Source organism: Mauremys reevesii, linkage group 2 (genome assembly GCF_016161935.1).
Source record: "Mauremys reevesii isolate NIE-2019 linkage group 2, ASM1616193v1, whole genome shotgun sequence".
Lineage (NCBI taxonomy): Eukaryota > Metazoa > Chordata > Testudines > Geoemydidae > Mauremys > Mauremys reevesii.
This window is the reverse complement of record NC_052624.1, coordinates 274,076,612-274,148,700: the sequence shown is the minus strand read 5'-3', so window position 1 is coordinate 274,148,700 and position 72,089 is coordinate 274,076,612. Positions and strand designations below refer to the sequence as shown.

The window sequence follows — 72,089 nt, the reverse complement described above, 5'->3', positions numbered from 1 at the left end:
TTTTTTTTTCAGCCAGATAAAAAGGTAAAAAATAAATTGGATAGAGAGACTTGGGAAAAAATGTTGTGTTGTTTAAGAGTTTTTTTTCTATATTTTAAATAAAATGGAAGTAAAATTCTAAACAAAAAGTCATTTCAGACTGAAACATTCAGTTTAGAAAATGTTTAAATGGGATGTTTCCATTTTTTCAGCTTTGTCTGTCAAAACAATTTGATCTGAATTTTTCAATTGACTCAAATATACATTTTTTGGGTGAAAAAAACAAATTGTGTCTGATTTTTTTTCCCTGGCTTTACATGCAACATGGCAGAGCTGTAGATAGAAACTTCTTGTCCACATTGCACCTCACAGAAGGCTCTGTTGAAGGCTAGCTACGGCGCTGTGTTGAGAACTGTACAGTTGTAACGGTCCGGCAGGATCACTGGGAAATAACATGTTCAAGGGAGCCTTCCAGTGCTCTTCTGTGCAAGTGTTTATTTTCAAACGCCCATACCCTGTCCAAATCAAAACCAATTTACCCTGAACAACAAATGCAAACCTACACTCCTAAGTGGATTGTTAATAGCAGTGAATCAAACCTAAGACCTTTGCATCTAAACACAAGTCTTCTAACACCTGACTTAAGAGACCCAAATCTGCCATCCAGCACTGTAGCAGGCTAATCAACCTCTACATGTGGCTCAGCCACCACTAGAGGGGGGACAGAACACCACAGTGAGTGGGCGTGGCTTAGCCCTCACTAAAAGCAATATGTATCTTCTTCCACATTTTAGCTTTCTAGCTCCAGCCATTTTGGCAATGAAAAGTAAAGGCTACACAATGCATTTTTTTTAATAATTCAAGAAGTGCATAAATCCACCCCAGACCATTCTGCATATCATAAAAAAAATGGCTGAAAAAATTACCTATAGGCAAATAACAGATCTGGTAAACTTCAGCTTGAAATGGGAAAGTTTTGAAAAGTTGAGTAACTGAAAACATGATAGGTTTCAGAGTAGCAGCCATGTTAGTCTGTATCCGCAAAAAGAACAGGAGTATTTGTGGCACCTTAGAGACTAACAAATTTATTTCAGCATGAGCTTTCGTGAGCTACAGCTCACTTCTTCAGATGCATAGAATGGAACACACAGACAGGAGATATTTATACATACAGAGAACATGAAAAGGTGGAAGTATGCCTTTTCATGTTCTCTGTATGTATAAATATCTCCTGTCTGTGTGTTCCATTCTATGCATCCGAAGAAGTGAGCTGTAGCTCACGAAAGCTCATGCTGAAATACATTTGTTAGTCACTAAGGTGCCACAAGTACTCCTGTTCTTTTTTAAAACATGATGTTATAATGGAAATCTCTTGGACGGCCTTAACTCTACAGTAGCTGTCGCTAGCACTTCAGCTATAACACAGACACTTGTAACAGGCTGCTGGCTGACTGACACAATTAGTGTCTGCATAAAATATCATTAAAGGCACACCAATGGAATTCATGTAGATATTTGGGTTGCTTGGATGCCTGTGAATATAATAACGAGTGCACTATAATTAACAGAATTACCATACAAATTAATAATGCTATGCCACTTATTGTAAATAGTTGACACTTTAAAACAGTAATTTGAAGCCCAAGCCAACAGATCCTGAACAGGAGATGAGGCACCTAGAAACAGAAATAGCCTCAGTAGGGACAAATTAAAATGTTGAGTGTAAAAGATACTAAATGAAAGGATATTGCATTCCTGGTGATTTGTCAAGGACAACCTCTCTGATTTAATGAACACCGAGTCCCATGATGCTTTTCACTTCCACAAGCAGTGAATAGCAGAAGCCAGTATGGGGGTAAGCTTATAAGGGGAAAGTATTGTTATCTTGGCATCATCCCTTTTACCCTCACCCTGTGGAGTCTCAGTATGGATTTTCCATGAGAATTGTGCATAGAGTGGGGAAGGGAAGGCCTGAGGTGGAAGAGACTATGGATAGAAAGAACAACTGCAATATTGCCAAACCCAGTTATTCCAAAAATCATGAGTCAGACCTGACAAAATTATAAGACTGAGTTAAAAATCATGATATTTTTTAAAAAATAGACAGCTTCTTTTTTTTTTACTTCTATTTTTTGAACCTTTGGGGCTAGTGTTTTAAAATCTTTTCTCTGTGACTATGAGGGCTAGAAACTAACTATTTTATAAAAGAGGTAAGCTGATGTTCTCACTTAATCACATGACTCCAGGATCTGGTGCTTTAAGAAAAGATCCCATATATCACAAAACTCAAAATAAAATCACAAGGGTTCACAACATGTCAAAGTATGTTAGCTTCATCAGTGCAATGTCAATAGTTCAGGAAGACTGGACATATGCTCATGGATGTATTTGCTTTTAGGGTCTGATTTTTGGTCCTCAGCTTCTAGTCGTCCCTTTACATGGTAACAAAGTCTCTCCGGACCACCTGTAAGGTTGGCATCTCCAACACTCCTGTGTCACTTCCCAGTGGCTGGTAGGGGAACCTAGGCCTGCCCTCTACACTGGATTCCAGCACACGACCCTATCAGGAGCATCCACAGTCTTCACAGTCCTACTCCTTGTTGCTATTTCCTTGGGCTTCTTCCTACCTAATCCTCTCAAGCTTCCCCACAACTCTTCCGAGTTTGATACTTCATTCAGGGATAGAACCCCTGGGCTTGTTTTCCCTTGTGTTTTCTCCTTCCCCGCTCTCTTCTCCCAGAGATTGACTGCACATTCTCTTCCTGCCACCTCTTTGCAAACTTCCTGGCTTTGCTATCCAGTCGACTCCTGCCCAGCTGGGCTTCTTGTTCACTTAGGCCTGGCTTTCCCTCTAGGTGTAGTCAGGTAGCCTAATTAGCCCCTCAGGCCCACATCCCATTACCAGGCTGATCCTTTGTTACATACTGATGACGTTACTCCCAGAGATGGGCTCCAGCAGGCTGTTAGATCACTGGAAATGTTGATAGCTGGGTATGTGGCGTCCATAACAACTATCCAGTGAATTGCCTACTGGTGTATCTGACAAGACAAACAGCCAAATGTCCAGGGAGTGCTCAGAGGAGTTCATGGTCTGAGTACATAGCTGTACCTATCACACAGGGAACGCTAAGAAAGAGGACTTGAAAGGAATACTTAGATTTCGAGGAAAGAAGCTTAGGCCAGGGCCTCTCTGCAGCTTTCCAGTTCCACATGCAGGGACACTTAGACAAGGGAACATCAGAGGCTCAGTGTGTGGATTAAAGGATGGTGCAAGGAGAAGGGATTGAAATTTATTAGTGTCTTGGGAAATTTTTAGGGAAGGGAGGGCGATGCCAAAATGGAGGGCTCTGCGCAGGCTGCTGGCACTAACAAGCCTTAGGGAGATTATTTAAGACAAGAGATGAGGGAAAGGAACCCTTGGGTCAGACTAAAGGCTAGTCTATGCTACAAAGTTTTGCTGGCATATTTAAATCAGGAAGGGATGTGAAAAACCCCACCCCGACTGATATTGCAATGTTAGCCAAAAAAACGAACAAATGTATAATTTGAGCTATACCAGCCAATACAGCTTATATCATTCAGGGAGGTGGTTTATTTATAGCAACAAAACATCTCCTTATGCCTGCATAGGCTGCGTCTCCACTTGGGGGCTGTGCCAGCATAGCTATACCGGTATAGTCATATTTCTAGTGTAGACTAGCTCAAACATCTGAAAGAGATCTCAGTAACATAAGGGTGGTTAGAGAAAAGCCCCTGCTATGGGTATGTTATTCTCTAATTGTCCACAATGGGGTTTCTTCTTCTTCTCCTTCCTCTGAAGAATCTGGCACTAGTCACTATCAGAGCCAGGATCCTGGCTGATCCAGTATAACAATTCCTGAATATTTGTCCCCTTACCTTTTACAGCAGTGTGAATGGCACTCGTTCAGTCAATGGAGTGTTAACTATGAAATCAAGTAATGCCAACTTTAGCTAATGTCACTTTACCTGAAACATTCAGCCACTCAGGAATCGTGGGCAGTTCCACCACTTTCCACCTCATCTTCTCCCCAGTTTCATCCCTTCAGAATTAGGAAATGGAATTTTCTGTCTGCCAAAGTCAGAGCAAACACAAAGAAATTGAAAGCAATAACATTTTGTTTTCCTGTCTTTGGAAGAAGAAGTAGGTTGATATGAAGAGATCCAAAAATGAAGAACAATTGTGAATTTTAAACTGATTGCTAAAACAAAATTAGACCAATGTACTCCTGGTTAGACTGTGTTATGTTATGTTATTATACATATTATAATATTCATATTATTGGAACCCTTCTGCCAGTCAGCATTGGCAGCAACAAGGGAGGGTTTCGTATCTAGGGTTTCCTTTTCAACAATTCAACACAAAACTGGCTCAAGCCCCCACCCAATGACAATTACACACCACCGCCTGGGTGCCTCTAAGGGGCAATACTTCCCCTGTCACAAGCACAGAGTCTGAGTGTAGCAAATAAACTTTTAACAAAACGGGGAACTAACTTGGCATTCATTTGGGGAAACACCACAAACAGGATTCATAAACATAAACCATGAGCAAAAGACCCCCCCCCAAATAAGTTGAAAAGTGTCCTTTTCCCTCAGGTTCTTAAGTCCAGCAACTAAAAGTCCCTTTAACGTGCCCATCCCTTCTCTGCGCCTCACTCACAGTTGCTGTCCTTGGTCAGTGCAGACCCAGAGTTCAGAGATGCAACTGCAGAGTTCACCTCCCACCCTGGGTGGAGGGGGGTGTAAGAAGGCACCTTGCTCGCTCCACTGCCCAGGTACTCGCTCGCTGCCTCTCTCCACCAGCAGCCCTGCTAGCTGATCACTGTGCCTCTCTGTAAGACTCTGCTCCATTCCTCTCTACCAGCCACCTTGCTGGCTGATCACCACACCTTTCTGCTGGCTGCCCTGCCAGCTGGTCACCAATCCACCAGGATATCTTCAGATCCCACCAATTAACACAGCTTTCGGTGATTTCACACTGGGCAGTCTTTTGCATTAGAGAATCACTGTTCCAAAGCAGGTCTAACACTTATACCTAGGTATCAGTGATTTCAGGTCCGCAATGTGTAACAAGACTCTCAATTGAGTCTAAATTAGCTCTTTTATTATGCAGTGGAGAGAAGAATGGTCAAACTGTGTCTAAAATCCTTAAGCCAGACCCTCACTGCCCAAGGCAAATACCTATCCCCACCCCCTCAACTCACTGGGCTTTGGAACCCATGTTCCCTGCCTAATGAGTGCTATTTAATTGAGGGTGAGTCCCTCAGTCATGATAGGCCAAGCATTGTTCTGCTGCCCTTGATGTATACAACAAAAATAACAATGCTTTATTACTCCTGCCACAATAACAAGGAGCCTGGGGGGATCCAACACCAGCCACAAGTGATCATTTGGGCAAACAATTCCGTCATGCTGTGCACGTAGGCAGGGTGGGTGTGCCCATGTAAATGAGATCAGCTCCTGAAGTTCTCTGCCACAGCTCATCACTAGATGTCAGGGGAGAGCTCATTCAGACCCTGCTTACATGATTGTTATTGCTAAATATTTAACAATGCTGCTGCCAGCCTTTATTTTCTCTCTCCTTCTTAAAAATTTGCATTTGAAGGAAAAAAGCAAACATGATAGTCTATTTAGTGTGCTGGGAACTCAGTACAAAAGAGAACTTTGAACACTTATTGTATCCTTAGCTGCTGTCACCAATCCACTGTATCACTTGAGATGAAAAAAACTATAATAAAAAACGAAGAGCAGCTTTTCCATTTGAAAAGAGGTGTTTATTGCTTTATATTTTCAGTGGGAGCTGGACTGTTATTACAGTGTCTGAGGGACATTGCAGAATAAGAAGTCTCAATAATCCATTGAGGCTGAGGAAATAAAATTCAACCTATTTCTGACTTTCATTTACAAACTTTAACTAGTGGCTACATGCCCTTTCCCACCAATAAATAAATAAAAAGTAATAACTACAAATGCGTCCAGCTGTTCTGATTAACACTGCTTGCTTCTATTGCTGCTTTTTATTTTTAAGTGTCAATTTCAAATGCTCTTTGACGAAAGTAATTAAGTTTGAATTCCTTTAGGTCCCCACATCATCAACATTTTCTCCTTCCCCATGCACACGAGTGCAGCCCATGTTTTTAAATTAGGCCTCTTGCACACTAGAAAGGGTTAGCTACTATAGATTATACCAGTACCTTGAACAAAATATGAAATATGCTATACAAACTAAAGGAATTGTTTGCTGATATAACTGCATCTACACTAAGGCTTTCTTTGACATAGTGACATCAGTTAGGGACATGATTTTTTCACATTCTTAACAGGTATAGTTAGGTTGACAAAACTTTTAAATGTGGACCAGGTTTAAGGTCAGAGGCAAGAGGGAAGAGGACACAGGATGAAAGGAGAACAGGGGAGTAACTAGAATCAATTTAGTGTAAGTAAGTGTAGTAGAGTCAAGCACCTCCCTGTACCCCTCTTTGCTGGGGTGCCTTGGCAGTACCCTGCTAAAAAATGTCTGCCCTTTTCAGAGCTCTCCCACTACATTTCCACCAAACAAACAGCCTTCGGGCTCTTCTGGCCAGACTTTGTGTTCCTTGTTCGGAATTCAACAAACCAAAATCGAAAACAACAAGATGGCCATTAGCATGCTGCTCTGAGGCCCTGTCCTCTAAGGTATTCTTCCACCTCTCACTGACAGGCCTCCAATCTCTGATAGTCTCAGCAATGCTCATGTCCCCCTTCACTGCAGCATCCTGCTGGTCACAGAGTGGAACCACCTGATCCAACCCAGGTGTGGCTCCTTCCTAATCAGAGTTGGCTAGCCCTAGGCCCTCCAGCCCTTGAGAGTAAGCCATCCTATTACATTAGGAACCTCCTGTCCTGTGTACTAAATAGCAAAGAAAATAGCCAGAGCCTGTTGCAGGACAGACCTTCAACCCAGTTCTGGCAACCAAGAGCCAGCTGATACTTTTGGGGAAAGAGAAGGACTTGAAGCATCCAGAACCAGAACTCCTCCTGGCCTGAAGAGAACAAACTGAATTATTTTGGAACTGTCCCTGATACAATAATACTTCTTCTTCCTTGTGTTAATCCCATCAAATGGGGTCTTCTCTGAGTCATCTCCTTTCAAAGTACTCTGTTCAGTAGTATGTCCTCTATCACACCACATATTAACATGTCTTCCTTTATAACATCCCACTACTTCTTCTTGAGTCATCCTCTCTGTCTTCTTCATTCAGTATTGATCTGTTGGACTCTCTTACTCACATAATTGTCATCGCTGCACTTTACATGACCAAACCTTCTGATCCTCCGCTCCCTCATTTTTTTTTTGTTTATGGGTGTTACTTTGAGCATCTCTCTAACATACCTGTTCCTCACATGATCTTTTTTGCTTACATCACTCATCTATCTCAACATTGGCATTTCTGTAGAACAGATCATTTGCCCAGGTTCTGTCTTTGTTTCCCAACACTCAGTGCCATACGCTAAAACTAGATGAACTTCCCCTTTAAATCATAGTGGTATCTTCCTGTCACATGTCACACCATTCATCTTTCTCCATTGGAGCCAGGCATTTATTATCCTAGTTCTAACTGTATTCTCCATTTCCTCACCTTCTTAGATTCTGGAACTCAGATATTTGAAACTTTGTGTTTTCAGTCTTCCCATCTGGTTTCAAGAATAATTCTTCTGTACTCACATTACTGAAATTACATACCATATACTCTGTTTTTTCTCTGCTTATTTTGAGCCCATGTCTCTCCAACACATCTCTCCATTATCAGGATCCTTTTCTAGACTATTCTTTCTCCTCACTGCATAGAAAGAGAGCATCTGTGAAAACACGCACCAAGGAGCCTCCTTCTGTGTGTTCTATGTGAGGGTATCCAGAACAAGGATAATCAAGAAAGGGCTCCATGTGGATGCCTGATAGACTCCCACCTTTACCAATAGTTCATCTTTTTCACCACTAGAAGTTCTGACTATTGATGCTGCACCTAGACACGGGGCCTTTACAAGCCACACATGAAGTTTTGGTGTCATTTTCTCCCTCACACACCACCAGATGACTTTTCTTGGAACTCGTCCCTTTGCAGACCAATGAACAATATGTGAATATTTTTTTTCTTTTTCTCTCTAAATTTTCCACTAGCTACCTCAGTGCAAAAATAGCATCTATTGGCTGTCTTCTTGGCATGAAGCCACATTGATTTGCGTTAATATCTACTTCACTTCTTAGTCTTTTTATTGATGACTCTCTCGCACAGTTTCATTGTATGATTCATCAGCTTTAAACCTGATATAATAATTAGATAGTATAAAACTATATTCAATAGTTATTATTTTTTAACTGTAGCTCCCTTCCCCCTGCTCAATAAAAACAATTGTCTATGCCCCTGCCTTATATATAGAAAGAGCTCTGGAAGTCCCACCTGTTATTCAGGCTTGTCCATGACAGCTTTGAGATTAGAACTCAGGTGTTCCTACTGCCTGGACTTATATGCAGTGCATTATACAATGGGACCTCGAGGAGTCATCTTATTGCTTCAGGCTAAAAAGTCATTGAGTGAAAGTAAATTTTTGAATTTTCAATGATACAAAATGTCTAGGCTTCTTCCCTTCCCTCCTCACACCACAATAAAATAAACCACCAAGGCTGCAAAACCACCCAAGATGAATTAGAGAAAAAACTCCCACTCATTTTCAAGAAAATCTTGGACCAGTTTCACGTAGTTGCTATGATTTGGTAGGTGGATGATGTGACCAATGTTTATCATTATGATCATAATTATATTATCTTGCATTTCCACAGCCTGCTTGTTGTACCCACCTGTTGTCTTCTGTCTTATACTTAGATTATAAGAAATTTGGAGTTGGGACTATCTTTTTATGATCTGTTTAGACAGCACCTCGCCTAATGGGATTCCTGATCAGGGACTCTATGCGCTGCTGCAATACAAATAAAATAAATAATAATAATAATTAATAATAATAATAATAAAAAATAATAAAAAACTCAGTTACTGACTTGAGGGGGAAAGGACAGGCTAAACAACCAGTATTTATTATTGAAAATATATAAGAAAGAGTGATGAATGGGAAAATGCAAGTGTCAAGGCTCTGCTGACATCATATGTTAATGGTGTCACCAGAACTGATCCAATCATGCCAACTCAGACTCATATACTCAAGATAGCTACAGCGGCACAGGAGCCAGCAAACAGAGCTGTAAACAGGGGAGTTTGAGTTGGAGTTTGCAAGGGAAGTTTTGGGGGAAGCCTAAGAGAGCCCAGCAGAGGAACAGACAGGCTAGTGAAGGGAGTGTGGTGGTCTGGCAGTGTTTTGGTGCTCGTTGGGGGTTTGTTTTTCTGTGGGTGGTGGTGTTTTGGTTTGTTTTGTTTCCTGGACTAACAGGACTTAGGTGAGAAGGCTATTACAGATACAGAGGCAGCAGTGGTAGTGACCCAAGCAGTGGAAGACACAATGAAGATGACTGGATGTGGAAGCTGCAGCAGGTACATGATCCTGGAGGGGTACCTGAAAAGAGTTTCATCTGCTTGAAGTGCCACTTGATAGAGCTGATGGAAGAAAAGATCCAAGGATTGGACATGCAGGTGGAAACTCTGGTTGAGTTTAGAAGGGGGTTCGAGCGATGGTGGAGCAAAGACATGAGGAATGTGAAGGGGAAAGCTCAGACTTGCAGATGGAAGCAGGTTCCAAAGAACTCTGAGGGGAGACTGCTGGGTGAGGAAAGTGGACAGTGGAGGCATGCAACTAAGAGAACTGGGCAGAGGAAAACATGGGCTAGTGAAGGAGAAATAGAGCTCAGGAACAGGTTTGCAGAGTTGGAAAATGAAGAAGGGGCACAGCAGGTGGTCACTGAAGGTGAGAGGGCAAGGAAGAAGAGAAGAGTGGCTAGTCCTATAGGAAGAGGGGAAGAGTCAATGGAGATAATACCAAATATAAGCCCCAGGAGGATACGGGATGGGCTGCAGAGGATTGCAGGGAACAATAGGAATTGAGAGGACTTGCAGCCAAAGAGAACAGGGGATAGACCAGAGAATCGCACCATCACCAGGAAAAGGCAGGTCTACGTGATTGGCAACTCCTTACTGAGAAGGATAGACAGGCCTGTAACCAGAGCTGATCCAGAGAACAGAAGGGTGTGCTGTCTGACGGGTGCTAAGATACAGGATGTGGACCTGAGGGTGAAGACGATCCTAATGGGAGCGGGAAAGAATCCACTGATTGTCCTTCATGTGGGAACAAATGATACGGCTAGATTCTCACTGGAACGTATCAAGGGAGACTATGGCAGGCTGGGGAAGATGCATAAGGAAATCGAGGCTCAGGTGATCTTCAGTGGGATTCTGCCTGTTCCTAAAGAAGGGCAACAAAGGTGTGACAAGATTATGATGTACAACAGATGGCTCAGACAGTGGTGCTATAAAGAGGCCTTTGGGATGTATGGCCACTGGGAGGCATTCATGGACAGAGGACTGTTCTCTCGGGATGCACTCCACCTGAGTAGGGAGAGAAATAGACTTCTAGGATGGAGGCCAGCACAACTGGTAAGAGAGCTTTAAACAAGGAATTTGGGGGAGATGGTTGGGAGATGTCCAGGTAATCTTCATGCCAGATTTTAATATTAAGAGGGAAGAAAATGAAGTAAGAAAGGATACAGCCGTGGGTAGGCAAATGAACATAAGGAGGAAAGGTAGTGTAGATACCAGTCTAACAGGTGATACTGGTGGTAGAATGTCTGTGCCTAATCGGATAAATGTGAGAGAAGCCAAACAGCAAAAATTAAGATGTGTACACTCGTGCGAGGAGCCTAGGTAACAAAATGGAGGAACTAGACCTATTGGTGCAGAAAGTGAAACTGGATATTATAGGGATAACAGAAACATGGTGGAATAGTAGTCATGACTGGAGTACAGGTATTGAAGGGCATGTGCTGTTTAGGAAAGACAGAAATAAAAGCAAAGACGGTGGAGTAGCATTGTATATCAGTGATGAGGTAGACTGTAAAGAAATAAGAAGGGATGGAATGGATAACACAGAGTCTGTCTGGGCAAAAATCACATTGGGGGAGAAAGCTACTAGAGCCTCCCCTGGGACAGTGCTTGGGGTGTGCTACAGAGTGCTGGGATCTGATTTGGATAAGGATAGAGAACTATTTAATGTTTTCAATGAAGTAAATACTAATGGGAATTGTGTGATCATGGGAAACTTTAACTTCCCAGATATAGACTGGAGGACAAGTGCTAGTAATAATAATAGGGCTCAGATTTTCCTGGATGCGATAGCTGATGGATTATTATTTAATTATTTAATTATTTATAATTATTATAAGAGGGGATGCCATTTTAGATTTGGTTTTGGTGAGTAGTGAGGACCTCATAGAAGAAATGGTTGTAAGGGACAACCTTGGTTCGAGCAATCATGAGTTAATTCAGTTCAAACTAAATGGAAGGATAAACAAAAAGATATCTGTGACAAGGGTTTTTGATTTTAAAAGGGCTAACTTTAAAAAATTAAGAAAATTAGTTAGGAAAATGGATTGGACTGAAGAATTTGTGGATCTAAAGGCGGAGAAGGCCTGAAATTACTTCAAGTCAAGGTTGCAGAAACTATCAGAAGCCTGCATCCCAAGAAAGGGGAAAAACAACTCATAGGCAGGAGTTGTAGACCAAGCTGGATGAGCAAGCATCTCAGAGAGGTAATTAAGGAAAAGCAGAAAGCCTACAAGGAGTGGAAGATGGGAGAGATCAGCAAGAAAAGCTACCTTATTGAGGTCTAAACATGTAGGGCTAAAGTGAGAAAGGCCAAAAGCCATGTAGACTTGGACCTTGAAAAGGGAATTAAAACCAATAGTAAAAGGTTCTATAGCCATATAAATAAGAAGAAAACAAAGAAAGAAGAAGTGGGACCGCTAAACACCGAGGATGGAGTAGAGGTTAAGGATAATCTAGGCATGGCCCAATATCTAAACAAATACTTTGCCTCCGTCTTTAATGAGGCTAATGAGAAGCTTAGGAATAATGGTAGGATGACAAATGGGAATGAGGATATGGAGGTAGATATTACCACATCCAAGGTAGAAGCCAAACTCGAACAGCTTAATGGGACTAAATCGGGGGGCCAGATAATCTTCATCCAAGAATATTAAAGGAACTGGCACATGAAATTGCAAGCCCATTAGCAAGAATTTTTAATGAATCTGTAAACTCAGGGGTTGTACCGTATGACTGGAGAATTGCTAACATAGTTCCTATTTTTAAGAAAGGGGGGAAAAGTGATCTGGGTAACTACAGGCCTATTCGTTTGACATCTATAGTCTGCAAGGTCTTGGAAAAATGTTTGAAGGAGAAAGTAGCTAAGGACATTGAAGTCAGGGGCGGCTCTACAGTTTTGGCCGCCCCAAGCAGTCATGCGTGGCATGACTGCAGAGGGCTGGTCAGGTCCAGCCGAGCAGTCATGCCTGCAGCAGGTTGGACCTCCCGCAGGCAGGTTCCTGGCGCAGCCAGGCACCAGCTTGTTTTGCTGGTGCCTAGAGCTGCCCCTGATTGAAGTCAATGGTAATTGGGACAAAATACAACATGGTTTTACAAAAGGTAGATAGTGCCAAACCAACCTGATCTCCTTCTTTGAGAAGGTAACAGATTTTTTTAGACAAAGGAAACATAGTGGATCTAATTTAGCTGGATTTCAGTAAGGCATTTGATATGGTTCCACATAGGAATTATTAGCTAAATTGGAAAAGATGGGGATCAATATGAAAATTGAAAGGTGGATAAGGAACTTGTTAAAGGGGAGATGAAAACGGGTCATACTGAAAGGTGAAATGTCAGGCTGGAAGGAGGTTGCTAGTGGAGTTCCTCAGGGATCGGTTTTGGGACCAGTCTTATTTAATCTTTTTATTACTGACCTTGGCACAAAAAGTGAGACTGTGCTAATAAAGTTTGCAGATGACACAAAGCTGGGAGGTATTGCTAACACAGAGAAAGACCGGGATATCATACAGGAAGATCTGAATGACTTTGTAAACTGGAGTAATAGTAATAGGATGAAATCTAATAGTGAAAAGTGCAAGGTCATGCATTTAGGGATTAATAACAAGAATTTTAGTTATAAACTGGGGACGCATCACTTGGAAGTAACAGAGGAGGAGAAGGAGCTCAGAGTATTGATTGATCACAGGATGACTATGAGCCGCCAATGGGGTATGGCTGTGAAAAAAAGCTAATGTGGTCTTAGGATGCATTGGGCGAGGTATTTCCAGTAGAGATAAGGAGGTGTTAGTACCATTATACAAGGCACTGGTGAGAACTCATCTGGAATCCTGTGTGCAGTTCTGGTCTCCCATGTTTAAGATGAATTCAAACTGGAATAGGTACAGAGAAGGGCTACTAGGATGATTTGAGGAATGGAAAACCTGTCATGAAAGGAGACTCAAAGAGCTTGGCTTGTTTAGCCTAACCAAAAGAAGGCTGAGGGGAGATATGATTGCTGTCTATAAATATATCAGAGGGATAAATACCAGGGATAGAGAGGAATTATTTAAGCTCAGTACCAATGTGGACACAAGAACAATGGATATAAACTGGCCATCAGGAGGTTTAGACCTGAAATTAGATGAAGGTTTCTAACCATCAGAGGAGTGATGTTCTGGAATAGCCTTCCAAGGGGAGCAGGGGAGGCAAAAGACATATCTGGCTTCAAGACTAAGCTTGATAAATTTATGGAGGGGATGTGTAACAGGTTGGGACTCACCCCAGCAGCGCCTCCTGCTGGTTCCTCTGGGAATTAGCTCACTCCAGTGGAGCGCCTCCTCCTGGTGGTGTCCCGTCCGTCGTTCTGTCCTCTGTTATCTCTGGACCCGCGTTGCTGCGTGCTCGGCGGCGTCCTCTTCGAGGCCACTGCCCTCCGTCAGTGCCCCTTAGTCCATCTGCACCCCCTTCCGGGGGTCGGTGCTCAGCTGTCCCACACCTCAGTCACTATATTCCACCGCCCTCTGAGTCTAATCCCTCTTGTCAGGGGTCTATATGGCCGCTCTGCACTGCAAGGGGTAGGGGGACCCAGGGCCCAGGGACCCTCTGGCATCAGCCTCGCTGTCCTTCTCTCCCCTTCCGCTGTCTGTCTCCTGGGCCGCCTTCCCTTCAGGGCCTGCAGCCTGGCAGGCTACGGGTTCAAGCTCCCTAGCCTCCCCAAGCCTGGCCAGCACTGCGCTGTCCGTGGTGCTAGTCTCCTCTCTTGGAGACTGACCTTCCCCTGTTGAAGGCCTGGGACAGACTGACTGCTCCTGCCCTGGGCAGCCTTTATATATGTCTGAGCCTGGCCCTGATTGGCTGTCCCCAAACTGGGCCCTTATTGGCTGTCAGTAAGCCCTTCTTTGATTGGCTCCCTGTCTGCGCAGGCACCCTGGCCTGCCGCAGCCCCCTCTCACAGGGAGTGGGGCAATCCACCCCACTACAGGATGGTATGATGAGATAGTCTAATTTTGGCAATTAATTGATCTTTTTTGGGTAAATATGCCCAATGGCCTGTGACACTAGATAGGGTGGGATCTGAATTACTACAGATAATTCTTTCCTGAGTTTCTGGCTGGTGAGTCTTGCCTACATCCTCAAGGTTTAGCTCAGGGATCGACAACCGGCCGTGTTCGCAGCTTTGGCCAATCACAGCTCCCATTGGCTGCAGTTCGCTGCTCCAGGCCAATGGGGGCTGCGGGAAGCGGCAGCCAGCACATCCCTCGGCCCCCATTGGTCTAGAGCAGCAAACCGCAGACAGTGGGATCTGCAGTCGGCTGAACCTGTGGATGCAGCAGGTAAACAAAATGGCCCGGCCCACCAGGGTCCTTACCCTGGTGGGCCACGTGCCAAAAGTTGCCGATCCCTGGCTTAGATGATCACTATATTTGGGGTCGGGAAGTTTAGACTTGAAATTAGTGGAGGCAAAAGACATATCTGGCTTCAAGACTAAGCTTGATAGGTTTATGGAGGGGATGGTATGTTGAGAGAGCCTAATTTTGGCAATTAACTGATCTTTGACTATTAGCGGTACCTGTGCCCAATGGCCTGTGATGGGATGTTAGATGGGGTGGGATCTGAGTTACTACAGAGAATTCTTTCCTGGGTGTTGGCTGGTGAGTCTTGCCCACATGCTCAGGGTTTAGCTGATCACCATATTTGGGCCTCAGGAAGGAATTTTCCTCCAGGGCAGATTGGCAGTGGCCCCGGGAATTTTTCATCTTCCTCTGCAGCCTGGGGCACGGGTCACTTGCTGGAGGATTCTCTGCACCTTGAAGTCTTTAAACCATGATTTCAGGACTTCAATAGTTCAGACATAGGTTAGGGGTTTATTACAAGAGTGGGTGGGTGAGATTCTGTGGCCTGCATTGTGCAGGAGGTCAGGCTAGATGATCATAATGGTCCCCTCTGACCTTAAAGTCTATGAGTCTATGAGAGATTAAGGTTAAAAATTATGAGACATTAAGATTGAGGTTAAAAATATCCACTAATTTTGAGTCCCCAATGTGAGACATCGAAGACCTGATTTTCCAGAGTACTCAGCAGTATACGGCACTTTATATATTGAAAGCTCACGTTGACTTCAATTGTAGCTGTAAATTCACAACACTTCTGCAAATCAGACCCCTGAGTCTCAAATCAGACCCCCAGAAAATGAGGAATACACGATTAGTGAATACCAGTGACAAGTTTGGTATGCTGAGCCGGAATTTTTTAAGATGCGCAAAACAAATTTTCTCTACCCTCATTCTGGGAAACAGCTGAACAGTTTTCACTAAAAATTTCCAGAAAGTTTCAGCTTCCGGCAGACACCTAGCACCGAAAATTTCAGCTTGAATGGTTAATCTTGGGCAAGCTGTCAGGCAACGTTAATAGGTTGTGGTATGGTCCCACGTATAATAAATATATTTTGATACGTATGACACAGTAGTTGAAAGGAAAAATAACCCATTAACACTGACATTTTCAACACTGATATACATGCATGTAGATTAATATTCCTTCCTTAGTCATCTAATAAATCCTTCTTTGAAGAAAACAGAATTATTTTCAAATTCTCCACAGGACTACATTAACCTACTTGTATTTTCCTGATTTCTTTTAAGAAGTAACTTTTAAGAAGTAAAAACTTCCCTAAATGCCCAAATATCCTTCTTTCATCTTGCAAAATAGAAATGAATTCATTTCCCTGCTCCTAGGAGGTTTTGAGGCCGAGAACTTGGCTATTTTACATAGCTGTCTACCACTCGCTACTGCACACATCTCTGTGAAAGCAATGTGAGAAAAACAACTAATTAAATCCATCCTAGATCATTTCCTTAGTTACCAAAGAAAGCTTTGGCTTGCGCAGAGCGGATGTAACTGCAGCACCACAGAGAACACTGTAGTGATTTCATTGCATTTTATATGTCTGGAATATCAAAAAATATTTAGATTAATCAAGCCTAGTGAGGAAATTCAGAGAGACCTAGCCAAGCCAGGGGAATGCTCTTCAGCACAGCAGATGGAATTCAGTTTTGACAAAGGGAAACTCATGCACATTGGAAGGAGTAATTTGAGCTTCTCAGTGCCATCGCTGGGCCCTAAACTAGCTATAACTGCCCAACGAGAAAAGACCTGGGCACTGCAGTGGACAGCTCAATTAAAACACTGTTCAGTCTGTAGGAGCAGTCAAAAGAGCTGGCAAAATGTTAAGATACATGAAGAATGGGATAGAAAATAATACTGAGAGTATTGTAATGCCATTATATAAATGAGTGGCACATCCTGACATGGATTTATGTGTTCAGTTCTGGTCATCATGGGCCACGTTTCCAAAGGTATTTAGGTGCCTAAAGATGCAGATAAACACCTAAGTAGGATAGGTGTTTTTGAAAATCCAAGTAGGTGCTTAACTGCATCTCAAAGCATCTTAATACCTTTGAAGATCTGGGTCTATACCTAATAAAGATTGAGCAGGAAGAGAGGGGGTTCAGAGGAGGACTCTGAGACTCATTAGAGACATGGAGACACTTCCCTATCACATGAGACTAAAAAAGACTAGGACCTCTGAGTTTAGAGAGATGAATACTATGAGATATGACTGAGGCATAATCAAATGGATGAATGATATCGAAAAGATAAGTTGGGCTTTCCTGTTTATCCTCTCTCAAACTAAGTGAATAAGGGAACATACGATGAAATTGAAAGGTAACAAATGTTAAACTGATGAGAGGAAAAACATTTTTTGCATATCACAGTTAATCTGTGGAACTCACTGCTACAAAATATCACTGAAGCCAGTGGCTTCATAGGTGTTAAAAATACACAGTTAAAATAGATATGAGACAAAATAGGAAGGATATACATCTGCCTCTTTTATGGCATATACTAATCACTAACCTATGGGTGTAAGGACAAAACTTCCCCTCTGGGCAGGTTGTTCTATGACTGTCTACTGTGGGGTTTCTTGTATTTTCCTCTGGTGCAAGTATTTGGTTCTAGCTGTTGTAAGAGGGAGAGTAGTGGCTAGATGGACTATTGCTGGTCTGTTCCAGTATGGCAAATCTTATGTGTACAAGACCATTTATTTGCAGTCATACCCAGCAATATGCTAGAGGACACACACATCAAGAGAGTCCTGACCTCTAAGCCTTTACAATCTAACAGGCCCACCACCCACAAATGGAGCATACAGCTCCTAATACAGAAATGGTGGAAATGTTACAAAGGGAGCACTATTGAAATGTATTGAAATGTAGCGATCTGCTCTAATGAGCTGAGCCCATGGCTAGAGACACCTGCATTCCTGAGGTTTAGACCCAGTCCTGACAGTGACTTCCTTTGTGGCTTTGGGTAAGGCACTGATCCTGTTTGCCTTCTCCTGTCTGATGGTACATCTGTCAGCCTCCTAGGGTGTTGTGAGGATTAAGCAGTTAATACTCTGCCTCCTTGAATTCCCATTATTGCTTTCCATACGTTCTGCTCATGTGTCTTCCCATGACTCCATCTGCCTGCCCCATGATTCCCCCACATGCTCACCGGGACAGCCTCTCTCTTTCTGCCACATCTGTCAGCCCCCAGTTTCTGCACTCAGCTCCCCTGCTTCTGCTGTCCCTCTTTTTCCTAACACTTAATGCCACTTTGGGGAGGGTGGAGGCTGCTACTAAGGGCAGGTCTACACTATGGGGGAAAATCAATATAAGATATGCAACTTCAGCTACATGAATAATGTAGCTGAAGTCGAAGTATCTGATATCGAATTACTTACCGTCCTCACGGCTCGGGATCGACGTCCGCGGCTCCCCATGTCGACTCCGCTACCGCCGTTCGCGTTGGTGGAGTTACGGAGTCGACATGAGCGCGTTCGGGGATCAATATATCGTGTCTAGATGAGACGCGATATATCGATCCCCGAGAAATCGATTGCTACCCGCCAATACGGCGGGTAGTGAAGATGTACCCTCAGTGAGGCCTGCTAGCTGAGCGCTCCCCCCCGTACCTCTGTGAGCAGAGAGCAATCTACAGTGGAAGGGCATGGGGGGCGCATAGGAGCCCAGCACTGATTAATAAATTGCACCTTGCTGTGGTAGGGGGATCACAGACATGGGCCAGGACTGTCCCTTCTCGGAATGAATTAGCCACTTAGCCAACAAACATGTCAGCCTGGGCTCTCACCTCAATCCTTAGGTATCGCCTCCTCCAAAATATTTCCATTTCTGCATCTCAGGTAGCTGCTCTTAAGCATTTCAGTCCAAATTCAACAGTAAGGTATTTCAATGGGAAGTAGGTATTTCAATAACTTTGCGGATTTCTTGCTATGGGGCTTGCTCTGCCTGTGATTTCTAGTCCTACCTCATTATCTTCCTCTGAGCTCCTGTGAAGAGAAACCAGGCTGATGTTAATCCCTGCCAGCCACGTGTAATCAGGTGTTCTGCATATTCTGTCCGGTTGCTGTGCACAGTTAAAGAGCTCTTCCATGTCACCCAGGTGGTTGCATTGTGCGGGCAGATGAAGCAACCCCTGTGTGTCATTTGCATGAAGGTTGTTAGGACGGAAGGTGTTCTATACAGGAAAGAGCATTTACTGTGGGATAAGCCTCGATGTGGTGTTCTTTTGGGGGTTTTAAGCCCTCCGGCAGACTGCTCCCAGACGCTCCCTGTGTCTGCTCTGTGCTATTAGCTAGAGATGACTGGAAAACTTTTGCAGCAGGCAGAAGCTGCAGAGCTGCATTTAGAAATCCTCCCACTCTCATTAGTGCTGCTTCATTTCGGATTACCTGGGAATGTCTGTGCAGGTTATTAGCACTATTCCGGGAACAGATAAGCCACTCACATCAGAGACACGACTGCACAAAAAACTACCCTTTCAGTGAAACTAGGGTCACCTAGGATGTTTTCAAGGCTGCTATCAGCCAGTGTGTAAATTCCAGCTTGATTTACAGATCCTTCCCCTAGTACTCTCCTCTTGTTGATATTACCTTCAATTATTCCTGTACAATATTCAGGCAATGAAAAACCCAATCCAAAGCAAAGCAGCTAGGAGGTCTAACTTTTACAATGCGGTGATGAAAATTAAATAAACATTCTTCTCCCTCCCTCCCAGTCTCCCAACCCCCAACTCAACAGGTAGCGAAGGCGACAAAGCACTAATAAAAAAATACCATTCCAAGAGGAATAATCTCTATAATAGAAGAGGAAAGATGTGAATGGTCTCCTTTTTTTGCACCCTTCTAGAAATGCATTTACTGCTCTTGAAATGACATGTACATTCGTGTATATCATCACAGCTTTGATGTCCTCGGACATAATGCATTGTAAATACGTACACAATACAAAGTATTATTATCAGGGAGCTACTGAGGCACCCCACAATTACTTACAAAGTGGTTGTTATTGTTATGCCTTGTCGGCTCACAGGGACTCATTATTCTTACAGGTGCCTGCTCTATTTGCATAAAAACTTGATGACTGTGATTCTCTCTTTTTTTATTTTTAGGAGTGGGAGGGATGGTGTAGTCAAGGAGAATATGGAGAATATGGAGTTTAGTTTAGGTTAGTTTACCCACTTGTTTTTTTACACCTCTTCCGCTGAACAGGGTCTTCCCCCAAACGTCATGGTTTCTTCCTCTACAATGCAAAGACCCAGGTGATGAAATCTCATCTTATGTGGAGATAGTGTACTGTTTCTTTAAAAAAGTATCAGAGATCAAGTGGGGGAGATGTGCAAGGCTGTAGGCAGAAACTGCACAGCGCAGGAGGAAGATAGAATGGACCAGAAACTCATCCACTGTGCATCAGTGACTTCACTGGGGCTATGCCTGTTTAAATTAGCTGAGGGTCTGGCCAACAGCCTTTACAGATTATGTTGTTTTCCTTATTCTGATGAAGTTCCTTGTTGAGCATCAGAAGAAAGCAACTATTTCAGTAGATCTTTATCATGGTCAGATGACCTCCTTCTGGTGGCACTGGGCTGTATGCTGCTTCCTTTGGAGCTATTCCAGCAGGCCACTAGGGATGGATGCAGATTGTTCTGTTCTCCCACTGAACCCTTTTCCAGGCTGGAGAGTAAAGTAGTAAAAGCCACAGCAACAGCAGCCTAAACGCACCTATTAAGACAGAGGACAAATTACTATTTAGAACCAACAGAAGAAAATATCCCCATTGAATTAATGAGCAAATTAAATCTTTCAATTTAATAAGGGCCAGATTGTTCCACCCTACCCCCTTTGAGCAGCACCCCACTCTGCAAGCCGCCTCACTGCTGTTCATGGGAACTTTCAGTGACATAGGTTGTATTCAACATGAGTAAATGTAGCAGAATCTGCCCCTAAACTTTTCTGAATTGGCCTACAAGTGTCTGACAATGATTTCTGGTGTCAAAATCTAAGCAATAGGGATGCAAAGAGAAGAAACTAAAAAGGTCCAGAGGCATTCTGCAGATTTGGGGTAAAGCTTTATAAGTCAAGGCAAGTGGGTCATCCTAATAGGGAGTAGTGTCCGAGATGGACTGAAGACTACAGTCCCAAATCTTTTCCCCCTAAGCAACTCCCATCCTGAGGTAATTCTCATTGTCCTCCTTCTAAAAACAGCCAGCCAGCAAGCCTGAGGGTCTCTTTTTCCGCTCAGTTGTTGTTTCATCTGTCCCTTTATCAGTTCTCAATTACATTCACTGGAATTAGAACTATTTTCTTTCATCTTCTGTAACAGGGATGAGTCCCTTTCATGCCTATGCTCTTCAGTTTCTTCCAGATTCAGCTAACTTTCCTAAAGACACATGATTTTTGGCACCATTTGCCTCAAGGGTTCATTACTGGTTAGAAATTCCTTTCTGTCCAGTGTAGGCAAGCTAGCAAATGGCAGGCAAACTGGTGGTGAGATTCCACAGAGTGGGCATCTGTGTAACATCTGCTTTGCTGATCTTGTTATTACCAGGATGCTCTGTCCTAGCCTTTTGTTGTTCCAGAAATCTTTCAAGCATATAATAGGTAAAGTTCTAACATGTCAGAACCTCCAGCGTCAGCTGACATCTTGGTAATTTGTTTCCCATAGCAACTCATTCAGAATTCCTGACCTTGATAGAGTGGCTAATGTGGCCACTCCTAACGTATTTTCAACACCCTGGTTAGGTCGCAAGTAAACAATGACAAGTACATTTGCTGTCCAGATTGTTTTTGTCCTGATTTCTTTCTCTTATTGATCCTTGTCTGCTGTGCTCCACTACTGGTACCTGCCAAGAATGGCTTTCTTTTGGTCCACTCATTTTTTAGAAAAAAAACCGTGGTATGCTGACACAACAGCATGGTAAACCATACGAATCAATACATAGCGCCTGTATGGACTAGATCCTCAGCTCGTGTAAACAGGAGCAGCTCCATAGTCATTTTTATCCACAGAGTGTTTACAAAGTTGGTAAGCATTATTAGCCCCATAGATGAGGGAACAGAGAATAGGGTGCAGCTGAGGCATCTAAATCGAGAAGACACTTGAAAATGGAGTCTTAAGAGACTTCTCCAAGGTGACAAAGTGAGTAAGCTGCACTTTATATCCTCTCTTATCTCTACAAGGAAATAGAATTGTCTGGGGGAAAGCTGGACTAAATCAACACATTAAATTCCACAGGTGAAATCCTAGCCCCATTGAAGTGAATGGAAGCTTTGCTGTTGACTTCAGTGGGGCTAGGATTTTACCTATGTGTAACTTAATCAGGGCTGCTTGGAAATTTGCTGTCAACCGTTTTTAATAAAAATTGGTGGCTTGACTAAATCATATTTTTTCATGAAAACTGTCTGCTTTTGTGGAAAATTTCAGCTTTTCACCCCCAAACTGCATACCTGGAAACTGAAAAAAATGTTTTTTTTTCTGAAAACCAGAAAATCTTAATTCAGAAATGGTGCTTTGCTGCTTCCATGGAGTTGTAGTTCATATGCCTCATGCCCCCATTCACCTCCATGGAATAAAGTCCTCAGGTGGACTATATCTCCCATGATGCACCACAGTGAGGGACTCCTATTATATATTGTGGAGGCTCAGCAAGAGAGGAGACCTTGGTGCACCATGGGAGATATAATCTCACCTAGGAGCCTGGCCCACGGAGAAGAATGCAAACCCGAAGCATTTGAACCACACCTCCAGAGACATCACCGTGGTGTCTCTGACTCAAAGTTTTCAGTTTTTGATTTTTCACCAAAAACTCAATATTTGCCATGAGAAAAATAAAATGCCACCCATCTCTAAACTTAATATTGTTCAGTTATTGCTACTCAAAATAGCGAACATGCAAAATTCTTTATTTGGTGAATATGTTCTTTGCTTTTTTTAAATAAAATATGTATGTTGCATGGCGGGAAGCATCCTCTTTCCTCTTCTCTAGTACTGTGTATGAATCTGGTGATCAGGGATAAAGGGGTTTGTGCGAATAACAAAGCTGAGAGTAAATAATGTCAGATTTATTCAGTTTTGGGATTGTTGATATTTTTTTTTAAACTGACTCCCTGGACCATCATTAGTGGTCAGTAAAATAGCCAAGCCATTCTCCTATGTAAAGGCAGTAGAACTCCTTTGCAATTTAAATGTAAATGTTCAGTTTGCCAAAAGAAACTATTGTACAACATCCAAACATATTATAAAAATCTGCTAGCACCCTATGAATATTAATCATACTTCAAACTCAGGGCAGGGCAGCTACAATGAGAAACCCAATAAACAATCATTCTGCTAGGAAAGGCAATATGCAATAATTAAGCTATGAGTAACTAATACATTATAGCAGGGATCAGCAACCTTTGGCATGCAGCTCACCAGGGTAAGCGCCCTGGCGGCCAGTACATCCCTTGGCCTGCGCCGCTTCCCGCCGCCTCCATTGGCCTGGTACGGTGAACCACAGCCAGTGGGAGCCACGATCAGCCGAACCTGAAGATGTGGCAGGTAAACAAACTGGCCCAGCCTGTCAGGGGGCTTACCCTGGCGAGCCGCGTGCCAAAGGTTGCCGATCCCTGGTTTATTCCTTAGTCCTGTGATTCTGTGAGGAAAGCTCAACAAGATTTTAAGCCTTCCTGGGCCTTCTGTAACTGCTACCTTTATTTAATGAACAAAAAAAGTGTATGAGACTGCAGAGTCTTTTGCTTACAAAGCAAAAATGCCTATCCAGCTGATTTGCAAATAGAATAACAAAATGCCATCATCCTTAGCTACATAATAATTATTTAGTATCTTTCAACATAGAGGGACTTAACATCCATATGTAAGGTACTGCTGACTTGATTCAGACTTTACACTAACATAAATCAGGAATAACTCCACTAACAGCAGAATAAACCAGATCAGAATCAATCCCAAAGTCTGCAGGTTATTATTGGTTTTTTTTATTCTCCAAGAATTCCCATTCTCTTAAGCCACAAAGCTCCCTATGGTTGCTGTTTTTTCTGCTGGCTGTGAATCTTATGCCAATGCAGGGTTAGCTGTATACAATCACTGTCACCAAAAAAACACAGCTAGGAAATATGCCTGCATGTTTTGAAAAATGCCATGCCATGTGTGCAATTCAAGTAGGTGCAGGTGAGCCGTAAACAAACCTCACCACTAAGCAACTTCTCGGCTTTTCACGCCCTTAGCAGATGGGCCTGCAGTACACAGAAGGGCTATTGTTACACTTTAATCTCTTTTCAGTATAGGGAGCTACTGTTCTCTCTACTGATAAAACATAAATTGCTTATTCTACAAAGCAGCCTTCATCTGACCACTCACTGTCTGCACGCCCCTCTCACTGAGCTCCTGCTAATCTCTCTCCACTTCCTTTTAGTCTGTGCTCTGTTTAGAAACTTGAGGGATTTTTCTTTATAAGGCCACATGGCCTCATACAGAAGTGAGATTAGTGTGAGTGTGTGTGGGGAGGGGGAGTTCCTTTCGTTTCCTGCCTGTGTGATGAAACCCCATGGGGGGAAAAATGGGGGTGAGGGGAAGAGAAATGTGCAGCCTGTTATCAAGGCCAGTAAAATTTCAAACCCAGATGATGTGTTTGATTTCATAGTGACTGTGCACATCAATAGCCCTGTAGCATCATCAGCCATGTTATATTGGAATTATGGAGATCCCTAGAGGTTAATGATAGGGGAGAATATTCTCAGCTGATGTAAACTGGCAATGCTCCATTGACTTCAATAGAGTTCCAGTTGAGAATCTCTCCCAAGATTTTTAGGTGTCCTGACCACCTACAACTCCACCTGAAGTCATTTGGGAGCTGCCAGTGCTCAACATCTCTGGAAATCAGGCCTCCTATTTTATATATGGAGTTAGACTGTAATAAGAAGGAGATAAAGGATAATACAGAAACATTGTTGTGCTAGCATAGAAGTCAGTGGGGTACCCTGGCCTTGAATTCTGTGCAAGCCTCTGGTCCAATGGGGCAGAGAACAAACAGAAAAAGTCCAGGGAAGTGTAACAAAAGCTATTATGAGGACTCGGTGAGAGATTAAATAGAGCAAGATTCTTTAGGAAGGAAAGGAGAGGATTAAAAATGAGGCCCAGAGATAAGGGATATAGTGCAGGGTATAGAAAAGGCCAGTAAGGTTTACCCTTTCCTATCAGAGCAAGGAGACACTGGAAAAAAATGGAAATGTAAAATATAAACTGATCAAAAGGAAATACTTTTGAATGTAAAATGTGCCACATGATTGAGATCCTATGATTATAGAGGAGGGGGCAAGTAGCCTGTATTATACCCATGTAGCAGGGGTAGCCAAACTTACTGACCCTCCAAGCCACACAGGAAAATCTTCAGAAGTTCGAGAGCCAGGGTGCAGGTCATCAGCCCTGCTCCTGCTGAAGCCCCGAGATCCCGCTTCCTGCTGGGCAGAAACCCTGAGACCCTCCTCCACACAGGGCAGAAGCGCCTATCCCACCTCCCCGCTGCAAGGCAGAGGACCCGAGCTCCCCGCCCCTCGTCTGGTAGGTGGAGAATGTGGGGTAAGGAGATCTGAGAGCTGCACTTTAACAGTAAAATAACCGCTTGTCGCTCGTGAGCCACAGTTTGGCCACTGCTGCCATATAATGTAGGAAAAATAAAGACCAGGGTCAGAGTTCAATGGGGCTCCATACTTGCTTACAGTTAAGTGTCTGGCTGGCCTGAAGCCTCAATAACTTGCTCAAAGTCACAAAGTAATTAGTGGAAGAACTAGGAACACAGCCTAAGAATTTTATTTCCCTGCCCCTCCACCCCCATTCTGAGGCCTGTGTTCTCACCAGCAGACACTACTGCTTCGTCATAATTAATACACATTGTATTTACACCTCAAGATTTGACTGGGGAAACTATCTTTCCATTATCCTTTTTGATTAATGATTCTCATGGCATGAAAACATCCAGGGGGAAAGTATCTTCTTGTCTGATACTCAGTCAATGTTTGTCTGTTCTTGGATCACACACATCAGTAACATCAGCCAACCCTCTTTTGAAATATTTGCAGTGAAGCCATCAAAGGCATTTCCGTAAGGACTGAATTCTGTCAGATATATCCCTAAGTACCCAAAGAGGGCAATACCATGGTGTGAGATTTTAGGGTGGACTAGGGGAACTGAATCAAAGGAGTAAGGGGGGATGAAATTAAGCAAGGATGAATTCAGCCTAAATACCAGCATTCAATTTCCCAGCAGTGAGAGGTTTTAGACTATCAAATAACTTCATTAGTTACAGGAGCCCAATCTCCTGAGTCATTTAAAACTAGGGTGACAAATCACTGAAAAGAAAACTGAAAATTAGGGACCAATCTTGCAGTGGCAGAAGGATGAACTAGATCACACTAGAGAAGGAAACCTCCTGTTGTGTTAACAGTCCTATGACAGGGGCAACACCATCCACCTCTGGGCATCACAATTTACCCATGAGGATGCCACCAATTTTCTTGACATCCCTGATCTCAAAATACCACCCTCCATAGGGTGATGCCTTAGAGATCGGCATTACAGTGTCAGAAACATTGATTTGCTAGCCCCACATATTTGTTCTTAGAAGCAGAAAGCTAAAAGTGCTTTGGGTCCCCCCCATTGCCTTCCCACAAGCATCAGAACACCCATGTGTTCATTTTGTGATTAGCTCATCGGAGACAGAAAAGGGATGTCTTATTTATTCTAGGCACTTTTGTTGATGACATACTGGTTGCCATAAAAGCTGGAAAGTCAGATCAATTTTATGAGCAATTAAATAGGGTCTATTCAAAAGTAATTAATTTTATAGCGGAGGTTGAACAAGGTGATAGTATAACATTTTTACATGCATTGATGATAGAGGGAAATGATGGCTCACTGACTATTAAATGGTTCCAAACGTTCACACTGCAGGTCATTATTATTATTTTAGTCTATTCGCCCTATTGCTATGAAAGAAGTTCTCATCTCCTGGCTGGTTTTTAAAAAGCAATTTATGCACGCTCTAATGAATACTATGTATGTCACAGTCTTTATGAAAATTAGCTCTTCGCTTTATTGATTGTGGAGATCTTACGCTCATTTGTGATGTGACCAACAGTTCGATATCAGAGGGGTAGCCGTGTTAGTCTGGATCTGTAAAAGCAGCAAAGAGTCTTGTGGCACCTTATAGACTAACAGACATTTTGGAGCATGAGCTTTCGGGGGTGAATACCCACTTCGTCGGATGCATGCATACATTTTGATGTATACCAGTGAAGATAATAGTTCCTTTTGATTTCTAGAGAAGAAAATGGAGGAAAGGCATGTAATGAGCAACATTAGAGGTTATGTTCCTTGCTTCCATTGGGGTTGCTTATGTGAAATTTAGAATGCAGTTAACGACTTGCACATAGCACCACAAGAGCTTGCTCAGGGAAGTGAAAAATCATCACCCTCCAGAGTGGGAGGTCCAAGCCAATGCTAGGAACACAGAAATTGCAATGCTGGATCAGACTCAAGGTCCATGTATCTTGTCATTGACAGTGGCTGGCACCAGATGCTTCAGAGGAAGGTGTAAGAAACCTGAGGTAGGCAAATGTGGGATAATCTGCCCCTCACATAGGTCTCATCCTGATTTCTAATAGATATTGGATCAGGCCAGGAAACATGAGTGATCATCCACAAAATTGTTATCTTTAATTATGATAACTGGATATTCCCGATACCCATATAAATATCCAGTCCTTTTTTTTTATCTTGCTAAATTCTTGATCTCAACTACTTCCTGTGGCAATGAGTTTCACAGCATAATTACATGCTCTGTGAAAAAGTCTTTCCTATTTATCAGGTTTGAATTTACCAGCTTTTAATTTTATTAAATTTCCCCTGGTTCCTGCTTTGAGATAGGAAGAACAGCAGTTTCCAATCAATCTTCTCCAGACCATTCATTATTTTATATCTTTTTATCATGTCCCCTCTGATTGGTCTCATTTCTAAGGAAATCAATCCTACTCCTTTCAATCGCTCTTCATATGACAGTTTTTTCCATGTTCTTGCTCATTCTTGTTGCCTTTCTGTGAAACCCCTCTAATTCGCCAGTATTCTTGAGATGAAATGACCAGGACAGCATAAAATATTCCAGCTGACACCACACCAATAATTTCTATAAAGTCATTATAAATTTCCATTCATTCTTTATACATCCTAGTATCCTGTTTGCTTTTTGACAGCAACTGAACACTGATCAAAGGTTTTCATTGGGTTTTCTGAAATAATGCTCAAGTCCCTCTCCTGAGTTGATACAGTTAATTTGGAATCATAGAATTGTAGGACTGGAAGGGATCTCAAGAGGTCACTAGTCCAGTCCTCTGCACTCATGGCAGGACTAAGTATTATCTAGACCATCCCTGACAGTTGTATATCTAACCTGCTCTTAAAAATCTGCAATGATGGAGATTCCACAACCTCCCTAGGAAATGTATTTCAGTGCTTAACCACCCTGACAGTTAAGAAGTTTTTCCTAATGTCCAGCCTAAACCTCCTTTGCTACAATTTAAGCCCATTGCTTCATCCTATCCTCAGAGGTTAAGGAGAATATTTTTCTCCCTCTTCCTTCTAACAACCGTTATGTGCTTGAAAACTGTTAGCATGTCCCCTCTCAGTCTTCTCTTCTCCAGACTAAACAAACCCTTTTTTTTTTCAATCTTCCCTCTTAGGTCATCTTTTGTAAAACTTTAATCATTTTTATTGCTCTTCTCTGGATTTTCTCCTATTTGTCCACATCTTTCCTGAAATGTGGCACCCAGAACTAGACACAATACTCCAGATGAGGCCTAATCAGCGCAGAATAGAGTGGAAGAATTATTTCTTGTATCTTGCTTACAACAGTCCTGCTAATTTATCCCAGAATAATGTTTGCTTTTTTTTGCAACGGTGTTACATTTGTGAAACTACACCCCATATTCATCACAGTGGTATGATTATGATATGATTACAACATAATTATGATGCATTTTGTCTAAGATGTGTCATGTGTCTATGGAAAAGTTAAGATTTGCAGAATATGATTATCCTATTTGTAGGCATGCATCATTTTTGTATGTGGAGTTATGAATATTGACTATGTATCTGTATTTCAAATGTGTTTACTCTGGATAACACCCACAGCTAGCATTTCAAGTGCAACAATGAAGAAGCTAGACAGTGCAGATGGCTCATCAGCAAAGACAATGGACCATGGAAGAGCTTAGCCTTCTTGTGAACGTTTCAGCCAGCCTATGAGTAATGGCTGCTATGACTCAGCAAGGCATGCAAGGGCATGTGACCAGACCACATGACACTGAACTCCATTTTGGTACCTGTATGTTTCCATATGGAAAAACTATATAAGGAGTGGAGTGACATCATCTCTTGGCCTCACTACGCACACAAGAGAACATGTGGAAATACCTGAGGAACAAAGACTGAACTGGGGGAAATGCTGGTCCCAGGCTAAAGGGGTTTCTAGACTGTGAATGGAAACTGGGTGAACTGCTCGTATCATCAGTCAGGGTGAGACATTACTGATTCAAATCCTATCTAGTACTTTAGGTTTAGTTTGTGTTTTTGATTTATTTCCTAGGTAACCTGCTTTGATCTGTTTGCTATCACTTATAATCACTTAAAATCTATCTTTTGTAGTTAATAAAGGTGTTTTACGTTTTATCTTGGCCAGTGCATTTTGAGTGAAGTGCTTTGGAAAATCTCAGCTCAGCTAACAAGGGCTGGTGTGCATATTCCTCTCCACATCAAGGGAGGGGCAAACTGGGTAATAAATTCATACTGGTGGGGTTTTTGCCCAGGGCAGAATGATACTGCTCTGGGGTCCTAATCTGGGGAGCTGTGGGATATTCTGGCTGTAACCTCTCTCTTGTTGGTTCATGCAGTGGCTGGCCAGAGCCTGAATGCAAGTGCAGCTGGCTATGTCCCTGCCTGTGTGAATGCTGGTGGGAGTGTAGGGCTGGGAGCTTGTTATAACAGCAGCACACTCCTTCCGACTCTAACCACACTTGGTGTCCTGGATGATCTAAGCAATCAGGGGGCTGGCCTCCAATGGGCTCTATTTGTAGCTGCTAACAGCACACTGTCGCATCAAGTAATGAAGTCAAGTTACTTAAGCCATTAAAGTTAAGCACATGCTTAATTGCTTGGTTGAATTGGTGCCTATAGAAATACAAATGTTAAACAGACAAACACGGCTTTAATTCTATTTATTCTCAAGTGTACTTTATGGTGGTGATTTGATGGGTGAGAAGTTCAAGCGTCAGAGGATGCTTCAACAACATACATTGGTGTTTTCTGTTGTGTATATTTAAGAGGAGAGCCATACTGAGGTACTGGAGATGCCGAGAGATGTGGAAATATTGCATACTACCTGGAATATGGTGTGGGAGGCACTAACCCACACTGCTGAGTTGATTGCAGTGTCTGCTTCTGAACGCTGCCTGATTCTAATGCCTTTAATGAAGATTATTAAGGGAGTGAGCTGGAATGTGGAGGGTCTGCTCTGACTGGTTAAAAGCAAGAATGCCCAAACCTGAAGTGCTGTTTCTGCAAAAAATTCACTTGTGTTCTCAGGACATGTCAATATCAGCAACAGAATTGTTACAATTCTCTGATAGAAGATGTAATAGCACTGAAGCAAGAGATCTCCTGTTGAGATCTCTGGTATGTGTCCAATAGAACAATATAGTTCATCTATTTTAAAATTAAAATGAACCTTTTCAAGAATAATTAAAGTATCTGAGACAACTGGCTGAGTAGCTTAAGAGTTTCATTGACAGAGGAGGGTTGATTTCTCAGTCCAACTCTCTTATCCACCAAGGATGCCATTATCCACCCTTGCTCATCAACTACCTCTGCAGACAACTAAAAAGTGGCAAGGATGGACCTTTAAGGGATACTTATCAGTGCTTGGTGTTGGCTAAGATTCATGACTTTCTGACAACAGAAAATGTGACTTATTCAATGTTCTAGAAACACTCCCTGTGAGTGGACTCCAATTTCATTGACACAATAAGACTCAATAGAAGCTGTTTTAAAATAATGAATTATTATGGCTTTGGGAGTACTTGTTTCATGGATCATCACAATGGTATGCTATGTATCTTAATCATCGTGCCTTACGATGTCAATACGTGCTTTATTTAAGGATCCTATCTTTACAGCTGGCCAGAGAGTGAATTTCACCCTGTGCAATGGTCCAGAACAAGATGTATGTATCACTTACATCCCACATGAGCCCTCATATATATATATATCTTAACAGATACATATGTGGCACATAGGCCTTGTGCTGGTCATTTTCAAAGAGGTGAATTTCACCCATATGCACCTATCATAAATATCAACATTAATCAGACGATTTAAAGCCTACTTTATCTGTCATACCTGGATATGCACTTACAGAGTAACTCTGGATATGCACTTACAGAGTAATTCTGATGACCATGCCTGGGTATAAAATTGCTATGAGAAATAATTGCTACAAATGCATGACAATAGTGATGATTTTTGTCAATTAAATAATTGGGCTCACTTAACTTAAAATAAGATGACTCGGCAGCAGACCTCCACATCCCAAATGAATAGCCTGAAAGTTAAACTTCAAGTAACAATTTCTATTAAATACTTAACATCAACACTTTTTAAAAATCCTACTCAGTGATTAGTCATGAGAGATCCATGACATCTGGTGTATGCATCACCACTTGAACCATGACCCAAAAATGGAAAGATTCTGGGAGGCACAGAATGGAAGCAGGCGTCGAGAGTTATCATTGGGTGGTGCCTGAACCATAATGACCAATGACCTGTTCAAACCCAGTTCGCAGGGGGCCACTAACTGCATTTAGGTCACCCATGATCATGAGATTATCATGTGGAGGGACTGTGCATACTAGATGCTCCAATTGATCATAGAAATGATCTTTAACTGAGTCAACAGATTCTTCTGTTGGCGCATAGACTACTATGACAGTGAGGTAACCGTGCCAATGTTTAAGATGGGCAATAAGTAAATGAGGAGACACGGGCATCCAGGTTGTCAGGGAGGACTTGACTTCGCCTTGCAGTAGTAGTGCTACCCCATGTAAATGGTTGGGGCTGCCAGAATACAGAAGTAAGGAATCTTCCACCTCGTGACATCCGTGATCTATCAGCCTTGCTTCTGTTAGTCCTGCAATTGATATACCAAGACAGACCATTTCGTGCCAGACAGTGACCAGATGACCATGCCTGTCAAGAGTTGCAACATTCCAACTTGCAATTTTGGTGGACTGTCAGAGATCCCAGATACAACTGGATACATTGTCCCAATGTACTGCACACGTGCCTGCTAACATTAGAGGAAGCGCGTCCATAGGGGGGCTTTGGCATGAACCCATCACGTTTGCACCAAGGGGAGACAACACTGACCTGGAATAAATTGCCTAGGGAGGTTGTGTAATCTCCATCTCTGGAGATATTTAAGAGTAGGTTAGATAAATGTCTATCCGGGATGGTCTAGACGGTATTTGGTCCTGCCATGAGGGCAGGGGACTGGACTCAATGACCTCTCGAGGTCCCTTCCAGTCCTAGAATCTATGAATAAGGCATCTACAGCTGAAAGTGGGGCACAGGCTTTAACCCTGGTGCTGAATACTGGGTTATTCATGTTTTGCTCGCACGCCTGAAGCCTTTGCTACATCAGACGCATCGTCCCCAACAGTCAGGATTTACAAGGAACAGGTCCACATTAGATGCCATTTTGGCCCTTCGCTTGTTGTCTGAGATACATCACAAGTTCAGGAAGCCCCTGCATGTAGCATAAGTTGATCTTAAGGCTGCATTTGATTCAGTAAACCATGTTGCGTTATGGAAGGCCTTAAAGGGCATAGGTGTCCCTACCACTCTGCTGGACTTGATTAGAGAGCTGCATAATGGAACCACTGCCCATGCTTGTCTGGGGAACTGGAAGTCAGCACCTTTTAAATCAGTATCTGGTGTTAGGCAGGGTTGCATTTTGGCCCCGCACTCTTTTGTCAGGCAATGGATTTCATAATGCAGCATTCTGTCAGGTCCATAGGCATTAAGATCAGTGATCTCTCTCTCACAGACCTTGACTATGCTGATGACATTGTTCGTTTAGTACAGAGCCCCGACAGGTTTCGTGAGGAGGAGTCAGCTAAGGTTGATCTCCACATTTCATGGTAAAAAAAAAACCTGCAAAATCTAGGACCAGGTCCACCCGCGACTCCAATTTCTTTGAATAACGAGACTGTTGAATCAATTTCCAGCTTTTGCTATCTGGGTTCTATACATACCAGCTCCTCCAATTCTCACATGGAGGTTCTCCATCAGGTTGGCATTGCAGCATCAGCCATGGGCCGTTTACAATAGATATGGAATCAACATCATTTTAGTATGACAACCAAGTTCAGGATTTATTCTATCTTTATCCTTCTCATACCGTTGTACAGCTACGAAACATGGACATTATGCCTCTCAGGCTGGACAAAGCTCGGAAACTTTCCACACAAAATGTCAATGTCATATATTGGGCATAAAGTGGAATGACTGCATCTGTAATGCAGATGTTTATGGTCGCTCAGGTCTACAGACTACTGGGGCCATTTTCTGCAGGCAGCGCCTTACGCTTTTTGGACAAGGATGCCACAAGACATTCCAGCAAACGTCGTTCTCTGGGTGGCTTGTAACATCTGGGATAAAATTCCACCAACGGAGGGATGGAGGCAGCCCAGAGGCAGACCCACTATTACATGAGTTCATCAAGCCTGTTCTGATGTTGGACTCTCAGGCCGTCAAGCCTTTGTGGTTGCGCAGGAAAGGAACACATGGCAAACGATCACTACGGCTGACTGTCTGGCTAAGCATTGAAGAAGAAGAGTAATCAGTGTCAATCCAGGTATGCAAATATGGACAAACTGACTTTTTCAAAAACCTGTTTAAAAAGTCATTCTAAAACTCTGATAATTTCTTGCTTGATATCAAGCCAAATATCATTTTTTAGAGACAAGCAATTACTTCTGAGACTGGGATTTTACTACGCAAATGCTGATAGACCTTTAACCAAAGTGGCATGAGCACTGCTAAAATATTAAACAAAATATCATTATTTTATTTTTCTTGGTTCATCAGAGCTAGTCTATTCCCCTTTTGGAAAGCATGAGGTGTCATGAAGTGGTAAGTTTGCCATTTACATTTACTGTGCAGTGTGGGACTACTTGCAGAGGAAGATACTGTTTCATGAAAGGGTGGCAGATTCTGGCCCAAATATTTTGTAGTTACGATGACTCCAAAGAGTTCCATTTATCCTTTGCAGATCTATAGGTCACTTAATTCCCATTTAAGTCCTCAGACTTTTCACTCAGAGTGCTTTACAAATATTGATAAATCAGGATTTGAGGCACCCAAGTTTGTATATTTCAGCCTATGTGGAAGAGTGGGGAATATAGCCTGAGATTTTTCACTTCCAGCCTCTGGTTCTAGCCACTGGAACACATTTCCCCATACATGTCCACCAGACAATGAAATCTTAGACAGTAGATTTATCCAGAGGAATGGGATACTCCAGGAATCACAGTTAATAGAAAAAGAAATGCACAAGATGAACTCTTCTTAGCTCCCCCATTATATTCCGTTTGATGTGAGATAGTAGCCACTTCCTAGCATGACCCTTAGGCACTTGTGAATCTTAGAAAGACATAAAACAAACTAAGTTCTATCTTTGTGATCAGGTTTGGGAAAAACAGCAGGCTGCTTATATTATTACAGCCAAACTATGCCTCACGAAATAAGTATTTCAAGTCCATTAAAAATGAAGAGGGCCATGAATGTATTAATAATGGATTTATGAATTACTATGAATCATTTTCCCCCTTAAATTTATCAATGCGTAAGGAAGACAAGCTCTTTTTTTTTTAACTCTAAATACATTTACGGTGTCTCAGCTCACTGAGAGGCAGTGGGACTATTGTACTTGGCATAGTATATGTTTATAGATCTTCCAGCTCTTTTTGTGCTATCTCTTTCCTTAAATTCATTACAGATAATGAAGCTCCTCTTGTCATCCATACAAGAGTCTTGGACACACAGAATAACATAGGAAGAAATCAAATCTGCCCCATTTCTTTCAGCATAGAATGGAAAAGCAGCAGTTGAAATAAAGTCTTAAGCCAAATTCTTTAAGACCTGGAGGAACTGTTAGAATCAGTAACTGATTTCAGACTTGCTTCTAAAACTTGATTCTCTCCAAGGTATTTGGTTACTTGACTGTAGAAAACTCAATTGCACTGAATCTCCACTTATACTATGATAATTGCTTGCCATCCTAGAGAGTCTTCTGCTTAAGGGACAAGAGACTGGGGTATTCTTCTCTGGACATACATGGACCTCCTGTGTGCTCTGGGGCAAGTCACTTAAGATTTCTGTCTCAAGCTCTCCATCCATAAAAATGGAATAGTAACAATACTGACCTACCTCACAGGCAGTGGCCAGGACTCATTCATCATTGTTCCATATTTGCTTTGAGACTTTTCAATGACAAGTGCCATCAAAGGATCAGATTGAGCTGTTCCCTCTCTATGGAATTAAAAGCTCAACACCTGGCTTCAAACCCATATGATTCCATTGATTTCAGACTATTGGTGCTCAGCGACACAGCATTTTGGCTCAGTATCTGTCGATTGCCTCAAAGGCATAGATTCACCCTCTATTTTACTGCACTCCCTGCTGTCTGGTCAAATATTGCACTAGTGATCTGTGTACAATATTCTTACTCACTTGTACCTGAAGGTGAGCTGATCACCACTGCACTTTGTGTGTGTTTGTTCAGACGTTTTATTACTTTGATTCTGCCCTTATCCTTACTGAAGCTACTCTTTTCATCTCTCTCACTGCAAATGGAAAGTTTGGTTTTAGAACTGAATTCTTTCAAAGCTAGTAAAACTTAAGTGAAATTAGCTGCTGTGTTGAAAGGCACCAGGATTGAGAGCCATGGTAATGTCCGTTTCTCAATGTAAATGGTATGGCACAGCATAGAGAGCAGAGCAAGATGCTCCTCTACTAGTGGGCTTCAACCCAGGTTTGAGTGACCATCTCTAGTTATATGAGAGTGGCGTTTTTCTCCAGCCTCATTCAAGGCCTCATCCGAACCCTACTGAAGTGTTCCCTTTGAATCCAGTGGGGTTTGGATTAGGTTCTCGGTTTTTGGCCTTTGTACTGAGAGTGCTATCCGTCTTGCTAATTAGCATTGGTGGTTCAGATGATGGGACATTGGGAACATGACTGAAAACGATAAACTCACTATGTACCTTTCATATGTAATGCCTTCTGGTTACTACCAACCTGTGGCCAAGTTTGAATCAGTGAGGTGGAGCAGAAAAGTGCCATAGGTTGTTGCCAATCTCCTGAAACAAACAGACTCATGCCAGCCTAACTTTTTTGTTCAGGAGTGTCACATTTTTTTGAAGTTACCTCAAAGCTGTCCACATGCTGACTTTTTTTTTTCATACTTATAGAGGAGTAAGCTGAGAGTTTGTTGGTTTTTTTTCTTTTGTTATATAACAAAAGTTAGTATACTAGAAAAAAAAGTAGTTCTGATGTAAGTACTGAAACAAAGTAAACCAAGTGATACTAATTATCATAATTGCCTCCCATGCTGCTAATTTAAGGTTCTATTGTGATGTAAAGACATTGACAAGAAATAGGCACACATTGTGAAAACTAGCCTGAGTGAGAAAAAGGTTAGGCAAAACCGAGTATACTTCCTGCATGAAAATGTGAACATGAGAGGGACAGAGACTGTGTCTCCACTCCATTTACACCAGATTTGCATGGAAAATTGGTATAATGGAGTGCAGAATCATTATTATTTAATTAATTTATTACAGTAGCACCTAGAGGTCGCAACTAAGATTGGAGCTCCCTTGAGCTAGGCACAGTAAAAGTTCCTGAACAGGCTTCATGGGAGATGCTTTTCTTGTCTGCAAGTGAGGTGAGACTATTTCTATAGTGGTTTCTCTTTTCTTGCAGTTCTACATCTTCCCCAGGCTTTTCTCCTCCATCTTCTATTTTTATCTTCCTACCCTTCTGTCTATGACTTTTTCTTCTCTCAATTTTTCATCCTCCTCTCAGCCCCCTACACTACATCTCTCCCCACTCCTTTGTCATTCTCCTCCCGCATCTAATGCAGCTCTCTTTTCATTCCTCACCTCTCTCCCTCTTAAGCACCTCTAGTCTCCGACACTGACTGGTAGCCACTCAAATGACTAACAGCACTAGCATAGTTAGCATTAGCCACCATTTCTGCTGAGCCTACACAGCATGCAAAACTGATTCAGAGGGACTGAAATGTCAAAATATCTGCCATGGCCCATGGAGCAACCCCGTAGGCTGAAATGAATCCTGCAAAGGGGCTGAATAACTGTCCATCCTAAAATAATTGAGGAATGGAAAAAATGCCTGTGGAATGCACCTTGTCTGTATGACACATGAAGCTCTCAATTGCTGGAAGCAAAAGAAACAGGCAAAATGACTAAGTGGTGTTTTGGCTGGGAGATTTCAGAGGGAAGATCCAGGGTTGAACAGAGAAGTTCAGATAAAAAATGTGATCAGAACTTTTGCCGCAGTCTTGAACTTTTTGGTGGGGGGGGGAGAATTATGCTGTTGAATTTTTTTCTTCACATTTTGTATTCTTACCTCCCTCTGTATTTCCTTGTTTTGGCTGGAAGTGGAAACACCAAGATACCATAATGGGAAAAGCCTGGAAAGCTTCTTGGTTCAGACTGAAGCTTTTCAGGACGGGCACTGTCTCTCCTTGCATGTGTATGTTGTGTCCCTCCTCTGTACCTGAGTCTATTACTGCCCTCAGTTACACATCCTGGCTCTTTAGCTCAGGCTGCAGCGTCTCATGCCTTTACGTCTGACCAAAACATAGCACATTTAGCACAACGGGGTCTAAACTGTGGCCTGTGGACACCACTGTAATACAAATAATACTAACTGACCATTCTTCTGATGGAAGTATCAAAAGGAGCTCATTCGTAACCAGTTCTGTAAACTGAGGAGGTTCTGAACATTTTCAGAAAAGCAACCAACAGTGGAGTCCTTACCTGCACCAAACCTTTTGTGGGTTTGCTCTTCATTAACATTCACCTGTCATGATGGCCGGTGACAGATCCAATTAACCACTGGAGTTCCTACCCACCCCAAATTATTCTCTGATGTAAGAGACTGCTGGTTATCACCTTAGCTTTTCAAAGACAGCCAGGATCTGGAGTCTAATGAGAACAGGTAATAATACAGCTAATCTGCCATACTCAAAGCATTTAAGGCCTGACTTCTAGCTCTGTGTCTACACTGCAATCAGAGCGGTGGCCGCAGCACATGTACACATATCTGAGCTAGCTTTGATCTAACTAGCTTAAATAATAACAACAGTGAGGCTGCGGCAGCATGAGTTAGCTGAGTAACTAGGGTCTTGGGTGGGCTTGTAAAGCACCTGCTGCTGTAGCTTCACTATTCTTATTCAAGTCAGCTAGATCAAAGCTAGCTCAGGAATGTCTACACATGTGAAGCCACACCTCTGGCTGCAGTGTAGACATTCCCAAAGGTCATCTGCCTCTTAGGGTGTCACATTTTTCACATGCATTTTTCACTGCACATGCAAATATGGAATTTGCATGTGTATGTAGCTAGGGCTTGTACTCAGCCAAAAGTACTCAGGCATTGTTATGCTGGGCATCACAGCCCCTAATTCTGACATGTCTAGAAAATCACAGTGTGATGGGGCATCTGCCTCACACGGGCCAGTAAGGGGTTAATAGAGCCCCAGGGACACTGCGTGAAAAGCAGCCAATAGGAGAGAGGCTGTGGGGACTGTCCAATCAGGACGCAGCAGACTCAGATAAAAAGAGCCTCAGGGCAGAGCAAGGTCAGTAGCTGTCTGCAACCCTGCAGCACTTTGGACAGAGCTGTGTTGGCAGGAACCCAGGGAGAGGAGAAGGCATTCCAGACAGCCTGTTGAGAGTGAGGGAGGGTGCTGTGGCCACGGGAAGTGGCTCAGGAAAATGCAACAATAGGCGAGGCAAAGGAATGCAGAAAGTGACTGTGGTTTGGTGGGGACCTGGGTCCACCTACTGGCCACTGAGGAAGTGGCTGGACTAGGAGCTAAACTCCCATGTAATGCGGGATCATGGATAGTGACACTGCTGGAGAGCTGAGCCACCAAGAGGATGCTTCCGTTCCTGACACTGTGAGTGGGGTTGAATGTGGACTGTGGGGAAGGAGTGATTGGGGGTGAAGACTGTGGATGGGATATTGGCCTTGAGCTAATCCTCAGTGACCAGGAGGAGGCCCCAGTCCAGTGGTGAGGGATGCATCCCGTGACACAGGAACAACACTGAGATTCACAAAGCCTGAGTTAGGTGCCCAGGCTCTCTGGGCAATACATGAGGTGCTCCACCCACTGCTTGGTGGCACCTCCTTAGTCCTCTAGACAAGCCACAGCTCTGCCACCGGGTATGAAACCCCTTACAGTGGTTATTCAGTCTGTGGTTCTCCTCCGTTACTCCTGGGCCTATCACACACCAGGAGCAGCTGTCGTCTTCATACCTCAGCCCTCTGGTTAAGTCACATTAAAATTCTCCCCCGTTCCAGGGTATCGCAAGTCCTCAGAGGCAAACTGTCCCAGGTGGTCTGCTCCCCACTGCCTGGTCTATGCCACTCACTCAGTGGCTGGTAGGGAACTTGGCCCTGCCCTCTACACGGGGTTCCAGTTCAAGGACCTTCAACCCAGCAGCTCAGGGCTTTTACTCTCCCAGCCCTTACTGCTCCTTCCCTGGACTGCTTCCTACTCTGACTTTGCAGCTTCCTGCTCTTCCCCTGTCTATCAGGAGTGCAACGGCAGGTTTCCTTCCCTGGCCTGCCAACTTCCTCTCTACAGATCCTACCCGGCTCTTCCCCACAGCTGGACTTCATCTGCAAATAGGGCCTAACATTCCCTATGTTTCCTCCACATGCAGCCTAAGGTTAATTGACCTAATTTACTCCTTCAGGCCTGGTGTGGGGTGGACACCCAATAATAGGGGAAGATTGGTGCCTTAGACTGCGATTCACAAAAACCAGCATTCTAGGTAAGGAGTTGCCTAAGCTAGCCAATAGGAGATGTCAACCAGATGGGTATGTACTAAGTGCTGCTTCTCTCTTGGAGATAGGCACCTAATCCAGACTGCAAGGAGGCAGCTGGCCCTGCTAGCGATTCTCAGTCAGAAACACTCTTTGGAGTTAGGTGCCTATGATGGATTTGCAAGGGGCTGGGATGGGGAGGCTCTCATTCATAAGGTTCAGCCCACTGGTTGGGGTACACACCTGGGATGTGGAATACCCAGGTCAAGTCCCTCCCAAGGGATGAAAAGGAATTTGAATTGGTAACTGCCATCTCTCAGGGGAGCACCCTAACAACTGGGCTATGTGACAGTCTGATGTTGTTTTCCCTCAGTCTCTCCTATTTAAGTTATGCTATTGTGGATTTAATAATTAAAGAGCCTTCTGGGCCAGAAAGAGCAGACCCATGGGAAGGACTCTGTAGCCTGGTGGTTAGAGCCCTTTCCCAGAATTCAGTCCCCCTCCTCCAATAACTCTTTATTTATTCATCCATAGTGGAGCAGGCTTGACAGGAGAGGCTGAAGGAGCCTCACCTCAGAATGTCCCATAGCCCAGTGGTTGGGGCACTCAACTATGAGGTAGCACGAGCCAGTTTAAATTCCTTATTCTCAGTTGGAGGGAGGACCTGAACTGAGGGTCTCCCACATCCCAGGTGAGAACTCCAACCATTGGGCCAAAAGTTCTGAGGGAGGTGCTCGTCCCTGCCCCTCTCCTCCAGTTTCCCTGTGTGTACTTGCCTGAGGGGCCCAATCCAGTAGGGGAGCCCATGGGAATGCCTATCAGATTGGTCCCCTCATGCAACTTGGGTGGCTGAATGCCCATCTTCTCCTGGTCTGTGGTTTGCTGTGGGACTTAGGCAGGAGACAAGTACCCAAGAGCCTAGAGTGAGGCAGCAGGGCACATGCTCAGAAGCAGAAACTTAGGCACCTCATTACTTTTGTGAATCTAGGCCTAGATGCCTAACCATGTGCATGTGCTAATACCTGATTTGCAAGGGCCGTTGCAGTAACATATGCAGATATTTGCAAAAAAAAATCTATGCAGACTTTGGGCCTTTTTTTTTTAAAGTCAGTCTGAATTTATAATATTTTTATAATTTTTTCTCCCTAGAAACACTACCCTGCATGGTCCACTAGTACTTACCATCTTCTCCAGTGGAGCTGTAATGTGTACCTAATTTCCTCACTGACTGCAGCAATCTAGGATTTCCCATGCTGTCAGATGCCATTCTGTTAGTAGTCTGCCTCTGACAGTGTCCCATAACAGATGCTTCTGAGAAAGGTCAGACCTCTTCCTCTTCCACCTAGGTAACTGTGCAAGACTGAACATGAGGTGAGGCTAGAATTCTTGTCTGATACTCACTGATTAGTTGATGCCCTGAGATTTGATTACTTTTTACATACTTATATAGTGCCTGCTGGTATGGTTTCCTAGCGCCTATAACCCTGTCATAGCATGCAAATATCATTGGTATTGCATGATCATCCCCAAACACACACCCCATTGAAAATCTAGACACTATATTTAACTCTGACCACGTGAGGCAGCAAATGACACAGAATGGCCATGTGCTGTGGGAAGAAATATTTCCTTTTATTGGTCTTAAACTCATCTGCCATTAATTTTGAGTGACCCCTTGCTCCTCCATTATGGGATAGAATCATAGAACTGGAAGGGACCACGAGAGGTCACCTAGTCCAGTCCCCTGCACTCATGGCAGGACTAAGTATTAGCTAGACCATGGCACATAAAGGAGGGAGTAATCAGTCTTTAATATGTCCTCCTAATCTTATTAAATATCTCAATCAAACCCTCCCGCGCTGTTCTCCTTTCCAGGCTAAATAATCAGTTGGGTCTCTCCTATATATAGGTCTCAACACATCACCTTTCTCACTCTTCTCTGGAACATTATATTTCTATTTCAGCTGCTTCCTTAAAAAGGGAAGGTGATAAAATATTTCATTTGATTCTTAATGTGCCACATTCTAAGAAGTGCTGTAGCAAGACTTCCCTGAGACTTACAGAATACATTATACACCTGGACAAATTCTGATCCAGATTTCAAATAACCCCCAGTGTTTGGATTCTGGGGGTTTGCTTCATCTCTAGTATAACTTCTTTTAAAGAACACAACTGCTGCACCCATTCATCTGTCATTAGAAATGTGTGTGGCCAGGGGGAAAAATCCCACTGCTAGTCAAGCGTTATCATTGCTCAAGCTCTTTATTTGATAAACTCCCCAATGGCTGGAAAGAAATCCCCAAAGCAGGCAGGCAGGTGTGGAGCACTGAAAGGAATGCACCTGCAGCCTTGTAGTGAGGGGTTTCCAGAGCAGTTAGTCATTTCATTGAGAGTAGGTGGGGTAAGGCCTTGGGGAAGGAAAGGAATGAACCTCACAAAAGGTTAAGGGCCAAATTAGGTCCTTGTGAGACTCTGGGACAATGGAGCTGTAAGGGTGGAGAGAGCAATTGTAGCACTCCAGCAGTGATAGATGTGGACCTCCACAGCCTTCTACCTTGAAGCAATTTACACCAGTGCAAAAGAAGTGTAAAGTAGGGATGGTTGAAATTTATCTTTTGAAAGTAGTTTTTGGAAGCAGCTGGAGCAGGAGAAGGGATAGCTCAGTGGTTTGAGCATTGGCCTGCTAAACCCCCTGTTGAGAGTTCAGTTCTTAAGGGGGCCACTTGGGGATCTGGAACAAAATTAGTACTTGGTCCTGCTAGTGAAGGCAGAGGGCTGGACTTGATGATTTCTCAGGGTCCCTTACAGTTCTATGAGACAGGTATATCTTCATATATTTTATTAGGGGCTTGAAAATTATATTATATAAATGTGTGCTTTCTAGTGAAAAATCTTGGTTTGGGGTGTTTTTTTTTGTAGAAAACTAACCTCCCCCAAAACCAACATATTTTTGTTGAAAATCAAAATATTTCAATTTGGAAATGCTGCCACAGTGCCTCAGAGGTGTACCAGCTAAATTACCTCATATCCCTATTCTCCATTATGGGTCAAGCTTCCCACTTAGGCTATAGCTCCCATGATTCATGGACTTCCAAGGAGAAGAACTGCTTCTCTCCAAGATCGGAAACTGTGGTGTATTGTGGGAGATGTAGTCTATCTGCAGAGATCTGTCTATAGTGAAGAATAGGAACATGAGGCATTTGAACTGCAACTCCCATGAGGTATCATGGCTACATTTCTAAATCAAAATCTTTTCATTTTTGTCATTACTACTGCTGGCATGTCATGAAATAAGGTAAAATAATTAAGAGAAACAAAATAAAATTTTTGAAACAAATTTTGAAATTTTAAATGAAATTTTGGGGGAATTTCCATAGCAAAGGATATTTTGCAAATATTTGCTTTTTATTCCAATTTGGAACAAATTTTGAAATGTCAAAATTTCCTGTCAAATGGAAATTCCATGTTTGGACCCACTCTGCCCACCACTGAAGTGAAGTGTCCTTCAGATGGAATGTGACAGCAGATTAACAGGATGGTAGAGTATTAGACACAGAGCAGAAAACTATCGTGCCTACTTAAAAACACAGGCTGAAAGTTAGATAGGTGAAATATAGTAACTGGAGCAGGGATCGGCAACCTTAGCACGCGGCCTGTCAGGGAAATCTGCTGGTGGGCCGGGATGGTTTGTTTACCTGCAGCATCCACAGGTTTGGCCAATCACAGCTCCCACTGGCTGCAGTTCGCCGCTCCAGGCCAATGGGGGCTGCTGGAAGCGGTGTGGGCCGAGGGATGTGCTGGCCGCCGCTTCCCACAGCCCCCATTGGCCTGGAACGGTGAACCGCGGCCAGTGGGAGCTGTGATTGGCCGAACCTGCAGATGCTGCAGGTAAACAAACCGGCCCGGCCTAGCAGGGGCTTTCCCTGACAGGCCGCATGCCAAAGGTTGCCGATCCCTGAACTAGAGTTAGATTTTAGCCAGGATTTTTGGGCTGATATCACTATGCTTTTGAAAAGTATTGTGGGTCTTTTAATTACCCTATAGCCAGAAGCTTGGTTTTATTTATTTTCTTCTCTCAAAGACAGCAACTCTATTATTGAAGTACCCCTGAATCCCAAGCTGGGGCAGTGGTTCAATATAAATTCAAAGGGAAGTGCACTCCCTCCTAAATCACTTTCTGCAGTACCTTGAAAAATAGATGCATTGGTTAGGAAATATACCCTGTGATACTTGTGCCTGGTGATCTTTACCAAGAGATCCCAAACATTTGTCCTCTTTTTTTTTTAATGGCATATTATTGGTGAGCCCATTTGCAGAATAATATTTCTATATGTTTGTATAAATACCTGAGAATTTTTTTTTAATTGTCTGATTTTATAGCCACCATTTGTTCAGGTACAGGGTGGAAAAAAGGATAAAAGCCTTACTTTTTAGATGCAAAATGAGACCGACAAGCAGCAACTAACAGATGTATAATTTTTTTTAAAAAGCTGTTTTGCCAAAAAGGACAAAAATATAAACATGGGTAAAAATTGTCCAAATCAGGTGCTTAAAATTCATCCAGGATTTTTAAAAGTGACAAGTGATTTGTGGTGTGTCAGGTTTTGGATACTCAATTTGAGACATCTCAGAGGAACCTGATTTTTTTCAAAAACAAAAAAAAAGGCTGAGCGTCCATTCACTAAATCAGTTACCCAGAAACTGACCTACCCAGAAGTACTTGTCACTTTTGAAAATCATAGCCTGGACACCGATGCATGTGAACCAAATTTTCTAAGACCTGATGTTAAGTGACTAGCACAAGGTCATACTAGAGGCAGAGGCAGAGGCAGAACTTAGAGGCAGAACTTAGTTTTCCTGATTCCTCACCTTAACAAAAAGGCCAGCCTTCCTCCTTTTTTCCCGGCTTCCCATGAGTCTGAAACTCAAAGGCAAGGGGGTGAAATCCTGACTCCATTGAAATCAATGGCAAACCTTGCATTGACTAGACTAGGTCCAGGATTTCACCAGGGGTGCAAACGCCCACAAATCAAAGCCTGAAAAGTTATTGGTTGAACCTCATGTCCACCAAAACAGCTGAGCTCCATTCAGACTTTAAAATGTTCTCTAGCAGCATGGCTGTTTTCTCTGGGTTGTTTTGCTGATTACTGTTCATATGTTCCTTGCCATTTCACAGGCAGAGCTTGACACATTTGTGGACTTAAATCCCAACGGAAAGTTCCCCAGACCCTCACTATTGTATCCCTTAGAGGAAAGTCTCCAAAACAAAATGGACCCAGACAAGTGATGCCTCCTCCAGTGCTAATCTCCAGGGTGCCATTTTCTGCAGCTTAATTATCAGGTACAGCAACTACCACACAAGCTTGAAAAAGTTCAATGTGTGTTATCCTGATCTTAATTGATGCCTACAATAAATTATGAGTTTGCCTAATTGCAGCTGCCTTCTGCCAGCAAGAAGCAGGGGAGGGAGGGTGAAATGACAATGTATTTCCAAAAATAGGTACTGAATAGATCACTAATTTATTAAAAATATTGTCAAAGCCTTGAGCTGGTGCTAAGGGCTTCAGGTAGAGCTGGAATACAAGCAGCACACTACTGACAAGGTGGGCTTGCATTCAGACACTCTTTGGATATGTCTACACTGCAATTAAAAACCCGCATCTGGCCTGTACCAGCTGATTCAGGCTCGCAGGGTTCAGGCTGTGGGGCTATTTCATTGCGGTGTAGACATTCGGGCTTGGGCTGGAGCCCATGCTCTAGGACCTTGCAAGATGGGAGGGACCCAGAGCTTGGGCTGCAGGCAGAGTCTGCATGTCTGCACCACAGATAAATAGCCCCTTAGTCCAAGTCCCATGAGTCCAAGTCAGCTGGCATGGGCCAGCCACAGGTGTCTAATTGCTGAGCCATTCACTCAAGGATAGAGCTGGTTAGAACATCATAGGCTATTTTGTTTTTGTTATTTAATTATGCTATTCCACCAAAATGGAGATCTTTTGCCGAGATCTATTTCAATATAAAATTTTCTCAGGTCCAAGGTGGACTCTCTGGCTAGTTCCAACCTTGCATAGTAAAACAACATTCTGTTGCTGGTCTTAGGAGCTACAAAGGAGATGCCAGATTAAAATAGACCAGTGGCCAACATCAGTCATTGCCAAGAAAGATTTAAGCCCTTCATAAATACACTTGGTGCAATACTATATGATGGAGAGAAATCTCTTTCTAAGAGTGGTTGACGATCACCTTTATGCCTTGCAACCTGACAGCAGGTAGCTTGCAAAGGGCCTGATTCCTACACAAGCACTGAAGTCATTACCTATTTGTGAAATGGTGTTGGAGATTGCACTCATAACATGTCAGTTAGCTATAATGGGTGTGCTCTGTATTCATGTAGAGATGAAATTCGCTTTTGTAAGTGCAGTGAGTCAGTTAAATCCTAATTAAGCCCTTAGAATAGGTCTGAAGTGGGATTTATCCAATACACAGGCTTCTTTGCGGACCTCCTGCACAGGGATGCATTTCAATGTAAGACTCTAATCCTGTTTTGAGTTTGCTAAGCTTTTCACTTCAACGATATCTTGTGTCAGCAAGTTCCACAGGTTAATTTAAGTTGGCTATTTTTCTGCCTTTTATTTTTGAACCAGCGTTTTAAATTTCCTTTAAACTTCCCAAAGCCGATATGAATTCACAATACATAGCAGCAAAAAAGACCAATGCAATCTGACGCTGCACATGCAGAAGCATCCTGTCACAGATAAGGGAGGGGACAGCCTCTCTCTACCAGACATGCACTACTGTAGTCTGTGTAGTGCAGAAAGATAGGGAAACTTCACAAATTTTATACACCATGCACTTTTCTTGCTAGCTCACTTATGTAGCAAAGGATCCAGGTGTGCCAGCAAGACTGTTGGAATTAAGTTAATGTGCCTTGCCTTCCTATGTGATAACTGAAGGATTAATTCTGCCTCTAGATATGCACACACAGTTCTTAGGCCTGGACACATAGGTACATAGGAGCCTAAATCCTGTTTTTAGGCTCCACTGTGATCCTGAGAACTCCTGCTTGACTGCCACCTAACACAGCAGGTGTCTAAAATCACTCAACGCCTAAGTTTTAGTGGTCAAAATTTCCTAGGCTCTTACGGTTCTGCCTCTGGGCATGTGTGTTGCTGCCTCCCTCTAAGCACCCAGACACCTATCTCCTGCCTAAGCCCAAGAGCAATCCAGAAAGCAGGAGAAGACAGGTGCCCCTCTGCTTAAATCACAGGTGGGGCCAGGACCAGCTCTACCATTTTTGCCACCCCAAGCCAAAAAAAAAAAAAGCCACCCAGACAGTGCCACCCCAAGAATGGACAGACTGCCGCCCCTTAGCATGTACTGCTCCAGGCACGTGCTTCCTCCGCTGGTGCCTGGAGGGGGCCTGCTCTGGTAGGTGTGCTCAACTCCAAGACAAAGCAGATGAGAGAAAGTGAGGCTGTGCTTGTTCAGAGCCTTTAGCTCAGTGGTTAGAACACTTAACTAGGATTTAGAAGCACCCCAGTTCAAGTCCCCCTGCTGCTAGAGGGGGTGACAGGATTTTAACAAAGGAGTGGCCTTGGAATAGGCTGATGTGGGACTCCCTCAATCTCTCCTATTTAAGTTGTCCCACCTTAATTGAATGATTAAATATGAATTGGGCCAGAGCAAATGAGTGACTCTATAGCCCAGTGGTTAGGCCATTTACCTAAGAGATAGGAGAGCCCTGTTTGATCTTTTCTCCAAATTACCAGTTCCAGTCCACCTGTTGTGTGGCCTCCCATATGAGGGTTCTACCCAGGGAGCTAAAGGTTATAAATGAGGTATTTTCCCCCATGCTGTGTGGAGTTTATGCAGCCTCTGAGCACACCTGTCAAGCCAGCACTTGGGCAGAAGAGCATCTAATTTCCTCTTGTAGCCCACTAGCAGCGACAGACACCTACTCATGGTCTGGATTTAGATGCTTATCTCCATGAGAGGGCTGAGGCTTAAGACACAGTGTCTGACATTGACTAGAGTAGGCAGGCCCCTGCCTAAAGTGCTGGTTTTCTCGGCTATATTCTAAGGTGCTTATTTTTCTCATTCATTGTACAGGGAACCTAGGCACCTAATTCAGGCTTTGTGTATCAAAGTGTTATTCCTGTGAGTTTTCTAACCACCTAAAAATTAGGTGTTGCAACACCCAAGTCCCTTTGTGTTAGGCCTTACTGACATTACTGGGAGCTGTACAGGTGTATTTGATGGCAGAATTTTTTCTTCTCCACCTTATGCACCTGAAACCTCATACTAAAAAAACCAAACAAACAAAAACCAGTCAGCATAGTACTGAAATAAGACATCTAAGTTAACTGAGATAAGAAAGCCTTTTCCACTGATTCACCTGGATCTGGTTTTAAATCTTTGGTAAGGAGGTCAGAAATCTTAGACTGAGTGGTACACAAGGACCACTCCAGAAAGAAATGAAGGGCAAGAGCTTCTGCTTTGTAACATATCTTCTCTTCCCGTGGGAGCTGCTGTGCTGTTGCCTCTCATTGCACCTGTGACTCCTGTTGGAAGATGGTGTTTTTCTCCAGCTGTCTGCAGGAGCATATCTCTTGAGAACTCTCCAAGGACACTCGTGCTCCAAAGCTGTTCTTGTGGTAAAAGGAGCCTCTCTGTTGTCGGGAATGAATTGGCTGATGACATACCTGCTTGTCAGGTGACATCTGTGTAAAGCTAAATCTCCAATCTTGCGCTGCTCTTCTAAGCTTTTGAGATCTGATGTGATCCCAGAGCAAAAGGGCATAGCTGCAGACCATGAATAGAGCTATAGTTTGGTGGAACTGGTTCCCAAATGCAGGTGGCCTTGTGCACAGCAGATGGAAAAATGTAGGGGGAAAAGAGGAAGATTACTTGGAGTGGGAGTTCTTCAGGACAGGGACTGTCATATTGTCCTGTGTTTATACAACACCAAGCACAATAGGATACTTGTCTATGAGGTGGGGCTTCTAGGTACTACCACAGTACAAACAATAGATCATAATAAGGAAGATATGAGAACCAGGAATCCTTGACTCCCACTTGTGCTTACTCTAGCTTGCTGAGTTGGAGTTTTATTGCATTAGGAAACAATGCACACATTTGACCAGCACATTGTTAAGGTGTATATGTACATTGTGATTCATATATCCATGTAATATGTTATAGGTCATTGAGGCCTGGTATGAATGACGCTTGCTTGACATGAATATGTGCATTGCAAGTCAGCAATTGAAGCAAGAACTTAAGGTCAAGAACTATTAGAACTATTCGTGCAAAAACAATCTTGTTGTGTTCTGGGAAAAATATGGAGAATCAGCAGAAAATGAAACACCAGCTGGACTTATAAAATTGTATAAAAATTGGAGGAAATGGCACGCCTTGGATCATGGCAGCCTGCCTAGGATTGTCTCTTTGGAATTGTATGGGTAGAAGGCCTAGTAAACAAAGGCAAAGAACCGATGACATGACGGAATGGACCATAAATGGTTACCTATGATTTCTGCAAATTGGAGTCATTTATTGATCCAGAGCCTCATGTGGATATAGATGTGGTTTTTCCTGGCTCCCCACATCTTATGATCAGAAGGAAACTTGACTTGTCCTCGGGACCATTCTGACCTTTGGACTCTGGTACAGTAACTCCTCACTTAAAGTTGTCCTAGTTAATGGTGTTTCGTTGTTACGTTGATGATCAGTTAGGGAAGACGCTCGTTTAAAGTTGCACAATGCTCCCTTCTAACGTCATTTGGCGCCGCCTGCTTTGTCCTCTGCTTGCAGGAAGAGCAGCCCGTTGCAGGTAGCTGGTGGGGGCATGGAATCAGGGTGGACTAGCAGCCCCCCTATCAGCTCCCCCTATCAGCTCCCTGCTCCCTTAAGTTCCCTGTGCTGCAGCTGCCCAGCAGGCTACCAATTGCAGCTGTCCCTCCCCCCACTGCCATGTGCTGCTCCTGCCCTCTGCCTTGGAGCTGCTCCCAGAGACTCCTGCTTGCTGTACAAGGGGAGGTGGGGAGCTAATGTCAGGGTGTCCCCCTCCACCCTGCTCCTGCCCGGGGCAGCTCTAGGCATTTTGCCGCCCCAAGCATGGCAGGCAGGCTGCCTTCGGTGGCTTGCCTGCGGAGGGTCCACTGGTCCCGCGGCCGCCGAAGTTGTGGGACCAGTGGACCCTCCGCAGGCAAGCCGCCCAAGGCAGCCTGCCTGCCGCCTTTGCGGCGACCGGCAGAGCGCCCCCAGTGGCTTGCCGCCCCAAGCACGCGCTTGGCGTGCTGGTGCCTGGAGCCACCCCTGGCTCCTGCACCCCACTTACCCCATTTCCATAGGGCAGGGGAGACACACGGCAGGACTTAGGACAGAGGGAGCTTGCTGGCAGCAGCTGTGGTCTCAGCAAGCTGATCTAATTAACAAGGCAGTGTACTTAAGACTGGGCTCAGCTACTTAAAGGGGAAACACACACACACCGTGTGTGTGTGTGTCTCTCTCTCTATCTCTGTCTGCTATGCTCTCTCCCCTCCCTCCATGCCTGCTGTCTTGTAGAGTGAGGCTATATTAACAACAAGTTAACCCTTGAGGGCTCAGCCAAATGCGAGTTCATTATTTAGCAGTAAGGCATTCCCTGGAAAATATCCTACTCTGACTCCTCCACCTCAACCAAGCTTCACAATTGTCATCACTGTGTACCAGTATTAAAGTGTGTGTGCTGGTGGAAAAAAATTCCTTGGAAGCTAACCCCCTCATTTACATTAAATCTTATGGGGAAATTGGATTTGCTTAGCATCGTTTTGCTTAGTCGCATTTTTCAGGAACATAACTACAATGTTAAGTGAGGAGTTACTGTATAGTATGTTTGCGGTGTGAATGTGAGTGAGAGAAACTTGTTTTGTAATCAAAGAGCATTTAGAGCAGTGGTTCTTAACCTGGGGTGCACGCACACCGTGGGGATGTGAGATGCCCTTTCCGGGAGTGCAAGACATGCCAGATTTTTTTAGAAGGTAAATCATCGAAACACAAATTAAGCACAGGCACTTAAGTACAACTACTTTTTCATCACACCTATGTATTAACGATTACTGTAATATACAAACAAAAATATATCTAGGTTTAATGAACTGACCTACTTCAACGATTTTTGATAAGGGGTGCGAGAACATATTTTGAGAACCAAAGGGGTGCAGGCTGTAGTAAAGGTTAAGAACCGCTGATTTAGAGTATTATATACCAACACTATGTCCAGTATCTGTCTGCTCCCCATCTCATAGGGAGACCTCTATTGCGGGTCCAACAACATGACTTCTGAGTCCTGCATCATATTTTGCCAGCAGTCACTAGTCTTTCCCCCATGCCAATGCAAGAGTGTTCTCTATATCACAGACTCCAGTGCTTTTCCCAGTCTAGTATTAAATGACACAAGCCATGATACTTCTCTCCCTACATGGGAGAGACTATATCTCACCCTTACGAAATTTCTTCTAATAGACAAAGGAAGAGACATACATTGCTCTGAAGAGCTTAGTCATTGTCCCTGTCTGAGACCTCTTGGGCCTACTCTAGGGTTGCCAACCCTCCTGGTTTCACCAGGAGTCTCCCAGAGTCAAGCTCGATCTCCTGGAGGCTATTGAAGCCAATCCAGGAGATTTTAGGCCACTAAAAGTCCAGCAGAGCTAAGTCAGACTCCTTGACTGGCCTCATGCCACTCCTGGAAGCAGCCAGCATATCCCTGCGACCCCTTGGGGGGGGGGCGGGTGTCTCCGCATGCTACCCCTTCCCTGAGTGCTGACTCCACAGCTTCCGTTGGCAGGGAACTGCTGCCAATGGGAGCTGTGGGGGCAGTGCCTGCAGACGCAGGCAGCGCACAGAGCCCCTAGTCCCCTTCCCCTCCCCCCCAGGGGCTGCAGGGATGTGGAGGGGAGAGATTCCTCAGAGAAAGTGAGGGACTCTCAAAGTCATCCCAGTAGCAAGGGTTAGTGCTGGGAGGTAGCCTCAGACAGACCTGTCATAGTACAATATGTATATTTGTAAATAATTAAGTAGCTAAAGAGAGACTTGCATAGAGAGCATAAGATGAGCACTTTTGCCGTATAAAACTATTTCTTTAATACTTCCTGCTCTGTTAGATTGTATTTGTTCTTAGAGTAATAAATAAGACACTTTATTTGGCCAAGACTAAGCCTCAGATGGGCTACTAAGTCATTTAGACACCACACTGCTGCTTCTCAAAGTGGTGCTACATAATAATTACCATATGCTAGAGTGTATTTCTGAATTTCCAGTTCTGGGGAGAAAAAACTAAAAACTTGACCATCTCGGGTCTGTTGTACATTACAGACCTATATTGGTATAACTACGTCACTCAGTGGTGTACAAAATCCACACCCCGAGCGACATAGTTACAACGACCTAACCCCCCTCCAGGCAGACAGCACTGTGTAGGCAGTAGGTGGGTTAACTAAACTGACAGAGCTCTCTCCCATTGGCTTAGAGCGTCTTCATTAAAACACTACAGCAGTGCAGCTGTGCTGATGCAGCATTATAACTGTAGACTTGCCTTAAGTCTAAACAAGACAAGGAATGAATACTGGAGGGTGACAGTGAAGGTACTAGATAGAGCCAACAAGTAGATATGTGTATGTGGCACTTGTTCATCGGGGGGAGCAGGTTCCACTCCTGGTATATTTATTGCTACAATGCATCTGTAACGTGTTGTACAGTTAGATCTCATTTTGATATCAAGCTGTACAGCAAGATATCATTTTCCTAAGAAACCAAAAATAATTGGCCCAGGATTGCTAACAGTTTTGAAAAGTTTTGACTGAGTTTCAGTCAACCTGCACCACATTCCAAGCACATTCCTGGGTCAAATTTTGGTTGAAACTCATCCAGGAGAGGGCACACCTTAAAAGAGCTTTATAGTGCCATAGGGAAGCTACACAAGGCTAGTTGGTTTCATATAGTTATGACTCCAACCCAGGCCAAAATCAGAAGTTTTAGCTGAGCTGTGCTTTCAGTTCTTTCAAAAGTGAAACTCAGCTCAAAAGACATAGGGGGTGAACCTATGGGACTCGAACCAAAACAATAATGGAATGTCATCTAGACACACTGTGATCCAAATCCTCTGCTTCATAGAGCTCTAATGATAACAACAAGAAGCTGGATGTGCAATGCCTGTATTTCATAAGGCTGCATTTTTCTGAGAACCGCTATAAGTCACCTTTTCCCTTTGTCTCTCCTTTTCAGAGTAAGTAAGTTTAGGGATTTTTTTAAAATACAAGCTTGCGTATTTCTTTGCCTATTCCACAATTTCAAGAAGATCCCTTGAGACAGGTGCAGTTAGCTGGAAAGTGGAGGGAGAAATTCCAAATGGAAACAGAATGGTCCCTTTGTCTGACATGTCTCCTCAAATTCTTATAAATGCTACACTAGGTTATCTGCACACAATAGGCTAACAAGCAAGATTGTAAACAAGCATCACATAAGTCAGATGCAATCCAAAATTCTGATAGCATATGCCACAGAGGTCACTGTATATATAGCATTTCATTAAGACAACAGAGCCATTAAATACTTCAATGGATTAAATACTATAGAGGAAGGGGAATTGTCTAATGTGGTAGTAAAAGGTATAACCAGGATTAATGGAATCAAATCAAGAAATGAAATATCTGTATTGAATATTGGGGAAAACTTGTTAACAGCAGGACCTATTAGACTATTTCAGCCAAATTGTGGATCAACTTAGTTGGCCTTATTCATTCAATGAGGTTTCATGGATCTAAATGAAGGCAGAATTTGGCCCATTGTCTAAATAATGAGAGAGAGTTGGTTGAGTCTATACACACACACACACACACACACACACACACCCTCATTTAGTGTGTCTATTTTCTTTTCTATATATATTGGGATGAAAGTAATAACTAAGTTGTTAATTTACATCTGTCTTACACAACAAAATAAATTATCCCTTGTAAAAATAAGTAGAGGAAAATCTTACAACATTTGAATAAACCCCAAATCAGCAAGTTTGGATGATGTGCATCATGGGGTTGCTGAAGCATTAGCTAACAAACCTACAGAACTAGCATGTTAACAGTCAAGTTCAAAATGTTATGAAGAGGTTCCAGGAAATTAAATGTGGTACCAATCTTCAAGAGCGTGACCCTGGCAACTATTACCTCGTAAATCTAAATTCCATCCCTAGTGAAATCAAAGAATGACAATTTTGGGGGACTGTAGATGGGCCAGACTCACCCCTGCGGCGCCTCCTGCTGGTGACTCCGGGGAATTAGCTCGGTTTCCAGCCCAGAGCGCCCTCTACAGGCCAGTGATCTGCCTGTTCTCTGGCCCCAAGTCCCTCCCTGGACCCCGGTGCCCTTTTACATGGGGTGCTGCCCCCTGGCAGTAACCCTTTTCTCTCAGGGTCTCCCCTCTCAGGGAACCCCCACCCTCTATCCCCACCTTGCCTCAGTATATGGCTACTGCCAGTCATTGTCTAGCCCCACGTCCTGGGGCAGACTGCAGTATCAGCCTACTCATCACTGGCAAGGAGGGTTTGGACCTGCTGCCTTGGCCTGCCCCTGGCTGCCCTCTGCAACCCCTAGTACCTGTTAGCCCATTGCTAGGCCGCAGCCTGGGGCTTTCCAGGCTGGAGCTCCCCAGCTCCTCAGCCTGTCCCCAGCCCTGCTCCCCTCAGGTACTTTGTCTGTAGCTCCCCGCAGCCAGGCCCATCTCACTCTACAGCTAGAGAGAGACTGTTTGGGCCTCTGGCTCACAGCCTCTTATAGGGGCCAGCTGGGCCTGATTGGAGCATGGCCACAGCTGAGCCTACTTTCCCCAATCAGCCCAGGCTTCTTGCCCCAGCCTAAAGGCTGCTTTCTCCAGCCACAGCCCCTTCCCAGAGCTCTTTTTAACCCCTTCAGGGCAGGAGCAGAGGTCCACCCTGCTACAGGGACATTTAAAAAAAATCCAAGCTCCTAGGGATAACAGAAGCAAGAGGCAGCATGAGTTTATAGAGAAATAAGTCATGCCAGCAAAACTTGATTGCTTTTATTGAGCAATTAGTGGACAAAAAGAACGTACTAGATATATCTGGATTATACTAAAGTATTGGCTACAGTGTCACAGGACATTTTAATTTTCAAATTGAATTCAGACTGGCTGGAATGTGGCAATTGTCCAATGAAGTGAAACCTGGTTGCCGGACCACAAAAAATGTAAGGATAATAATGGCAAGGTATAAAATTAAGGAGCTGTGTGCGAGGTACTACAGGAACCTCATAAGAACGGCTGTACCGGGTCAGACCAAAGGTCCATCTAGCCCAGTATCTGTCTACCGACAGCGGCCAATGCCAGGTGCCCCAGAGGGAGTGAATCTAACAGGTAATGATCAAGTGATCTCTCTCCTGCCATCCATCTCCATCCTCTGATGAACAGAGGCTAGGGACACCATTCCTTACCCGTCCTGGCTAATAGCCATTAATGGACTTAACCACCATAAATTTATCCAGTTCTCTTTTAAACGCTGTTATAGTGCTAGCCTTCACAACCTCCTCAGGTAAGGAGTTCCACAAGTTGACTGTGTGCTGCGTGAAGAAGAACTTCCTTTTATTTGTTTTAAACCTGCTGCTTCAACATTAGCTATAGCCTTATTAACATCGTCATCGGTGATATGAGAAAAGGAGGTAAATGGCACGTGGAGGTGACTTGAACAGGATATTGATGTGGGAGGTGCGGCACACAGCCAGTATGGAAACAAATATAATAGAAAGGGAGTCTTAGGCTACCTTGCCAACTTATGGCAGTATAAAAATATCACTCAAGGGTGTGGAGACGTAGTTATACCGCGCTAACCCTCAGTGTAGACAGCACTATGTCAACAGGAGGGCTTCTCCCACCAACATAGCTACCATGTCTTGGGGAGGTGGAGTACCTATGCCAGCAGAAGAAGCTTTCATCTTAGCGTCTTTACTAAGCACTACAGAGGCACTATTTGTAGACAAGCCCATAGACACAGCAGTTAGACAGGCAGACAGCCAATAATTAACTGAGATCACCTTAGAAAATACAAGATAATTCATTGGGGCAAAATAATTAAAAATAATCAGCAATTTAACAAGAAGATACAGTGAGTCAGGCACTGGCCTGGGAGTCAGGGGGCTTGAGTTCTGTTTCTGCCACTGTCCATCTGTCTGAGCTGGGGCTAGTCACTTCACCAATCTGTTTCTCCTCCCACCCTTTGTCTGTTTTAAGTACCTAGACTGTAAGTTATTCAACGCAGGGATTGTCTCACAGTCTGTATGGTGCCTAGCACATTAAAGCCCCAGTCTTGGTGGCAGCCTCTGTGTGTTACTATAATACAAATAACAGGTGACAGCTGAAGGAGGAGACAGAGGCAGATGACTGAGATCTACTCCAGGATTCTCCTGGGGAAGAGATGTCATTTACATTATGTCCCTACTCCACCCCAGGCGTCTGCACGCATCATGCTCCCATGTTGCATATCTCCTCCATTACCCCCAGTTTTGTGCACCGAGGACCAATCATTTACTCAGCAGTCTGGGATTCACACACTATTTGTGACCAAAAAAAAAAAAAAAAAACCCAGAGAAGTTTTGTCTTCTATGGAAGAACATGCTTTCCACATACTTGCCACCGCTTGGCAAGAACCTAGCACAATTCAGAAAGGGATGGATTGGTTATTTATATGGACGTATGCAGAGTTATGAGAGTTAATGCTAACAAAAAATTTGGACAGACTATTAAAACGGATGGGACAGGGCCTGAGCCAATCTTTAGCTATTAGAGTTCCTGATGAGACCTTCACCGACAGCTACCCACTGCACAGTTCTTACAACTTCCTCAGCAGTACTACTGGCTACTGTTGGAGACATACACTGTACCTGATGGACATGCGGTCTGATTCTTTATGTTAATTCTTATGTTACACCTCAAATAGAGTTTTACACTGAAACCTTCATATAAACAAGAAACAACAGGGACACATAGATGCAAATGGTAAACAGCAGTATGCCATTCAAACAAACCGCATTTACAAAATCATGTGAATTCCTTGAAGCCAACACTGACTAAATACAGGGAGTACAACTACTAAGTGTAAGTGAATAGAACAGTATTTATAAAATGGGTAATTTGGATTTGATTAATGTTTATAAGTGCGTTTACATATGAATTGGATATTAACCTATAGCTCTAAATGGTTTAATTAGCCTTGGAATATTGTCTCAGTGTACAAAGAAAAATAACTAATTCACAAAGGAAAATGAAAAGGAAATCTGCAAGCCCAAATGAGGTCAATTAATTAAGCAATTTGCATAAATTTGAATGGTTATTTTCAGGGCACTTTTGACATTTTGCACTTCCTGTTCCCATCACACCAACAAAATACTTTTCTGTCACCCTATTTATGTGATACATCAATCATCCAACAGGCTCGCCGACTAGCCGCGTGCACTGCAGCTAGCTTCCTGAACCATGCACAATCTAGCATCCCATTTACAGCTGTACTATCTTATCACCAGCAGATGCATTTACAGACTGCTATAGCTTCATTCTTACCACCAAATGGAGAAAAGGATCTGAAATCTGACTTTATCGTCAATGCATTTTCACATTGTGAATCCCACACAGATGGTAACAATTACAGAGGGGTAGACATTTTTCACACAAAGGGCCAAATGCTGCATATTTCACCAGCTGAAATCCGGAATAACTCATTTAATTTAACTGGAGTTTCTACATGTTCAGACTGGTGAAAGTGAGAGCAGTGAGAGCCCAATATCCATAGTCACCAGTGGAACCCTGAAAAACACCAGAGTAGTTTTCTGTGTTTAATGCTGCAGCTACCCTAGGGTTACTACAGTTATTTCCAATTCTAATTATAGGGGAAATTTTGGTGTCTCAAATACCACTGGATAGTAACTTGTTGGCAAATGGAGACTCCTTAGGGGCGACCATTGTGTACGCTTGTTCCCCAAACCAATCTCTAGTACTGTAGCACTCTGCTCCACTACAGACACTGCCCTGCAGACAGGGTTGTTCTGTGTACTTGTGGAAATGCAATGAGCATAGTGACAAAGACCTTCATTCTGCAATTGACAGTGTGCAAGTGGACTGCTTCCTGCCTGCAGCGGGGCTTTGAAATCATCCTTATGCTGTTGACTGCAGAATTGTGGCCTAAAGCTATAACCTGTGAGCAGGCTGTTCTCTGTTACTGTTGTCCTTTTGCTAAACAAGCACACACACAATGCTGTCAACCCTGCAACAGGGGATTTGTTTGGTTTTGCACGAATTGAGTTGGGTTTTGGTTATGCAAAACATTTGACTGGGAAATAATGGCTTCATTCTCCACTGGTGAGCATCAGACAATCTCATTATGTTTGTAACAGGGCAAAATCTTGGCCCAAATGAAGTCAAGGGAGGGCCACTCAGAGTGGGGGAGGGCAAGTGGGGCAATTTGTGGGCCCCCCCACAAGAATAAAGTATTCTATAGTATTACAACTTTTTTTTTATGGAAGGGGCCCCTGAAATTGTTTTGCCCCAGGCTCCCTGAATCCTCTGGGTGGCCCTGGTCAAAGGGAATTTTGCCATTGACTTCAATGGGGCCAGGATTTCACCTCTCAGAGCTAGCAGCTGTCCCATAGATGAATTGGAAAAAATAATAAGTTATTTTCCTTAAGGACTAAATTGAGTGCCATGAGCAAGACAGTTGGAGTGCTCAGATTGCCTTACAACTAAAGCTGGTCAGAACCTATTCGGCAAAATGTATTTTCCTTGAAATACACTGTTTTGAAGCCAAAGCATTTAGCAGCGACATATCAATTTTGATGAAGATGTCAATGGGAAAGTGTCTGAGGTCCAGGGCTTCCTGGTCAGGTTAAAATCAAGAGAGAGAATAAAAAACCTGACCTATTCATACCATAAATGGCTATTTCACCACAAATCTGTTTCCTCAGTAACAGTGGAAAGATTCTTTTTTTAATTTCAGTGTATAACAAAAACAAATGTTAAAACTTTGAAAGTTGTTATGGCTATGCTAAAGGGAAAAGTCGATTTAAGCTACGCAATTTGAGTTACGTGACTAGCTTAAGTCAAATCGACGTAGCTTAGATCTACTTACCGCGGGGGCCACACTACACGACATTGATGGGAAACACTCTCCCGTCGACTCCCCTTACTCTTCTCAATAAAGTGGAATACAGGAGTCAACAGGAGAGCGATCAGTGGTCAATTTAGCGGGTCTTCACGAGACCTGCTAAATCGACTACCGATGCATCGATCGCTGCAGTGACTCTCCTTCAGTAAGTGTAGACAATCCCTGAATTGTCGTCCTCTGGCCTTCTCTACCTCAGACCCTCCACCCACACAACTCTCCCGGCAGGATATTAGGCAACAACATGCAGAAATGTAAAATAAAAGCATTGCATCCTCAGACCAATCTTTCATTGGCTGGTTAGTTATCCTAAGGGCAGAACCTGGTTACCTAGCATCTTCTGAGAACTGATTAACCCATTCATTGTTGTTACAACCATCCCAGAAAGGCTCAGTAATTTTTACCTTGCATCAGTATTTTATAGTTGATGCCCTCCGAAGTGAAAGATATGTATCAGGAAAGGATAAAACTGCTCAGATAAATGAAAGCACAGTCTGAACTTTGCCCAGCATAATCAGTTTCATGATTTACTCCCCACCCAGAATCACAGCAGAGCATCAGGATTTATCAAATGCAGTCTTAAAGGAGGAGATCACATCTACAAGAAGGGACAGAGTAAATGTGTGGTTAGATTCATAGTTGGAAGGGACCTCAGGAGATCATCTAGTCCAACCCCCTGCTCAAAGAGGGACTAATCCCCAAATGGCCCCCTCAAGAATTGAACTCACAACCCTGGGTTTAGCAGGCCAATGCTCAAACAACTGAGCTAGCCCTCTTTCATCCCCACAGTCAGCCAGCCAGCTGTTAGAATACAGCAGGAGCCACAAAACACAGCCAGGCTGCATTATGTACTAAAACTAAATTATGGTTGCCACTTTATTTTCCCCAACTTTTATTCAGTTGTAAATGTTCTGACACAGATTCTGGAAACTTGGGCAATAAAATGGGGATAATTCTGCTAGCCTGCTTCATAACTTCAGTACTGATTTTAAAGTACTAGAGACATGTGAAATATGTTAAGGCCAGACAATGGCAAAGGTGGCTTTCCTGTTATTTATTTGTTTATTTAAATTCTGACCTGTGACTCTGAATGCATCCCTCTGGCTTAATTTCTGTTTAGATCAGATTAATCCTTGGTATTTATCACCTCCTGCAACATTATATTAATTCTCCTGGAAACTACATGTCAGAATATTTGTACTTTACTTCACATGTTATCAACAAGTAGTGATCTTATGTACCCAACTGTATCATTAGTGAGTGCAGTATGTGATATATTTAAATCCTCTTATTTTCTTTTATTTTCATGTATTTAGTATACTTAGAAGTCACCTATCAAAAGGCATTGTTATTTACTTATATAGTAACTAATGGGCCAGATCTTCAGCTGCAATAAATCAGAATAGCTCCATGATGACCCCAGAGCTACACTGATTTACACCAGATGAGAATCTGGCCCACAGAGTCTTTTACAGACAGAGTGTAGTGCATGAGGTCTTAGCACACGGTAGCAGTTTTTGTTTTGTTTTGTTTTAAAGATCAGCTCCCAAATAATACAAAGTAGAAGGGTAAACAAGTTCCTTTGTCTTACTTATCACATCTCTTCTCTTATGCATAATTGCAAAACAATAGAACTACCAGGCAGACTATGCTGTCTGTCACAGCTCATGACTAACTGGGACTCTGGCTTCATTCTGCGGCTAAGTACCTTAACATCTTTAGAGGGAAAATTGTAAATATATTATCCCAGTCACTAAAATATATTAGAAGGGGAAGCAACTTCCAGAGCTTTCACATATCACTGCATTTCCCTAGTGATGCTGCTTGTTGCAGACTTGTCTATAGTTATTGATTATTTTAATTAATTACCCACCCTAATGGGAGGGTTTACGCATATTTAATTTGTGAGGGTTCAGCCACAAGACTGACCATAATAGAGAGGTTATTAACAAGGCAAGTGCTATGGGGCACCACAGGGACAACTCAGTGCTCTTTTTGTACTTCTTTATTAGCTCACCAAACAGCACCACACACACTGCACTCTGCTAAAGGAGAGAGCCAACAATTCTGAACATCGAGCATTTACGTTACTCACCCCATCCTAGGTGGAGAGTCCCAAAGTGTCAGGCATCATTCTCATCATCATTCTAACCATCATCATCCTCCCAACTGGTCATCATCCTGGCATTCACCCAAGGCATGCAGGCTGGGACACAGCTCCTATAATGTGTTACTCCGACACCCATGGGGGGTTAACATATTTATGAAGGTTTTAACCCTTTTTACTTATTCAAACTTCCTCACAGAACTACTTTTGGTGTACCCTGTTTTTCATTAGTTCCCCGTATATTCATTAATGTTTACGTTACTTAATCATCATCATAATTGGTGGCTAGCACATCAGTGACACCACTCATCTGCAAAATTGCAAAAATACTCTAACCAGCTTTAACTGGTATATTACAATATATATTTCCTAAATATTAGCCTTTAACACAGTCCTCATGCAGCATTCTGTCTTGTGCCATCTTGTGATATAGGGTCACTTACTGGTCATGACATTTACTTTCTTGCTCATGGCAAGTGTTTCTTTAGACCTGAGGCCTTGTTTGGCTAAGCTAAATACCTTACAGGACTGAGGCCTGTAGGCTATGTCTTACAGTATTCATTAATACTTATATTTCACCTCTATGTTCTAAAGATATCTGATATCTTATGTCCTTGGCTCCATTGTTGTGTATCCACCATAGCCATCAGGGAAGTAACACTTCTGATGAGCCTAAAAGAAGAAAGAGACGTTAAAATAAATGAAGAATTAAATAATAAGAGCAACAAAAACAATCGGCAGGTAGTACAAGGTTTGCAGAGGGAAATAAGAGGCAACACACGGCAGAATCAGGTCAAGTCTGTACCAGGCCCGATGCAGCACTTCCCATTTCATTTGTGATCCTCTCTAGTATACAATAGAATCTGAAGTACTTAAAATGCCAGGAGGCCTCCGGTGCACTTTGTAGCCTGCCCTAGGGAGCTACTCATACCCTACTGTGAGAGAACAAAATCCCTGGATTGTGATACATGCCAGAGTGCACCACAATTCAACCGAGAGGCATTAGGGCTCGGGAAAAGAGGCCCACAAGCCCCAAGTTCACTTCTGAACATTTACAGAGCTTGAAGTGCTGTGACAAGTTGCCAGGAAGCTATAAGTCATCTTGGTCAATTGAAAACACTTAGGGCCAATTTTTTAAAGTTTGGGAATTAGGTGCCTAGGTGCTTTTGAAAATTCTGCTAAGCATCTATCTGGGTCTTTAGGAGCCTAAACGCCTTTAAAAATCTGTCCGTTAGTGCCTAATCCAAAGCCCATTGTTGTCAATAGAAAGATTCCCATTGATTTCAATGCTTTGGATCAGGTCTTTTCTGGCTGGGGAGCTGGTGATGCTGTTTGCCAGTGTCCTTCTCATGATGATATTCACCCCAGTGCAGGTGATCAGTATCAGGCTTGGGAATTCTGTACTATGCAAGTTCCATTCAAACCCATTCAAGCCCTGAGGGTTAAAGTGGAATTTATATGCCGCATAGGCCTAGGGATTTACCTCCACACTGGGATGTGTGATATGATATAGATCCCATGTTTGAAAAGTACAACACTTGCTTCTCAGCCTCTGGCTACTAGCAGCTTCATACCTGGGTATAATTTAACAAACATACCTGTAAAAAAGGAAAAGAAATGGGTGAGCTGCAACCCACCACATACAATCACACTAGAAAATCTGTAGGCCCAATTGTAGAAACCTTACTCATGGGAGTAGTCCCTCTAAAGTTAGTGGGACAATAATACAAAGGGCTCAGAGATCAGGCCCTATAAGTTTCAAAAGTATCTGGCCAGATCATTTTAATGCTGTAAATAATAAACTTTCACCCAAGGACCAGAAAGCTCTTGACAAGCATTCATTGAGTCTCCCAACATCCTGATGAGAAAGGTACATCTTGCAATACCCATTCTGCAGATAGGTAAAGTGAACGATTCAGTAACTTCCCCAAGGTTACATAGCAAGGATGAGATGCTAGGCTAGAACACCCAATTCCCTCGTCTAACCACTAGAAAGAACATTGCCTCCAACACAATGTACTGGGGGCTAAAATTTGCAAATGTGGGTGCTTGATGTTAGGCACTGTAGTGAGGCGGCCTGGCTCCCGGCGGCCCCTGAGAGGAACCGGAACAACCCCCTCAGTGGGCGGAGCCACTGCCACCTATTCCCGCCCCCCGGAAGTCAAGGGGCGGGACAGGAAGTATAAAAGCCCGGCCTCAGCACTCAGTTGGAGCCCAGCGGCCGGAGAGGACGGACGCTCCTGGTCGGGCTCCCGCTGGACCGAGCCTGCCCCGAGCCCGGTACCCTGAGGTGGACGGACCGAGCCTGCCCCGAGCCAGGTACCCTGAAGTAGACGGGCCGAGCCTGCCCCGAGCCAGGTACCCTGAGGTGGACTGGCCGAGCCTGCCCCGAGCCCGATACCCCGAGGAGCAGCCCGAGCGTCGCCCTGACCCGCGTCCGGAGGAGCAGCCCGACCTAGACCGTCTTCAGCCCGCCGAGGAACCCATGGTATGGGACCCCGCTGCCGAGCCCAGCGGGGAGCAGGTACCCGAGGAGGGGGAGATGGAGTGTAGCCCGGGGGTAGCCGACCCCTGTCTGGCTGAGGGCACCGACGTGCCCATGTCAGTGTGTTGCGGCTAGGATCCCCACTGACTGCAGCGGATCCACACCGCTGCTGGGGCCCCAGGCTGGGGCATAGTGGAGTGGGTGGGCCTGTGTCCCCCCTGCCACCCCACGCACGGGTGGCAGACTCCCCCTCCTACCAGCGTTTCGGCCGAGAAGCCTGCACTTACCTGGGCTTCCTGATCTATTGTTACTGCTCAGCTCCTGAAGTAAGGACCTGAGCCCTGAGACTGATGCTACTGCTCAGTTCCTGAGACAAGGACCTGAGCCCTGAACTATTATTACTGCTCAGCTCCGGCTGTAAGGAGCTGAGCCTAGAACTGCTGTGTTGCTGCCCCGCCCTGATTGAGGGCCTGGGCTTAGCTCATTAACTTTGTGGTGTTCAGCCTGCAGGAAGGACCTGAGCCCCCTGGACCCGTGTGCGGTGCCCAGCCCTGAGCTGGGGCTCGGGCTTGCTGACTTGGTGACTGCTCCGCCCTGGCCACGAGGACCGGAGCTGAGAGCCGGTTTGCCGCCCCACCCTGACTGAGGGCCGGGGTCTATTGACTGTGTTACTGCTCAGCCTGCAGAAAGGATCTGAGCCTGGAACTAGTGTTTGCTGCCCCGCCCTGCCTGAGGGCCGGACCCATTGCAGTGACCGTGTGCCTTCTGTTTCAGCCCCTGCCTGAGGGGCGGGGCCCTGAGACCTTCAGAACCCGAAGACTGATCCAGGCCGTGTAGTGAGGCGGCCTGGCTCCCGGCGGCCCCTGAGAGGGCACGGCCCCCGTACCGGACTATTACAGGCACCTAAGTCCATATTTATTCAGGTAAGTAAGTAGCTGGTTTTCAGAAGGATTTTGCACTTGCAGCTCTGAGGGACTTCAGTGGGAAGAGCGATTCCTTAACACAGCTGCAAATAAAGTCACTTAAAAAATAAACCCCTCCTCCACCACAAATTTGGACTATTTTATATCGTCTAACAGACCAGAAGATGATCCACAGCTGAGGGCATTTAGCAAGCTATACCAAGCCATATCCTCCACTGGTGTAAATGTCCATAGTCCCATTGAAATCAAAGACGCCAGGCCAATTTACACTAGCTGAGAATCTGGTCCATTTTCTTTAATCCCTTAAACTGCTTTTTTAAACAGACAAGAGAAAATGATGCAATAGTCTGCCAAAAAGAATCTGTCTTTTTAAAATAGTTTGGTTAAAAAGAACTCCTCAAGGGTGTTCCAATACTTTAACCTGAACAGTGGCTAAGCATGAAATGGATGCTGTTGGACTAATGGCCTCTGGGTAGGTATTCTGTGCTAATGGAATAGCATTCAAAAGCTTTGAGAAGGAAAAAAAAATGCTGAGTGAGTTTTGTGTGATTTATGGGTGAAATACCTACATTTGCAGCAGGGCTAGGGCGTTCCATTAAGGTCTGTCACAAGGAATTATAATGCTTCAAGCTAATTATAATGCAAACTAAAGAAATACACATTAAGAAGGGAAGAAAGATACATTCCTTAATTGGAAATTTATAGAACATTTACTGTCAAGAAGAAGAGAGGTTATTTTTATCTGAGAGCTATTCCTCGACAGATTTGTAAATATACAGGGCCATTGTGCCACCTTTGTTGTGATTTTAGACCTTTGTTACTAACAATTGCATCCGCTGACCCTTCACCCCCTTTATATTCAAAAAATCATTCTTTATTGGTGTAATATACTCATCAGCATTCTCGGACAGACTTAGCAATCTCAGTGACTCCACCAGCCATTCCCTCACTGGGCTCATCTTTTCAAACTCTGCCTGAATTCTAAACCTGTGTGGCACTGAATACATTCTGTAAGATGACTGTGGTAGCATCTCTGTGAAATTTGGTGAAAGAGAAGAAGCTGATTAAACTGGTGAATTTATAGTTAAATTGCTGAAAATTAAACCTACAAGCACTGCTTCCTAGAAAAGGGAGGGAGGTTTTCTAATGGCTAGAACAAAAAAACAGAAGTTAGGCCTGCTGGATTCTCACTAATTTGCTGTGTGGCCTACTGGGAGGCACATTGGCCAAAATTTTCAAACGTGGGACTTAAAGTTAAAAGCTTCGGTGTGTATTTAGGCACCTAAATAAATGCCCTCTGATTTTCAGAGGCACTGCGAATCCAAAGTTCCCATTGTAGGGTCGAGTTTCAGGAGTGACCTAATCCATGTCTACACTACAAAACTATGTCAGCATACAGCTGCTGTTATAAAATCGCTTGTGTGTGTGCACACTTGGTTCCTTATGTGGGTGGTGTGTGTCCTTGCCAGGAGTGCTTTTATCGAAGGTATTGTCAGTGTAGGACATTGTGGGACGGCTCCTGAAAGCCAGGAACCGTCGATGTAAACAATGCAGTGGCTACACTGACACTGCGTAGATCTAATTATATCAACTGTGACTTTACGTTGCTTGGGGAGAGGGTGTGGTTACTAAATTGGCATAGAGAGGGAGCCAAATTTAAGTGAAGACATTTCTACAGCTAGTTCGATGCAAGGCATCATACATCTCCCTAACCCTGTAGTGTAGACCGCGCCCAAGTTTGTGGTGGCACCAGGGAATTTCATCCTGTCTCTTGAGGACCCTCGTACTCAAACTCTAAGGCCTCATCATGTAACAGTGGCTGTTAATATCCCCCCTACCCCGGCCTGCCTGTGTATCATTCATTGTTAATGAAAACACTGAACATCAGAGCAGTCCTCTAATTGCCTAACTGTGGATTACATGCCTAACTTTGGGCCCTTTAATTGGAAAACTTTTGCTTTAACCTCTATTTCTATTTACCTGACCTTAAAATTAATATAATACTTACTGTTGTGGGGCTTAGTTGCTCAATGTTTGTGAAGTTCTGAGATCAGAAGGATGATGTGGGAGAAATTTGCCTCTAGTGGATCCCATTGATTTTGGTAGTAGCCTCACATGGGCATCTGAAGGGAGAATTTATCATTATGTAGGTGTAATAAGCCAAACACCTAACTCCTCCAACTGGCTGGCTTAAAGGTGTTTTTGTTTACAATCAGTTACAGTTTGGTTAAGAAGGCTTGTTGTCAACTGAATGGCCATTTGTTTGAGACCGTGATTAATTTGGTTCTAAAAATGATGTTTTAAAAATGTTTGTCCCGTCTAAAATTGTATTGAATTTCACAACGTTAGCTGTAGATAGAGGCCTGATTCTATACTCCAGGTGCAGCTCAATCGCAACCAAGTGGCAATGATACTTTGTATGAAATCTATAGTAGGTATCACAAAAGCTATGACCCAGGCAGGTAGAAATCTCAGACATCGGATCAGATCCTCAGCTGTTGTAAATGAGCATTGCTCTATTCAGGTCAATAGAGCTATAACAATGTATAGCAGGTGCGGTGTTACCCTTTAATTGTACATATTGAGGGCCAATTTCAAGCATACAGCTTGCACCGAAGTTAATGGGAGCAGTGCCTGTGAAGAATGTGACCTTTGACTTAGGAGAGACAATGTTTTATGATCTTCTCCTGGCGGGATACACCAATAAAAGTTATTGGAGGTATTTAAAAGTAAAACACATCTATGATTTCATCTCTGTTGTGCCTGACGGGGGAGTTTTCCACTTGATTTTTCTGACATTTAATAACAAATATTTAACTGCAGCATAAACCAGTGAGACTCTTTGCTGAAAAAAATGCTGATGACATCCCTTAGCTTCTATATATTGCTGGCTTTATTAGCTTTCAGAGCAACTGTCGTGTCATGATTAGCTGATCCATTTCCCAAGCTAGGTTATAAATCTGATATTCTTCAATGAGATGTGTTTGCATTCAATGGTGTAACCACACTTGACACAGCTCCATCTTAAGGCCTGTTTGTTTCCAGTATGGAACCAATAAAGTTTCCTCATAGAACAGAAGCCATTGGGTCCTCTGGGGTCATCCGCTCCATGGATTTTGGATTAAGTAGATGAGCTGGTCTGTATAACGATCCCTAGCACACTAGTAACTACCATTAAATATATTTTAAAATGCACACAAAATTTCAGAACAAAATATGAAAATGTTGAAATCTGAACTTCAGGAAGGGAATTCTACTCCCCACCCCATCCCCAGGGAGGAATGGCTGACGAGAACTCTGGAAGATCAAAAATCAAACACCACCCGCTTTAAGGCCCCAGTTCACCAAAGCAGTTAATCTATATGAACAGTGTGTTTGAAGTTTATAGGTTACTCTTCAAACTTTGATCAAGAAGAGAATCTTATGAGATCATGAAGCAAACCAAAAGACACAATCTGAAAATCATGGCACCAAAATCACTCCTGTTGGTCTTGGGTCAGACTTTTGTAGCACTTGATAGTATCCGGGCATCATATATGAACAAAACCAGGCAAACTAGAGGCAGTGGTGCATTGCTGAACTCTAGGTAAATCAGAGATGTGTAGGTGCGCCTTTCCCTTTGGAAGCTAAACAAATATGGATCCAGCCAAATTCCTTACTCAGGATGAAAAGTGCAGCCACCTTTCTCCTCTACCCAGTCTGGAGAAAACACCAAGGTTCAGGGAAGAGAAAGTCAGAGCTTGAGGAAGAGAAAGGCAGAGACAAAGCAAACACGATGGTATGATGTGTTACAGGGGTGCTCAAACACTACTGTAATGGGGGGCATATGAATATCTAGATATAGTTTTTATCAGCTTGAATCTGGAACAGGCACATTACTCATGAGCAGCAAAGCTAGGAATGAGTTATCCAGGTCATCTGGCATGAGCGACAGCAACATTATCTAAGCTGTATTGTACATATGTAGTATTTTCTATTTCTGTTTTGATGTTAAAGTTGCAGCTTAGTATGTGATAGTTTATGCTGTAAAATATAAACAAAACAAAAAAAAGAGAAAGAGCGAAGGATGCTCCAAAGTGCCAAGTTAACATGGCTACTGGAAGCTTATTTTCCTGGCTTCTTCTTTTTTTGTGACTGTGCATCCATAAAGTTGACTATCTTGTGTGTGTAAGAGAGAGAGATACACAGACAGACCGACAGACAGTTATAAAACCACTCAAACATTTCTGAAGCTTGGCAGTAGGTTTCTTTTCTTTATTTAAAATGTGGACGCCCTGCATTTCTGAGCCAACCGGACACTCTCTTTGAAATATATGTCTGCTACCTTTTATGTCTCTCTTTCCCCTCACTATTCCATGATTATAAATAGCAGGATAGTAAATTGCTTAGATAAGGTACATTTTTAACCCAAGGAAATATATGCTTTCATTACAGATGGGCAAACATGTTTGAATAAAGTAATAATTCTCTGAAATTCTAGTCAAAACATGCATCTATTGTATCATTTGAATTGAAAAGAACTTGAATGCTTCAGAAACCAGACAGCTCTTTAAAAATGCTTAAAAAAATCAGCTAAGGCAAGGGCAAAGGTCATTATTTTTCACATTTGTGCATATCTCCATTCTGCCAAGGAGCAATAACATAGAACTATTATAACAAACCCGACCTTGGCTGTATGCAGGGTATGATCCTATGACCTTCAGCACAGACCTGCCCGTACAGCTTCTGATAGTGCCACTCCATGGATTTTGGATGAAGTAGAAGAGCTGGTCTGCACAGCGATCCCTAGCACACTAGTAACTACCATTAAATACATTTTAAAATGCACTCGAAATTTCAGGAAAAAATATGAAAATGTTGAAATCTGAACTTCATGAAGGGAACTCTACTCCCCACCTCATCCCCAGGGAGGAATGGCTGACGAGAACTCTGGAAGATCAAAAATTAAACACCACCAGCTTTAAGGCCCCAGTTCAGCAAAGCAGTTAATCCCATTGCTTAACTTTAAATATATAAGTATTGGCTTCCCCATTCATCAAAGTGTTTAAGCATAGACCTTAAAGTTAACCATGCACTTAGGTACTTTGCTGAATTGGGGCCTACGTAAATACAAAGTCTATTGTTTCTCTTTTGGTATGTCTAAATATCCCCTCCTAAATAACAGAAATACCAAACATATTATCTGCCACTTACCCTTTGCCATAGCACTGCTAGCATATGCTTTTTGGCAGTAAGAAGCAGAGTACCTTAGAGTACAGACTCATTAGAAGTACAAACTCAAAGAAGTACAGACTCATTATAATGGCTTGCAATGCTTAATATGTAAAATACGAGATCAACAGAATGCCAATTTGCCCAACAAGGAAAAGGTAATGAAAGGTGGGGTTTTGTGTTGCTTCCCCTCCCCCACCCAAGTGTCAACGATTTAATTCCAAAATGCAAATCATAGGTTTATTGTTAATACAGTTCTAAAAGCAAGCTCAGCTTTATCGTTGTTAACTAAATATAGAGTGAACTATTTTAAACAATTCCTGTCAGAAAAATGCCTTGGTTTTGTATGGCTCTATTTTAGTTCCATGGCTAAATCCAAAAAAGGAATCAACATCTCAGCTTCTTCAACTTCCTAACTTGGAAATCAAAGATGATGACTAAATTTTGGCTTAATTCCGATCCTTGAATCAAGATTATATTTCCAGAAGCAGGTGCAGAAAGATCCTGTGCTATAATTAGAGTGGATTTGATTTTGATTTTAAAAAGCAATTGACAGTAATTGTTAGTTGGATTTTAAAGAGGAAGGGTGAGGTCTTCAAAAGCTATTTAAGGGGATATAGATGCAGAGTTCCCATCAAAATGAATAGCGCTTGTACATCTATATCGCCTATACAGATCAGTACAGGTCAATGCACCTTCAAATTCTCCTGGTTTTTTAAGTGTCTCAGGGTGTAAATACAGTGTAAGTGCTACATAGAATTTGGGCTGACCCCCTGCAAGGAGGAAGGGGGAAATGCATCCAGTCTGCCCAAAAAGTGATGAAAAATACTTTCCATAGTTAGTAACTGAATTGTACAGCATTGGAAAGTTCAAAAGCATATGTTCCACAGTTTATTCTCTGTGGCCATCAACCAATTAATAAGATGTTAATATTACAAAATGTTAAAAATTATTATCAACTATATCGAAGCCACCATGAGTCTGGATTTCACCAGCCATTACATTTTCTAACAATAACAATTAGTATCTAATGTTATTCAATTTCCTGATAATACAAGAAATTAAAGTGATCTAGATATAGAGTTGGAAATCAATTGGACTCATCAAATTTCATAACATTAAAAATCCAATCTATCCAAGCCAAATTGCTCAATCTTGAGGACTGAGACCACACAGTGTTTGGCCTGAGTAAGGACTGCAGGATCAAAGTCTAATGAATGAAGTTGTCCCTTTTTAGCTTTGCCTGGATGATTCTTCACCTCTTCCTGGCTCTGACTACGGTTCTTCAAGAAGGCTGAATTACTGCTGAAAAAGGTCAAGAGACAGAAAAAATAAGTTCATGTAGCTTGCAAGTAACATTTCAGCTGAAAAAAGTCTTAAATTGTTTGTTTGTAAAATTGAAAACATAGGGAAAAGATGGCTTGCAAAAAACTTGCACTATTTATGAATGATGCTCTTGTTTAAAAGAAATAAAGGAAATTGCTATTACTGTATGCAATCAAGTGTAACTATATCTATATAAACCTATGAATTCAGTATAACTCTCAATCATTCCTCATTTTCCACAGACTTTTCAATCCATACAAACAATTTGTCCATCTGCTTTCATTTTTTACCCTTCCAATCAAAGTATGTGGCATATATTCCATTGGATGTATGCCGTTTGAGGTGTCTGTAGACTGTGTAATTGAGGTAATGTTAAGATGTCAGTGTCTATTCATCATACAGACATTTTACATACAAGTTTGTCTTTTTCCACTTCGTTAATTTCATTTCCATTTTTATTTCTTGATTTTCCTGCCCCTTATTTTGTAGGGAATAGATATTTGGCCACACGGCTATCTGGACTGTTCAGATGAACTATAAAATTTCTGAGCCAGATACTGGCCAGAAAATGTGTGGGTATGCAAGGTGGAGAGACCCAATGTGTTCTTCCCTTTGTGCATCCTTGCTAAACTAAATCCCATACTTACTGATCCCCCAGCAAAGCTAGGAGGAAATCAGAAGAGTTCTGCTCCCATTTAGGAACTGTGAAGGAACTGGAGCTACTCTCATAACAGTTTTCAAGTACATAAAAGGTTGTTACA

General features: G+C 43.2%; 1 long non-coding RNA gene across 1 annotated transcript; it reads left to right on the top strand.

Annotated features, from left to right (window-relative positions):
* Positions 1-38,922: 38,922 nt before the first annotated feature.
* On the top strand, positions 38,923-45,487 carry LOC120399488. The gene is made up of 3 exons (XR_005595192.1): positions 38,923-39,212; positions 41,234-41,455; positions 45,261-45,487. It is a non-coding gene; the product is annotated as an uncharacterized LOC120399488 (long non-coding RNA).
* The last annotated feature ends 26,602 nt before the right edge of the window (positions 45,488-72,089 follow it).